Source organism: Phaenicophaeus curvirostris, chromosome Z (assembly GCF_032191515.1).
Source record: "Phaenicophaeus curvirostris isolate KB17595 chromosome Z, BPBGC_Pcur_1.0, whole genome shotgun sequence".
Lineage (NCBI taxonomy): Eukaryota > Metazoa > Chordata > Aves > Cuculiformes > Cuculidae > Phaenicophaeus > Phaenicophaeus curvirostris.
In genome coordinates, this window is record NC_091431.1 from 65,161,810 (window position 1) to 65,223,291 (window position 61,482).

The 61,482-nt window shown below is 47.6% G+C and overlaps 4 protein-coding genes across 5 annotated transcripts; 3 read left to right on the forward strand and 1 right to left on the reverse strand.

Annotated features, from left to right (window-relative positions):
* The first annotated feature begins 314 nt into the window (after window positions 1-314).
* On the forward strand, window positions 315-3,713 carry MRPL17 (mitochondrial ribosomal protein L17). Its single transcript, XM_069879912.1, has 3 exons — window positions 315-519; window positions 3,028-3,096; window positions 3,176-3,713. The coding sequence occupies exons 1-3, from the start codon at window positions 346-348 to the stop codon at window positions 3,446-3,448; spliced, it is 516 nt and encodes a 171-aa protein (XP_069736013.1). The 5' UTR covers window positions 315-345; the 3' UTR covers window positions 3,449-3,713.
* Window positions 3,714-5,407: 1,694 nt separating this feature from the next.
* Window positions 5,408-17,898, reverse strand: ARHGEF39 (Rho guanine nucleotide exchange factor 39). 2 transcript variants are annotated; one of them, XM_069880635.1, is made up of 9 exons: window positions 16,826-17,898; window positions 16,113-16,207; window positions 15,598-15,718; window positions 14,427-14,545; window positions 12,543-12,613; window positions 11,643-11,771; window positions 7,810-8,039; window positions 6,148-6,236; window positions 5,410-5,952 (listed from the first exon to the last, which is right to left on the reverse strand). In XM_069880635.1, exons 1-9 carry the CDS (start codon window positions 16,970-16,972, stop codon window positions 5,937-5,939), a joined length of 1,017 nt encoding a protein of 338 aa, XP_069736736.1. In that variant the 5' UTR covers window positions 16,973-17,898; the 3' UTR covers window positions 5,410-5,936. The 2 variants fall into 2 exon arrangements, with proteins under 2 accessions (XP_069736737.1, XP_069736736.1); XM_069880636.1 differs by lacking the exon at window positions 11,643-11,771 and having other exon boundaries at window positions 5,408-5,952.
* A 2,136-nt stretch (window positions 17,899-20,034) lies between these two features.
* LOC138733356 (myosin-IIIb-like) lies at window positions 20,035-33,452 on the forward strand. Its single transcript, XM_069880475.1, has 15 exons — window positions 20,035-20,149; window positions 20,221-20,286; window positions 20,815-20,933; window positions 24,192-24,294; window positions 26,650-26,752; window positions 27,203-27,359; window positions 27,687-27,789; window positions 28,059-28,187; window positions 29,412-29,520; window positions 30,581-30,697; window positions 31,116-31,216; window positions 31,448-31,534; window positions 31,680-31,745; window positions 32,068-32,181; window positions 33,238-33,452. Exons 1-15 carry the CDS (start codon window positions 20,051-20,053, stop codon window positions 33,439-33,441), a joined length of 1,677 nt encoding a protein of 558 aa, XP_069736576.1. The 5' UTR covers window positions 20,035-20,050; the 3' UTR covers window positions 33,442-33,452.
* A 787-nt stretch (window positions 33,453-34,239) lies between these two features.
* Window positions 34,240-46,786, forward strand: LOC138733357 (uncharacterized). Its single transcript, XM_069880477.1, has 16 exons — window positions 34,240-34,350; window positions 34,737-34,783; window positions 35,086-35,151; window positions 35,423-35,542; window positions 36,418-36,503; window positions 36,741-36,788; window positions 38,320-38,367; window positions 38,553-38,644; window positions 39,878-39,997; window positions 40,356-40,462; window positions 40,792-40,991; window positions 43,000-43,089; window positions 43,755-43,920; window positions 44,254-44,562; window positions 44,869-44,950; window positions 46,073-46,786. Exons 1-15 carry the CDS (start codon window positions 34,293-34,295, stop codon window positions 44,944-44,946), a joined length of 1,635 nt encoding a protein of 544 aa, XP_069736578.1. The 5' UTR covers window positions 34,240-34,292; the 3' UTR covers window positions 44,947-44,950; window positions 46,073-46,786.
* The last annotated feature ends 14,696 nt before the right edge of the window (window positions 46,787-61,482 follow it).

Here is a 61,482-nt window from a genome sequence, read left to right on the forward strand (position 1 = left end):
TGCCCCGGCTGCGGGTGTTGCCCGCGAGGGACGTTGAACTACAATTCCCATCGTGCCTTGCGGCACCCCATGACCTGCTTCGTGCAGCGGCCGTGGGTCCTGGCTGTGGGTGGGGCTGGACTACAGCTCCCGTCGTGCCTTGCCGCGCCCCGTCACGCTGCGTGCCGCGGCTGGAACTGAACTACAGTTCCCGTCGTGCCTAGTGCCAGCGCCTGACCGGCTCCGTTCCGCGGGCGGGGCTGGACTTCAGCTCCCGTCGTGTCCCGCGGCTGCGCTGGGTGCCCGCGGGCGGGGCTGCGCGCCGTGTCCCGTCGTGCCCCGCGGCGGGAGGTGGCGGCGGGCGTGATGCGGCTGTCGGTGGCGGCCGCCATCTCGCACGGGCGGGTGTTCCGGCGGCTCGGGCTCGGCCCGCGCTCTCGCCTCGACCTGCTGCGCAACCTGGTGACGGCGCTGGTGCGGCACGAGCGCATCGAGGCGCCCTGGGCCCGCGCCGACGAGATGCGGGGCTACGCGGAGCGGGTGAGCGGCCCGGCCTCCTCCCCACTTCAGCGGGGCTGCCGGGGCGGGGTGCTAGTCGGGGTGAGGGGGCTGGAGAACGAGGCTTAAGAGGAGCCGCTGAGGGAGCTGGCGTTGTTTAGCCTGGAGAAGAGGAGGCTGAGGGGAGACCTTATTGCTCTCTACAACTACCTGAAAGGAGGTTGCGAAGGGGACGGAGCTGACCTCTTCTCCCAGGTGACAGGGGACAGGACAAGGGGAAATGGCCTCAAGCTGCCCCAGAGGAGGTATCAGAAAGAAGTTTTCCCCGAAGGGGTTATTGGGCCAGTGCCCAATAGTGGTTGAGTCACTATCACTGGAGGTGTTTCATAGAGTCATAGAATCACCAGGTTGGAAAAGACCTCTTTGATCTTCAAGTCCAACCATTCCCATCAATCACTAAACCATGCCCCTCAGCACCTCGTTCACCTGTCCTTTAAACACCTCCAGGCTGTGACTCAACCACCTCCCTGGGCAGCCTGTTCCAGTGCCCAATGACCCTTTCCGTGAAAAATTTTTTCCTCCTGTCCAGCCTGAACCTCCCCTGGCAAAGCTTAAGGCAATTCCTTCTCGTCCTGTCTCCTGTCAACTGGGAGGCCAGCTCCCTGCTCTCCACAACCTCCTTTCAGGTAGTTGCAGAGAGCAATGAGGTCTCCCCTCAGCCTCCTCTTCTCCAGGCTAAACACCCCCAGCTCTCTCAGCCGTTCCTCATAAGGCCTGTTCTCCAGCCCCCTCATCAGCTTCGTTGCTCTTCTCTGGACTCGCTCTAGAGCCTCAACATCCTTCTTGTGGTGAGGGGCCCAGAACTAAATACAGGATTCGAGGAACGGTCTCACCAGTGCCGAGTACAGAGGGAGAATAACCTCCCTGGATCTGCTGGTCACGCTGTTTCTGATACAAGCCAAGATGCCATTGGCCGCCTGGGCCACCTGGGCCACTGCTGGCTCATGTTCAGTCGCTGTCAACCAACACCCCCAGGTCCTTCTCCTCCAGGCAGCTTTCTAGACAGACTTCTCCTAGTCTGTAGCTGCACAGGGTTGTTGGCCTTGTTAAACCTCATGCCGTTGAGACAGACGGGTATAACAGCTGGGTAGACCAGGTGCTCAGGGACATGGTTTAGTGGCAGATTGGAATGGTTGGACTCAATGATCCACGAGGTCTTTTCCAACCTGGCGATTCTATGATTCTGTGAATCCCCAAGGCTCAGCTGGTTCTGTTCAGCATCTGGGTGAGAGGCCTGAGAGTTCTTTCAGTGACACCGAACTGGACAGGAGCGTCGATCTGCTCAAGGGCAGAAAGGCTGTTCAGAGGGACCTGGACAGGGTGGATAGTTGGGTTGAGACCAGCAGGAGGAAGTTTAGCAAGGGGCTGGAGAAAAAGTCTTAGAAGGAGCAGATGAGGGACCTAGGGCTGTTTAGACTGGAGAAAAAGAGGCTGTGGGGAGACCTTATCATTCTCTAAAAGGAGGGTGCAGAGAGGTGGATGTTGGTTTCTTCTCCCAGGTAATAGGTGATAGGACAAGAGGGAATGGCCTTAAACTGTCAGGGGAAGTTTACATTGAACGTCAGGAAAGAATTCTTCATAGAAAGGGTTATCAAGCACTGGAACAGCTGCCCAGGGAGGTAGTTGAGCCACAATCCCTGGAGGTGTTTAAAAGATGGGGTCCTTAGGGATATAATTTTGTAGTGGACCGGTGTGGTTGGAGTTGACCTTAAATGCCTTTTCCGGCCTAGCGATTCTATAATTCTAAGGCCAAGTGCTGTGTCCTGCACTTGGGATGAAACAACTCCATGCAGCGCTATAGGCTTGGGGAAGAGTGGCTGGAAACCTGCCTAGTGGAGAAGGGCCTCAAGATGCTGGTTGACAGTGACTGAACATGAGCCAGCAGTGGCCCAGGTGGCCAAGAAGGCCAATGGCATCTTGGCTTGTATCAGAAACGGCGTGGCCAGCAGATCCAGGGAGGTTGTTCTCCCCCTGTACTCAGCACTGGTGAGGCCTCACGTTGAATCCTGTGTTTAGTTCTGGGCCTCTCACTATGAGAAATACAGTGAGGAGCTGGAGTGCATCCAGAGGAGGACATGCTGGTGAAGGGACTGGAGCATAGGAGTCATGGGTGGCTGACAAAACTGGGGTTGTTTAGCCTGGAGGAGGCTGAGAGGATACCTTCTCTCTACAATTCCTTGAAAGGAGAGGTTGCAGCAAGGTGGGTGCTGGTCTCTTCTCCCAAGTAATAAGTTGTAGGACAAGAGGAAATGGCCTCAGTTTATGCCAGGGGTGGGTCAGATTGGATATTAGGAAAAATTTCTTCACTGAAAAGGTCCTCAGGCACTAGAACAGGCTGCCCAGGGAGGTGGTTTAGTCACCGTCCCTGGAGGTATTTACAGGACAGGTAGAAGAGGTGCTCAGAGATATGGTTTAGTAGTGGACAGATACAACTGGAGTCAGTGATCCTAAAGGTCTTTTCCAACCAAACAATTCTATGATTCCCCACAGCTCATCGATTACGCCAAGCTGGGTGACACCAATGAGCGCGCCATGCAGATGGCGAATTTCTGGCTGACCGTGAGTACACCCTTCACCCCCAAATCCCTTGCTGCCCCCCTGCAGCCCCAGTGCTGGAACTGAATGTGCTGCCCCACAGGAGAAGGATCTCATCCACAAGCTGTTCAAGGTGCTGGCACCCCGGTTCCAGCCCCACCCTGGCAGCTACACCCGCCTGCTGCAGATCCCCAACCGGGACAACCTTGACCGGGCCAAGATGGCAGTCATCGAGCTCAAGGGGAATCCCTTACCACCACTTATCCGCCCACGCCGTGACACTGAGAAAACGCTGCTGAACCAGCTCCTGAAGGGCTACCGGGAGGACATGCAGCGGGCGGCAGCTGCACACAGCCCAGAGGGCACCCCTTTGTAGGCATCCCCTCTGCCCTGCACGAGACGGGGTGTGGTGGAAGCTGCCTGTGCACCAGCCAGCTCATTGCTGTCAAGGAGCACAGGAATAGATGTCCCAGGAGATCTGAAGGCTGATTACAAGCCTTGAGTTACCACGATGCGGGTACAAGCTCAAGGTTTACTTGCTTCTTCCTATGGTTTGAATAGAGGCTCAGCCAGAGAAGGAAATCAAGCTGGGAGCCATAATGGTTGATGCTCTGTGTAAATAAACTCTGTTCAAAAAGTGAGTGTGCTTCTCTTTGGATTATATTCTTGTGCACATGAGTTAGTAATTTACTCCAGTGAAGGCTGGGGTTGTTACAGCTGCTGGTGTTGTTACAGCTGCTGGTGTGACAGCCCTGCGCTCTGGGGCCGTGACAAGGCTACAGTATTTTCTTGAAGCCAGCACGCAGCCTTTCAGGGCCAGAAATTCAGTGAAAAATCGAGTTTTGCTGTTCCAGAAGCACTGATGTGAATCTTAAAATCGAGGCAGTACCAAAGGGACTTGCTCTATCAAGGAGGCAACGTGGGCAGGAATAATAGTCACCTCTGCCAAGAGCACGGTACACATCTCAGTCTCAAGTGCAGGGCTGCAAGAAATCTCTGTGTTACCCTGTTAGAACAAAAAGGAGTCATTGCAGAGTTCTTTTGAGTGATATAACTGCTGGGAGATGAGAAATTGCTAGCCTTGGTTTTAAGTACAACTGGTACTCAAAAGTCTTAGCTGTAGCTTTTAAGTGAGAAAATGACCAACCAAACCCAAACATGTCTGGTTCCTTTCTCTCTCACAAACTTAAAGACAAATGAATGATCCTGTGTAGTGAGTGAGCTGTATGGAAACAAACAAACAAACAAAATAACGAAGTGACATTAAAGAATTTGAAGTTTGGTAACTCTGTCTTCAGGGCACTTTTCTCACACAGAAACCACTTCTGTTTTAGTGAATTCCAGTGATAAATTAAAGATGAGTGGTACTGTTTAAGGAAGAGGAAAAACAGCCAAACTGCTACAAAATCAGCATTGGGACAGATATTCATTGTGTTTCTGTTGACCTTGAAATTGCCCTCTTTGCATTTGACCTCGCACCTCATGTTCTCCCCCTCAACGGAAGAGATGAACCAAACTGCTACTGCAGCAGAGCTTCCAGAGCTTCCAGATTATTAAAAGTCCATGTTAAGGCTCTAATCAAACTCTCAAGGATAATACCTTATGTTATTTTCTTCCTTACATTGGTCTGTCATCCTAGTAAACTGAATCTTAGCACATTGATGACCCAGAGTGCTTACTGTTGCCCTCTAGAGACTTTCCCCTTCCTTCAGGTGCAGAGATGCTGCCCCAAGTTTTTCACTGTGGCATTTCACAGCAGTAGGGGTAAAGCACACCTTGAAGGCAAAAGCGACTGCTGTTGTGTCTGCATCATCTCTTAGGAATCAGATTAGAAATGCGAGCGCTGTTTCACTGTTACCTACCAGTTTATTTCAGGTAGTTCAGCAGATTAGCTTATCTGTGGGATTGATGAGAAACAGAGAGGGAGGATTTTAACCACTGAATCATCTTCCCCTGACCTGCCCACCTGTTAGTTTCTTAGAGGAGGAGGGACATTAACTGTCAAACTACAGTAGTAGAAAACCCAAGGATATGAATGATAAAAATGTCCAACAAGGAAGATGAGTGTGGCCCCATACTTCTACAAGAAAACAAGTGTTATTCCCATGTTCACAATGCATGTAAGCAATAGGACAAGGGAGAATGGCTTTAAATTGGAAGGGAGGGAAGATTTGAATCAGATGTTAGGAAAAAATTATTCACAATGAGGGCAGTGAGGCACTGGCAGGCGTTGCCCAGGGAAGCTGCTGATGCCAGGTTGGATGGGGACTTTGACATCCTGTTCTGGTGGGAGGTGTCATTGCCCAGAGCAGGGGAGTTGGAAATGGATGATCTTTAAGGTCCTTTCCAACCTAAACCATTCTATGATTCTATGTTACTGTTAACCCAAACATCCATTTTGATACAAGGACCCAGAAGCAAGAACAGACAGACATATATATAGACAAGTAAATGTGAAAACACCGATTTAGAAAATACAGTTAGATAAAAACATTTAATGAGACAAGTCAGGTTGTCTTCTGCTCGTCCTTAATAATCTCAAGAAGAAAAAAATGTGTAGAAAAGGTAGAAGCATCCAAGCTAAGGGGAAAAGTCTTGATACAGGTTTTTTATATACAAATCCTTAGTGTGCATACCTATTTTTTGCAATATATAAAGATGAGGACAGCTGACAAAGCATTCATAATCTCACTAGCAATGTGTAGTTCCTCTAAAAGCAATTCCCCCACTTTGTGTCCCTGAACATTTCCTAGGATTGTGTATGCTTGTTCCAAGAGAGATGGCGATACCAAGAATGCTGGCAAATAAACTCTCTAAGACTTGTTTTGGAGTTGTCCTGCCAGTCTACCTTCTACTCAGGAGAGTCAGGCTTTCAGCTGCCTGTAGAGGAAAACAAAGCAGAAGTTCACTGTTAATACAATAAATCTGTTCTTAGTATTATTCCCTTGTACCCAGTTCGTCTCTATCAGCCTTAAAATCGTGTAACACATGCAAATATACAGGTCCATGTGATCATTTTTATGCTCTGCTCCCTTCCCCTCAGCCCCCTCCACCTCTGGGAAACAAGACACCTACCTGACTGCAGCTGTGAGACTCCGATACCAGTCATTAATATCTTCTTGGTCACTGGACATCAACAGCAGAGTCTTGTGTGGAAAGGAGAGCTGAAAGACAGACAGTATCTGGTGCCACTCTTTGGCATTCCTTGCCAAGGCAGCAACTCTGATCCATTTCATAGAATCACCAGGTTGGACAAGACCCCCAGGATCATTGCGTCCAACCATTCCTATCTGCCACTAAACCATGTCCCTGAGCACCTTGTCTACTTGTCTTTTAAATACCTCCAGGGATGGTGACTTAACCAGCTTCCCGGGCAGCCTGTTCCAGTGCCTGATGATCCTTCATGTGAAAAAAATCTTCCTGATACCCAGTCTGAACCTCCCCTGGTGCAGCTTGAGGCCATTCCCTCTTGTCCTGTTCCCTGTCAATTGGGAGAAGAGGCCAGCACCCTCCTCCCTCCTCTCTACAACCTCCTTTCAGGTAGTTGTAGAGAGCAAAAAGGTCTCCCCTCAGCCTCCTCTTCTCCAGGCTAAACACCCCCAGCTCTCTCAGCCGTTCCTCATAAGGCCTGTTCTCCAGCCCCCTCACCAGCTTCGTTGCTCTTCTCTGGACTCGCTCCAGAGCCTCAACATCCTTCTTGTAGTGAGGGGGCCAGAACTGAACACAGGATTCGAGGTGTGGTCTCCCCAGTGCCGAGTACAGAGGAAGAATAACCTCCCTGGACCTGCTGGTCACGCTGTTTCTGATACAAGCCAAGATGCCACTGGCCTTCCTGGCCACCTGGGTCACTGCTGGCTCATGTTCAGTCAGCTACCAATAAACACCCCAGGCCATTCTCCACGAAGCTTTCTAACCACTGTTCCCCTAATCTGTACCCTTTCCTTTCTTAGACTGAAAAATCTAGCATTGATATTGGGTGAAGCTAGAGGCTGGGCAGTACAGAGCAAGTGCCAGTTTCATCCGTTCCTTCCCACCCAAGACGACACCTCACTTTAATTTAATAGTGTGTTCAGAATTGGGCAATTACAGTTCCTGGCAGCTTTCATCCAATTTTCTCCTATATTCCACACTGCCCCTAGGGGTCCTTCCACCATCACCACCTGCAGACGGTAGCTTGCCCAAAGAATATGTTCTGTCCAACAGAGATCTCAAGTAATGAACTAACACAGGGCAGCGCTGCAGCCCAGGAAGACCTGAACTTGAAATCCATACCCAAGGCACCAGCCCCAGTCAAAGGCTCAGCAGATGCACAATCAATCTCTGTTGTGACAATACCCACATCTTCTCATGTTCTCTGACAGGGTTTTCTATAAGCTCTGTCAGTGTTCAGTGCAATGCTACATCCTCTCTGTCACACGACTGTGGGGCTTTTCCCCCAAATGTGGCTGTGATGAGGGTGTGCCAGAGTAATGTAAGGACACATTAGTCCAAGTAAGGAGGCTCAGATAAGTGAAGCAACCAGAAATCTGTACCCTTAAGTTCTCAGGAGGGCCTGCCCTACAAAGGGAAAAGGACTTGAATCACTCAAGAAGAGAAGCCCTAGCTCAGACAAGTTCACAGCATTTACTGTTGCCACCTCTCATCATCTCAGTCCTGCTGCTGCTGAGACAGATACAGACCTGCTTTACAAGGCTGACCCCACCGACGCTTCTGCTGAGCAGACACGGAAAGACTTACACTAAGGACCCCTCCCTGGCTTTGCGTGTGGCCGAACACTTTATCCACTATGCACTGGTGAAGCGGGTAGGCAGCTCGGCATTCCAGTTTGTTCGAGTTCAGCGGGTGAAGTGGGTGGCAGGGCTTCGTTGCAATAAAGATATCAGAAAAAAGGAAGAACATCCTGCGCTTCAGTTCTTCTCCCTTTGGAGGCACCACCAAAAGCCAGCCTTCTCGGATATACCATCGCCCTAGGCATGCAAGGGAAATAAAGACAGTTGTTGGATCCTGACTGGAAAAACATGACATAATGAGACAAACTGGAAAACAGTGGGCTACCCTTGCAGGTTGCCAGGTTCTACATCAATTCCATCCACTAGAAGGCAGTCAGTACCAGCTGGGTCCAGCTCAGCAGCACTAGTAACACGCATGCTGAAGCAGCCATCAGCCAAACTTTCAGTGCATGAGGAGCAGACAGAAGTTGTACTAAATCTGCACTAGGAATTACGAGGACAATAAGACATGCAAGCCTGCTTGAAGAGACCAAAACAAAAACATGGTTTGAAAATGTTATGTGTACCTTTAAATTAACATTCATAAATTCATAAAACATAACATTCATGATTCATAAAACATAACATGAATTATCTTCAATTGTGTTGTCCAATTATTTGTCATTATTGGTGAAAGAGATGTCAGCCTAAGCTTTGAAAGTGTATTATTTTTCCTTTGTTTTGTTTGCTTGTTACATGCCAATTAGAAAAATTTTCACTGGTCATTTAACTGTGTACAGCTCTCCAGCAGTTAACAGATTGCAGGATGCAGATTAGGGTTCCAATGAGAACATAGCAAAGGGGATAAACCCCAGCATATTAAAAGGAAGGTCTGAATAGGCAAACTTATCAACCTCCTCTGACAGAATAGGGTCCAGTGTCACCTACACATGAAACAGATCACAATAAAGCTAAAGGCAGAGCAATCAGCAGGAAAAAAATCAGAACAGTTTGAGAAATCTAGCTGTAAACAGCAACAAAAAAAATGGCATTGACAGAAAATGGAATAATTAAAGCAGTGCCTCTAACTGGGAGGATTATGGTACAGGATAGCCACCAGCTCATGGGAATTATGAAGACACCTGCTAGGAAGGTTATTTATAAAAATTTAAAGCCATTATAGGGCACTGCCATCTGGCCTGGTCTGGGAAACACCTGCCAGAGAGTTTCAGCCACTGCTTTTTGTGCCTTAGCTTCTGATGGAGCTAGCAAGTACCTTTCAGAAAAGGACACAATTTTGTTTTAATTATGGATTGTGTCTTACTTAGTATGCCACAGTCACAAAACATAAAGGCAAATTAGTTCCTGCCTAGCTTACTCCACAGGAGCTACTCCTCTAATCTGAATAAGAAACCAAGAAAGAAAGGTGAGGTGCAGGAATCAGCCATAATTTAGAAAACAAATGTAAAGAAGGTGTCGGCAGCATGGAGCTGGTCTGCTTTCCTCAGGCTAACCTGTGATCGGACTCCTGGCACAGTCTGAGCTGCACGATGCTAGAACACCTGGGACATAGATCCACACTCAGGATTCCCCAGGGCACACGAATTAGAAAATCCTTGTGAAAAGAGGGCAAAGAAAGCAGGGTCTCTTCATTGAGAGCATTACATCTCACAGATACTGCCAAATCAACTCCGAAGCTACCCCTTTTCTCTGAATCTATAGCATTATGCTTTTTCACCTCTTCCTTCCCAGTACAAGGGATGCAATCTTAACAGTTCTTTAAAAGCCAGCTTGTTCCTGGAAAGATGGCCCAAAACTAGCAAGGCCCAGGTGCCTCTTACTTTTCTGCTTTTCACATCCAATAGTATTTATTTTACTCCATCTAATGGAAAACAAAACCATTACACTTCTCTGTCCTGCATAATGGACAAATCTCTATAAAACCTCAACACTTGTCCTACTACACATCTCAAAATATTTGGAGAGGGAGAAAAAGTGGACCAAGCGCTTTCAAATCATGGCCAACCTTGCTCTAGCTGTATTGCCTTGGGGTTGGTTTTTGTCATTGGGTTATATTATTAGTTCTGTCATTGAGGATAATTCATTTACCTTTTTACATGCTCATGCTCAGTATAAGCAGAACACACCTGTGTTAGCTCGCTTTCAGCTAGTACCACCGGAAGGATTCTAAGAACGGGGAAGAGAATTGTAAATTAATCTGCCCATTGATGGACCGCCTTTGAGAACAATAACCTCTGACTAATAACCTCTTTTCTGCCTGTGCTGGTATGGCTGGGATAGAATTAACTTTCCACAGTAACTGCTATGGGTCTGTGTTTTGGGTTTGTGCTGGAAAAAGGATGGATAATACAGGGATGTTTTAGTTATCACTGTGTAAGCACCGCTCAGCATAAAGGTCTTTTCTGCTCCTTGCCCTGCTACACCAGCGAGTGCTGGGGGTGCACAAGGGGCTGGGAGGGGATACAGCTGGGACAGCTGAACCCACCTGAACAGAAAGATATTCTACACCATAAGATGTCATGCTTGGCATATAAAGCTAGGGGAAGAAGGATGTTGTCTTCCCGAGTAACTGTTTCACGTGGAGCCCTGCTTTCCTGGAGGTGGTTGAACATCTCCCTGCTGATAGGAAGTAGTGAATGGGTAAGCTGGAGAGGGGCAGATTTAGACTAGACATAAAGACTAGACTCACAATGAGGGCGGTGAGGCACTGGCACAGGTTGCCCAGGGAAGCTGTGGATGTCCCATCCCCAGAAGTGCTCAAGGCCAGGTTGGGTGGGGCATTGGGCAGCCTGGTCTGGTGGGAGGTATTAGGTGATCTTTAAGGACCCTTCTAACCAAAAACATTCTACAATTCCATGATAATAATTCCTTGGTTTGTTTTTTGCTTGCACACACAGCTTTTCACCTATTAAACTGTTTTTATGTCAACCCACGAGTTTTCTTACTTTTACCCTCCTGATTCTATCCACCATCGTACTGGAGGGTGGTGTTTTTCACCCAAAAATACACATGTACAAATTACAGACACGTTCACAAGTGCCTGGAGGCGTGCCTTAGGGAACTTTACAGAATGACTTTAATACTCCTCCTATGCAGCTGCAGCACTGTTTCTAGACGACCTCTGCAACAGCACCATTTGGTGACAGCACAGGTGAAGCCCCAACTGACCATTTCTTCTTTGCCAGCCTGGACATATTTCTCACAATATTCCATACGTAGGTTGGAGTGTGCTCTGGGCATGGAGAGCACCCAGTCATGTAGGAGGTCACAAAGAAAACTGTTATCCAATTGGATCTCACAGGCCATTGAGTGTGACTTTGTATATCTCAGCTATCCACACAAATATTCTGATTTCTGGCATAGTTCAACCGTGCAAATAAAAGATGATTCTTCATGTGAAGAGTGTGAGCAAGTTCATGAAGCCTGTAGCTTAAAATAAAAAGCAGCACAGTCCTTAGGCCTTTGATTTATCATTCCTGCAGTGGAGTAGGGACCACACCACTGCTTTACACTGTTCCAAAATTATTTAACAACTGTCTGTCATTCTCACCCAGGATTCACACTCCTGACCTCCTTAGGGGCCTACTAATTTTCTAACCACATGTCATCAGTTTCTCCTATCTGAATATCAGCCAATTATGCTGCTCCTTATCCTTACTCAAAAGTTCTTAAATAAAAAAAGAAGAAAAAGTGTTTTATTACTGGTTCCTTTACCACTGATCTATGGAATCTGGGCAGAAGGGGAAAAGTGGTTAACATCAGTCAAGTCAGAGATGAAGACAAGCATATCTCCAGTTATCTCAGTTTGGCAGAAGAAAACGAGCCATCAGTAAGACTCACCTGGAGTCAAAATCAGAGTCTTCCGTCCTTTGAGCAGTTTCTGAATCCGAAGCAGCTGCAAGGAGTTCTCTCTCTTATGAAGGACATCTTGGACCCATCGAGATACCTCAGAAACAGATTTCACAGCCTCTGGAATTAGAGCAGCATATTTTGAGGTTAACACAAATGAATACACACCTATCTTGCTGTGAGAAGATAAGATGAAATTAAGAAGCAAATATTTTAAACCAAGTGTTGACAACAGATTCATTCAATAATTTCGGCAGGAAACTGGATTAGATGCATCTCTCCAACCAACATTTCTGCAGTTCTAGAAAACAGGGTTTTTTTTCCCCCCAATAAAACATTAAACAGAGGAGCAATTTCCTGGATTAGGAAAGATGCCCAATGGTGTTAACTGCTAGTAAATATGGCAAGAAGGACATGAGTTATCTCACAAAATTGAGGCACATGACCAATAGTCATAGAATGGTTTGTGTTGGAAGGAACATTTAAAGATAATCTAGTCCAACTCCTCTGCCACCAGCACATTTTTCCCTAGATCACATTGCTCAATGCTCTGTCCAAACAGACCTGGAACGCTTCCAGTGATGGAGCATCAATGATCTCCATGAGCAACCTGTTCCAGTGTCTCACCACCCTCATCACAAAACATGGAGCTGCTCTTTGTCCAACCTAAACCCTGGGCCACTTCCCCAGTCAGTTACTCTACATTGTTATTCCCAATATGATCCCAGGGACATCTTGATCGAGATGAAGAAGGGAAATAGTAATGCACTAGAACCCAGAAAGAGGAAGATTTCTCTTCCCGTGGAAATCAACAGAAGACAAGGATCCAAATACTATTATCAAAGAAGCTAACACTGATCAAAGTGCCAGCACCTACAGGTGGAAACTTACTTGCAAGTTTCTGGTACTCAGCGCAGTCTGGGCAGGTGTTCTCCAGCAGGTCTCTGAGGAAATGCTTGTACCTAAGATCGAGAGAGCAGAGTTATTTCACAATAAGATATCAGCAACAGCTGCATCTCTTATCAGTGTCAGAGTGACGAACAACACTCCATCAGGAGATGGAGTCCACACCTCTAAGCCTAATCAAGCAGCTTTGGTCACAAGACTTCGATCACGTTTATTTTATCTAAAAATTTATCAACTAAATTAACCCAAATATTTTATACATTTGCAAGCCTTTGGCATTTCACAGGGATCTGATAAAAGCAACTTCTCATATTACTCAAGGTCAGGAAACTCTCTTAGCATTCACACAAAAATGCCTTCAAAACCAGACAAATTTCTCTTTGAACTATTTCATCTTTTTTAAGTCTGAATGGTTGCATTCATACCACGTTTCCTGCCCACACAAGAAAATAAAGGCATTTCTATAAGAACTAAGAGCTGCCTTTTTCTTTTTTCCTCTCCATTCTTTACCAGAAAGGATCACATCTCCCCAAATGCTTTCTCCCAGTAAAGTCAAACTGTTTTCAGTCTGAAATGATAGAAGAAATACCACGTTGAATAGTTTCACTAGGTGGCAGAAGTCATATGACCTGCAGTATACGCAAAAGTGCTTCAAAGAAACTTGGACATGGAAGGGCTGATTAATGAAAAAAAAAGATGTGCTGCTAAAAATTCTCTATCTTCCCAAGCAGTCAGACAGGAACAAACACGCTGCTATTTTACAAATCAAGAGGAACAATCCGAAGAATTATAGTAAAAAGACAGCTTATGCTTTTATCTGCCAAGCTGATTAAAAAGGTTACGTAAAGCTGCCTGAAAGCCTGTGGTTTGCTCACTCTCAAGTTATTTTTAAAGCAATGAGACTCTCGGTCTCTCAGGTTAGCTTTAGCACGGATAAGACCATGACTGAAGAGCAGCTACTTGAACTGTAGAAGCAGCAGCTGGGTCCCCAAACTACCCTGTATTACCCATATACTCATCCACAAGAAAGGGCAGCCCTTGAGTCCATGCAGTGCTCGACTCATGCAGTCAGCCTGCCTCATCAAAGAGAAGATGATGCCTCAAGAAGGGAATGTAGCTTTCCAGACTGGCTTTGTTGAGGCCCTGATCACCAGAGAGGAGAGAAAAGCTCCCCCTGCATTCATTAATCTCACCTCTCTCCAAAAGCAACTGCCTACAAGAGAGGAGAGCCACAATGCTCCAGGTCAGCAACTGACGCAAAAGCAGAGCGAGACCATGTCTGGCAGGGCACCACTTCTGCAGCACTTCAGACAGCTTGATTTAGTTCAGGGCCTGATTCCAGTAGCCTACTGAGATGACAAAAAGCCACCACTTCAATGCTACTCAAGAGCCAGGAGCCAGGGCTAAACACAGCTACATCTCTGCTTCATCTCCCATCCACATACACCAATTCCACTCACTGAATCATAAAATCACTAGGTTGGAAAGGACCCACTGGATCATTAAGTCCAACCATTTGTATCAATCACTAAACCATGTCCCTGAGCATCTCATCCACCCGTCCCTTAAACACCTCCAGGGAAGGTGACTCAACCACCTCTCTGGGCAGCCTGTTCCAGTGCCCAATGAACCTTTCCATGAATAATTTTTTCCTGATGTCAAGCCTGAGCCTCCCCTGGCAGAGCTTGAGGCCATTCCCTCTTGCCTGTCACTCCACTGGCACATCCTCAGGTCTGTTTCATTGTTGTGTATATGCCCTGATTTTGAGACACATTAAGTGAATATACCTCCCACAGAAATCAAAACATAGTCATGCCCCTTTTTCCCCTCTCCTATTAGCACCCTGAAGACTCAGAATTGCTTACTTACTGGTGCAGCCTATGCAGGGGCAAAGGAAGCAGATCCTCTAGCTTTCTCCCTTGAAACTGAGGTCGAGTCTCCTGGAGTTTCTTAAATCGTCGGAATGACTTACTTTTCCTCAATTGCTCCTGTGTGCAGCAGAAAAGGTATATAGCTTTTAGACTATAGACAGAAATCTCTGCTCTAGAGCTTGGAGAACTTAAAACTTTAACCAGAAAGGATCAGATTTTAGGATTTCAGTTCTAAATGCAAGCACCAGCAGCTTCTTTTGTGGCCCTGAGCAAGGAATTCTCTTTCTCCTGAGCACCATTTTCCAGTAGGTAATAGAAGTGATACCCTTTCTTCACACATGCACAGCAGTATAAAGTTAGTACACTCAGCAGATGGAAACAAAGAAAAAAAGAAAGGTTTACTCAGACAAGTTAACAAGGAAACCACCTGTGACTTTTTGCCAATCATTTCAAGACAAAGCAATGCAGCCCCGCATTCTCATCAACTCAAGGAAAATATCCAAAATATATTTCATTTTTGGGAAATCAAAGGTTTATACATATGCATGCAAACAGAACAGAAGAGAAACATCTCAGTGCAACCTGCAGCTGGGAGCAAGCACAGCTTAAACTAAGTCAGTAGTTTAAATTCAAGCTACAGCTGTCAGGACTTTGAAATAAAAATATAGCCTGCTGAAATTTCTTGGAAGACAGGTTGTATTTGGAGGATTAAGTGGGAAGGAAAAGTTTTTCTTCTACCATCAAAAAAAATGGAGGAGGAAAAGGAAAACCTACTGTTAGGATACTGTTAGCAGTAGAGGGAAAGTCCTGATAATTCTCCAGAAAGAGATCACTGTCCCCTAGTGTTCCCACTGCAAGCTCTCAAGGCATGCCAGCTGAGGAGTAAATACAGTAAATACAGAACTTTGACAAAGCTGTGCTCCACATATGCATAAAAACACATACATACATAAAAACCTGAAACAAGATTCAAAAATGCGAACATCTATGTAAACAGAGAAGTTTCCACCATTCTGTTACGGAAGAAAGACTAAGAAAATAGTAGAAGCCTAGAAAAAGGAAGAAAACTAATCACTCCAGAAACAGAAGAAAAAGGGAAGGATGTAGCTTTTTCACGGAATGGAGAAAGAGCAGGAAGAAGTAATAAGAGAAATAGAGGAGATATTTACCTCCAAGGTCTTATTTGCCTGCTCCAAATTCTCAGCATAGTGGCCATAAAGCTCCAGATTCTCACAGAAATTCTCAAGTCCTAGTCCCAAATTCTGTCTCTCCAGGTGATGCGACAGAACACTGTGCACAAGGAACAAAGACGGTTTATGAGGAGAAAGTTACTGATGGCACATTCACAGCTCCCTCTAGTTCATTCCTTTGCTGACCTTCCTTTTTCAGTTTCCACCTCACCTTCAGCTTCTCTGCCAAGTACATGCTTGACACACAGACTAAACTAAAAACATCCCTTGGAAACATCACAGAGCAGACTTACTGGGTTTAAACCACTACCCTGAGGGCAACTGGGCATCCAGGAATGTGGATACAGATCAGCATTTTCCTGAGTACACCTGCAGGTGCCACCAAGGCTTGCAGTGCTAGAAGTGAATGCCTTATTTACAAGCTTTCTTACCTGAAATCTTACATTCTCATCAATATCGGGCCCTGTCTATTTAATTACAGTGTGTTCACTTACTGGCTGGCTGAATATATGGATTCCAGGGGTCCAAATATGGTTTCCAACACAGCAGGTTTCAGTGTCCCTTTGGCCTTTAAAATTTTCACAAAGAACTAAGTGAAAAAAAAAGAGAATTTCAGAGAAAAAGATCATTTCAAAACCAGGTAAAATTGAGAGGTCACTCAAACATTACTTGTGGCACACAGCAGAAGCAAGAAGTTGCACACTGCATACGCTTCAGCTAGAAAGGATTTTAAATATTGTGAATGCCTATCTAAGATATATATAATGAGTTGTAAGGCTTCTTGATAACTTTGACCATAACTGTAAACATGTGGAACAGCACTACAGCAATGATAGAATCTATTTCAGTGTTCCTAGACACATCTGATCCTAGACATCATCTGATTTTCACCACCTTCTTCACCACCTGTCTTTGTCTTGTCTTGTCTGTGCCCCCACACTTCATACATCTCAGGTATTCTAAGGTGAGTCCCCTATATGACCAAAACGTAAAGATTTATGTCTGTGTACAGACCAAAGCTGAAGGGCCAAAACCACGAGCTGCCAGATGGTACAGAGGAATTAAAAGACAAAAAAACTTTTCAGCCTGGTAGTTGTCCCATGTAGCAGGAACATAAAGTCTTGCTCCTAACCGTTCCCCCTGACAACATAAATACACACAGGCTGCTTGAAGGTACCCACACATCAGAAGGGGCCAAAGTACTCACTGTGACCACCAAATCCAGTTGTTCAAGGTATTTGTGTTCAGTTTCCAGCAGCTCCTTTGCTGTCCGGCTGCGCTTTCTCTCCCAGCGAGCCCTCTGCTCTACCACAGTGTTTGTTCCAGCCATAAACACCAGGGACGAGTCACTCATGAGGCCTCAGGACTGATATACAGAAAGGTAACTGACCCTGAAGAGCCAAGAGAGACACACACAACTAAAAAATAACATACGCTGCAGGGCAGGATTCTGAGCTACTAACTCTATGCTATACTGATAAAGAAGGGAAGTAAATTGCCAGCAACCGTTATTAAGTTTCCTTCTGCATTCTCCTTGATACAGGAGCCCTACATCAACCAGAGGAAATGTTAGAAAGACCAGACTGTGAAATCAAAAGCAGTACCTTATGATACTTCTGTAAGAGAATCTGAAGTGTACAATCCCACTCACAAACTACTGTTTCCTGTGCTTTGCTCTATTCTTCAAACGAAATTCTCAATAAACCCAAGGAGGTACTGCTGGTAGCAGTAGAAAACAGCCATAAGATCTGTCTTGAGGGTAAAGAGAACACCTTTGCTCGTTTTCCCATGGAGGTTCCCAAGAAGCAAGTGTTTGCATTATCACTTTCTAACAGTAGTTTGTGGCTTCAGAGATGTAAGAGACACAGACCAATTACCCACTTATCAACCAGCTTCACTGTTGTTCGTCTTCTGCAAGAATGTCGTGGTTTTGTTCCAGAGAAAAACACAGACTCTTTTATCACCCTCTCTCAGAGGAAGAGGCATATGTTAGTAGAACAGTAGTTAAGTATTCCTCTGCCTTTTGATAAAAATGCAGCACAGGCTGTTGCACACTTTGCCATAGTATGAAGTCTGCATTTTCTCTGGAAGCTGAGCTACTTCCACAAAAGTTCCGGCTCCCACATGGATGAGCTACACTAATAGAGAAAGATGTGCTGTTGTAAAGAAGGGAATTTGCCAAATACAGTCTTCCAGAGACATTTCACACATTTAAGTCAATGTCTGAAACAAAAGGTTGACATCAAACAAGTACCAAGACTCATTTAATGACTTAGGAAAAGTCCAGATAGCTGAGGGATGCATGCAGTGTTTAACAGTAGCCGGAGCTGCTACAGATGTTTATCTTTGTATTTGCTATGACACAAACACAAGCCAAGGTGAATCCACATCCTGGTTAAACAAAGCAGATCTGGCAACCCTGTGGATGGAGAGGCAGTACTGCAGGGAATGCCACCCAAGAGCTCAGCGTTAGCGTGCAGTTGCAAAATACTCACCAATAACAGACTAAAATGCTAGCAGCTGCAGAGCACATTTATCCAGGGTAGGTTGCAGTTGTGATTTTCAGTTTGCAGACAAGTTTCTTTTGACAAACAATAAAAAAAAAGAATGGACAGAAAAAAAAAAATGTTACACCTGGTTGGACCATTTCCTGCTTGCATGAAGTGATACAAACACCTCCATTATTCCAAAACACATTACATTCTGTCTCAGGTCTGTAGGGTGAGAGCTGTCTGGAGCCCAGAGGTAGACTAGAAGGTACTTCACCTACAGGTGACAGCCACAATCCAGCTTGCTTCTCTCTTCTCAGACTCACAACAAAAACCACTGAACACTTCTGTACAGTTAACTAACTACCTTGTGATGACCCATTAGCAATATTCCCTGCAACATTCTTAAACGCATTCTGTTTTAAATATCCTCTGCAAATCTTTCGTTATAGAATCATAACTTCATTGGGTTGGAAGGGACCTTAAAGATCATCTCATTCCAAAACCCTGCCCCTCACTAGACCAGGCTGCTCATGCCTGATCCGATCTGGCCTTGGACACCTCCAGGGATGGGGCAGCCACTGCTTCTCTGGGCAACGTGCGCCAGTGTCTCACCACCCTCAAAGAATTTCCTCCTAATGTCTAATCTAAATCTTCCCCCTTCTAATTTAAAGCCACCCTTTAAGTACCCCTTTTCCCACGCCCCCTACCCCACGGTCCCCCTTTCCATGCCCCCTCTTCTCCAGTCCCTCCCCATACACCTCCCTCAAGCGCATGCCTCCCCTTTCCCACGCACCCCTTTTCCCACAACCCCCTTCTCCAGCCCCCCACCCTTCTCCAGCCCCCCACGCACGTACCCCCTTCCCCACACCCCCCCTACACGCGTGTGCACCCTTTCCCACGGCCCCCAACCTCTCCCTTGCCCATGCATGTCCCCCTATCCCGTGCACCCTTTCCCACATGCCCCTGCAAGCCCCTTCCCCACAGCACCCCCCAACCCGCGACCCCCCAACACCCTTGCCCCCTTTCCCACGCCTCTCCCATTCCCTACCTGTCCCTTCCCCACGGCCCCCTACACCCGCCCCCACTTTCCCACGCACCCCCTTTTCCTGTGTGACCCCTTTCCCAAGCACCCCCTCACGCGCGTGCCCCCTTCCCCGTGCCCCTTCCCCAAATGCCCCTTCTCCACACCCCCCCAAATGTGCACTTCCCCTTTCCCACGCTCCTTCCCCAAGTGCCCCTCTCCCCACGCCCCCCAACGCCCGCAGGTTCCCTTTCCCACGCCCCCCCTCCCCACGTCCCCCCTTCTCCAGCTCCCCACACGCCTGCTCCCTTTCCCACGCCCCCACCCCACAGTCCCCCTTCCACGCGCCCCCCACCCCCCTTTCCCACGCCCCCTTCCCCGCGTCCCTCCTCATTCAGCCCCCTCCAACGCGCGTACCCCCTTTCCCACGCCCCCTTCCAGGCCCCGTCCCTAAGTGCCCCTATCCCCACGCCCTCCCTTCTCCATCCCCCCCTCCGCGCCCCCTTTCCCACGCCCCCCCCTCGGCGTGTACCCCGTTCCCTACGCCGCTTCCCCACGGCCCCTCCTAGCGCACACCCCCCCTTCTCCAGCCCCCCTACACGCACACCCCCTTTCCCACGCCCCCACCCCACGGTCCCCCTTCCACGCGCCCCCCACCCCCCTTTCTCACTCCCCATTCCCCGCGCCACCCCCTCCTTCAGCCCCCCCCCGCGCGTACCCCCTTTCCCACGCCCCCCCTTTCCCACGCCCCCTTCCCCAAGCGTCCCCCTCCCCAAGCCCCCCTTCTCCACCCTCCCCAGCCCCCTTCCCACGCCCCCCGCCCGTTACCTGCCGCCGCCGCCGCCCCGCGTTCAAACGCCGCCCCTCCCCTGCGGGCGGTCCCGGGGCGGAGCGCGGCGCGGCCGGGCAGGCGGCGGGGATGGGGTCGGTGCGGGGGGACCTGGCGGCGCTGCCGGAGCTGGACGAGGCGTCGCTGCTGCGCGGGCTGCGGGAGCGGTTCCTGCGGCAGCTGCCCTACGTGAGTGCCCGGGGCCGGGGGGCGAGGGCGCCCCTCGCTCTCCTTACATCCCTCCCCTCTTTCTCTCCCAGACCGACATCGGGGACATCCTCATCGCCATGAACCCGTTCCAGCCGCTGCCGCTCTACGGGACAGACGTGAGTCACGAGCCCCGCTCGGCCCTTTCGCGCTCCTGTCTCCCTCTCTTCCCCCCTTCCCTCCCCCTCCCCTCTTCCCCCCTCCCCCTCCCCTCTTCCCCCCTTCCCTCCCCCTCTTCCCCCCTTCCCTCCCCCTCTTCCCCCCTTCCCTCCCCCTCTTCGCCTCTTCCCTTCCCTTAGAAACATAGACTGCTTTGGTTTGGAAGGGACCCTGAAGATCATCCAGTTTCCCCTCCCTCTTTCCCCTTCTCTCTCTATTCCTCCTACATCCCTTTTTCTCTCACCATGCCTTCCACTTGCCATCTCCCCCCTCGCCGTGCTCTCACTCTCCCCTCTTCCCTCTTCTCCCCCCTCTCCCTTCACTCTTTCTCCCCTTTCCTCCTCCCTCTCCCCATCCCATTCCCCTCTTCCCCATGCCCCTCTCTCACTCCTCTCCCCCTTTTCCCCTCTCCCACCCCCCGTGCCCCTCATCTCTGACTTTTCCCCATTACCCCTCCACTTCTCCCCATGTCCTCCCTCTCGACACAGGTCTCGGAGCGGTACCGGGAGCCTACGGTGGGCACACTGCCCCCTCATATCTTCGCCGTGGCCAGCCGAGCCTACCATGCCATGCTGGGCTGTGGGGGCAGCCAATGCATCGTGATCAGGTGAGAATCATGGAATCGTTGGGTCAGTGGTCAAGTGAGGGGGGCTGGGGGCTTGGGCAGAGGCCAGCAAGCTCTTCCTGGGCTCCCCACGCTGAAGTCGGGACATGATCCCACCTGGAGTACCTGTTCCGGAATCCCCAACATAAAAAGGCTATGAAACTGTTGGAATGGCTCCACAGGAGGCCACAAAGATGATCTGAGGGCTGGAGAACCTCTGCTATGAGGACAGGCTGAGAGAGCTGGGGATGCTCAGCCTGGAGAAGAGAAAGCTCCACGGAGACCTTAGAGCACCTTCCAGTGCCTGAAGGGGCTATAGGAAAGCTGGGGAGGGACTTATTACAAGGATGTGTAGTGCTAGGACAAAGGGGATGTCTTTACATTGAGGGGGGGAAGATTGAGATTAGACGTTAGGAAGAAAGTCTTCGCAACGAGGGTGGTGAGGCACTGGCACAGGCTGCCCAGGGAAGCTGTGGCTGCCCCATCCCTGGAAGTGTTCAAGGCCGGGCTGGATGGGGCTTTGAGCGTGTTGAGATGAGATTTGCCCTGGAGTTAGAATCATAGAACACTTTGGGTTGGAAGGGACCTTAGAGATCATCCAGTTCCAATCCCCCTGTCATTGGTACGGACACCTCACCTTTATCATGAAGACTTTCTTCCTAATGTCTAATCTATATCTTCCCCCCTCCAATTTAAAGCTATTTCCCCTCTTACTCTTCCCGATCTCTCCGCTTTCCAGATGGGAGAGCAGGCAGATTGGGAACAGCTCAGCTGCCAGTGCAGGTAACTATGCCAAAATGCATAAAATACAAATATGAAGAATGCAGCTAATATATCGGATATGCTTCTGGAGGGATGTGGTGTTGGAAAGATTTGTTCATCTCCAGGGAAAGCCATACAGTATTCTCTGGCAAAAAACCTCCTGCTGTACTGCTGTAATAAATAACCAGATACTGTTTTCCCAACGTGGAGCTTCCCATCTGTAACCAAAGAGCAACATAAGCTTTTTTATATCCCAAAGACCTTTGGGAATCTGGTCAGGGAAAATCTTGTTTATGTGCAGTTCTATGCACTAGAAGGGGAAAGAAACAGGCTCTTGTAACCAAAAAGTGTACCAGTGTCATGAGCATTTCAGTCCACGATGTCACTTTTGTTCTGCTGAAGCTGTGCAAATAGCAACAACTAGTAGAGAAAGCCTCAATCAACATTGAGGAGAGAGCCTCAAGATACCAACATCCTGCTCTGAGTGTTGCAGGAAACAGTTCAATGTCATCTCAGTTTAAATGTTATTTGCCAGCTTTTTTTTGATTTAATATTCCCTTCTTTATGTTGGCCTTCTGATCATTGTACCAGTATTTTCAGTCTGCCTGGTGTGGGAACGACTTCGTGGATCCCTGCTGAGTCTTGTGGTGGAACTGGGAGCTTGAGGGTCACTTAAGCCCCACTCATTTCTCTGGCCTGCAAGCAGTCAGTGCCTGTGGCTTATGTGCAGTGTTCTCATCAAGTGGTGGCTGTAGAGCTGGTAGGTTGAAGAGGTGCTGCTGGTAGGGCTTTTACGGATGGAGAACACTCATGGTATTTGTCTTGGGAGATGGAAGGCCAGGCATAACCTGTGGGCGTCTGCCAAGAAGTCAGCAGACTGTTTTCTGTTAGCAGTTTGTGGTCTCAGAAATGAGAGTCTGAGCTACTCCTGTGCATCTTTCAACCCTATTAACTGCTCTGTGTGTTGCCGTCACAGTAAGGTTGTGGTTTTGCTACCGGTGAGTGGTGAAATGCTCATTAATGAGCTTACCTGTCGTGAGCAAAGTTGGGGTGGAGGAGGAGGAGGAAGTCACTCGTGTTAGACTGCAGTTCATCAGGACAGCGTGGGAACACACCAAGTTCTGCTGTTCTTTGTGGTCTCTTTGGTCTCTCCAGCTTAGCCTAGGAGGTCTGGCTGGTGTGTTGCAGAGGTTGATGTTGAACTCAGCAGCTGTCCCCAGATGACAAATATTCATTGCAATTAATTTGTTCTGTGCTGCAAATTCCACTGGCTCCTCTTGCCTTCCCAATCCCAACAGATGTTAGTCACTGCCTGGCTATGCTGTGGTGCAGCACTTGGGTCTCCTGGAGAGGACTTTGCTTTTCTTCTCAGCCCACTGGATATAGTGGATAGTGAGTATCCCGTAGCTGGATAGTGTTTGCAGGACCTGATGAAGCTCTTAGGCATGTTGGAGGGTAGAAGGACATGCTTCAGCCATGGTAGTGCTGACTGATAGTGCTTCTGTGGAACAAGGAAGTTGCTGAAAACAAAAACGTTCTTCTGTGCAGAGCAGGGGCGCTACCTGGATGGCATGGTCTCCACTGGCAAAATGGTCTCATTTTGTTTGTGCATATTCAGATGGTGATAGACTGACCTGTACCTGAGATCAGGTATCTGTTGTGGTATTTGAGGTATTTAGCTACCTGTGACACATGCTTGATCCCAAGCAAAGCCAGTGGGAGCTGCAAAGCAGTAAAGCCACACCAGGCGCTCAAAGGTCAGGCGTGGATACTGAGACCTGCCTGCAGGTATGCCGGCAGCATTTCCTGCACTGGTGTTCCTGGGCACACGCTGGAGTTCTCTGCCGGTATGCTGTTGTCACAGGCAAGTACACGTTGTCTCACTGGCTGTTCATTCCACCTACTAGGGCAGAAGAAACTGTGCTTTCCAAGTGCTGCTTGTTTGACTTAGAGGCGGAGGTGCTGGGCACGTGTGATGGTAGAGTGACGTGCACTGCTGCTGCTGTGGGTGTGTGGGCAGCTCTGCAGCCATCTGCCCACGTTCTCAACCAACTGATGTGTGAAGTGCCCGAGATTTGAGGTTGACGCAGTATCTCCAGATCAGAACTCAGTCGTGGATGAGAGATGGATGGGGCAAATCTCTTTGAAGACAGGAAGCTGTTGACTCTGCAGTGTCTGGAGAAGTTGATGTATGAGATCACGTTTGAAAAGAAGGTTGTTCTCCAGAAGTTAGATATATTTTTCTAAAGAAGCAGAGCAAATGGTCTGTCCGGTGTACCCCATCCAGAAGTCCCAGCACAGTGCTCCCTTGCAAATGAGGAAAACTTCCCCTGGGAAGGAATCGTGGAATCTGCTGTGTAAAGCTCTGATGTGATTTTGTACTAGCACATGCAGTTTAGGTGAAAAAGTTGAGAGTGCTCTCCTGTCTAGGAGTATCACAATGATGGGGCACAACTATAATTTGCAGCTCCTGCAATTTCCTTTGCTTTCTCTTTGCAGTGGAGAGAGCGGTGCTGGGAAAACAGAGAGTACAAAGCTGCTTTTGCAGCACATAATGAACCTGTGCAAAGGCAACTCACAGTTGGAGCAGCAGATCCTCCAGGTAGGTCATTACAGGATGGTGTTTGAAGGTGCAGAAGCAATACCGCTGTGAGACAACTTATATTAGGCTCAGGAAGCCTGCTGATGAATTAATCCCCACTGGAAGTCAGGGAGCAAAACATAAGACACATAGGAAAGTAGCTAGTAAGGATGGTGAAACAGCTGACCGCAAATTAGAGGGGTTGCTGGGTCATTCTGTTTGCTGGGAATGTAGTGGTAACTTAAATGATAGAAAACTATTGCAATCATCTATAATGTTCTCTGTGACAAGGGATTAGGGGCATTTTTCCAAATATTTTGTGTCTGACCTAGAACAAGGACTTTTATTAGAAGACTAAAGGTCTTGATTTAATAGTACGCAGGGATGGAGAAGCCAACCAGCCTTCAGTTGCCTTTCCTAGGCTACTTATACTTGCTGTCAGGCACATACCTATTAACTGGGTAACTTCATCTTTGCTATTTTCATATCCCTTTGCTAGCTGATTTTGAAACATATTTGCCTCTCTGGTCTGAAGTGTTTCCACTTGAATCCCATCCCTTCTTCCCAGCCTCAAGGTCACTCCTGATTTCTCTACCTGCTCCCCTCGAACCACACGGGAAATGGGGAATAGGGGTTGCGGTTAGTTCATCATACCTTGTCTCTGCTGCTCCAGTGTGGGCTCTCTCCCACAGGAGATAGTCCTCCACAGACATCTGCAAAGTGATTCCTTGTCATGGGCTGCAGTTCTTCGTGAACCATGCTGCAGCCTGGGTCCTTTCCACGGGTGCAGTCCTCCAGGAACGGACTGCTTCAGCATGGGTTCCCCACAGGCTCACAGGTCCTGTCAGCAAACCTGCTTCAACATGGGCTCCTCTCTCCATGCCAGGAGCCTGCTCCAGCATGGACTTCACATGGGATCACAAACTCCTTTGGGCCCATCCACCTGCACTAGTGTGGGGTCCTCCATGGGCTGCAGGTGGATATCTGCTCCACCACTAACCTCCATGCTGAAGGGCAACAGTCTGCCTCACTGTCATCTTCGCCAAGGTCTGCAGGGCAATCTCTGCTCTGGCACCTGGGGAGTCTGCTGCTCCTTCTTCACTGACCTTGGTGTCAGCAAAGCTGTTCCTCACACATATTCTCACTCTTCTCTTCTGGCTCCAGTGATGCAGCAATTTTTTCTCCTTAAATATGTTATCACAGAGATCCTACCACTGTCAAGTGATGGGATCAATTTTGTCCAGCAGCTGGCCCATCTTGGAGCCATCTGGAACTGGTTGCGTTGGACATAGGGGCAGCTTCTGGCTTCTCCTCACAGAAACAACCCCTGTAGAATCCTGTTACCAAAACCTTGTCACATAAACCCAACACACTGTGCCATGCTTTGGGTTCTGAAATGGCACAATATTTCAGTGTGATGTTATCTGCCTTGTATCCCAGGTGAATGCCTGTGCTCCGTTGTGGGAATGTGGCATCGATACAGCTGCTGGCTCCACTTGGAGCTGGCTTGGGCCACGCTGCCATGCTGCTTCTGAGCTGAGCAGGTTCAGGAAGCAGTGTAGCTGTGTTTGCTTAGTGTAGTGCCTGGCATAATAGTTCCTGAAAGACTTGACTGGCAGTGATCGTAGCCAGCCCACAATTGCTCCATTGGAAACAAAGTTCACTTAAACCCGGGGGAGCTGCCCTAGAGGTGATGGTGATGAAATGGTAGGCATCTTATTAGGTTCCTGTAGATATATTCAAGGACTAAGTTACCCCTTTGGGGATTACAGTGTCACTGCAAAGCCGCGTTCAGCAGCCTGCCCAGCATGTACCCTAAGGCATCGTTCTTCCAGTCAGCAGGCATTCTTTGCTCAAATATAGAAAAAAATGACATTTCACCTTGCTTACATCCAGTTTACAGAGCTAGTCTGATTGTTCTGTTACTGTCTTTATAATTCACTGTCCTGAGCTTACGCTGTCTACAAATTTCAGTAGCAAAGTTATCATGCTTACATGTACCAAATGTGATGTTTATCTTGTTTATTGGTGTAGTACAGCAGTCAAATTATTAGTGATACCATGTCAGATGGTTTGTGAAAATCTTATACCAACGTTATCTTTTAACAAATGAGTCAATGATTTTACTGAGATCAAATAAGTTTGGTTGTGTCTATTTTCAGTAATCTCATACTGCATAGTCTTTATTAAACTTCCCCCTTTCTGTTGCTTGATCCAGGGTACGGTTAAATAAGTGCTCTTGGGTACTCATGGAGTGGTTCCTATTCCAGATGAATGCTGAATAGTACAGGCTAAAGTTAAACTTTTCCAAGTTAGTTACATGGGGTTACTTAATTTGTAGAATGCTTGTTCTGCTTGCTCACTCACTTGTTTTAGGTAAATCCACTGCTTGAGGCTTTTGGCAATGCCCAGACTGTGATGAATGACAACAGCAGCCGCTTTGGAAAATACATACAGCTGCGTTTCCAAAAGAATACAGGTGAAGTCAAGGGCAAATACTAGCTTGGGGGATGGTTAGGCACTGGAGGGAGTGGACTAAGCAGCCAGAGCTTGTGGAGGGTGAAATTTTGACACCTGACTCCCTATAGGAATGGTGTGCAAGTAAGTGAAGTCTTACAACAACCACAGCTCTAGGATAAGGCCTGGGTTATCCCGGTGTGTGAGTACAGGAAAGATATGGGGGTGACAGTGCAGGGGAAGTTTCAATAATACTCTGTGGTGCCAGAAGCCTTGGTCGCTGCTAAAGGGGATGAGCAGACATCTCTGAGATGATGGGAAGCCCATTTCCAGGGTCCTGGGTAGCTGAGAGGGTGTTACACACAGGAAAGTTATTTTAGGCAATTCTGTGCTCCAATCGCCAACTAAGAGCTGCAGGACAGCTCGGGCAGCTTCGCGTGGAACACTTACCCCGTCGCTTTCTTGTGTGCAGTGCAAGGTGCAAAGCTGAGTGAGTACCTGTTGGAGAAGTCACGGGTAGTGCAGCAAGATACTGGGGAGAGGAATTTCCACATCTTCTACTATATGTTTGCTGGACTGTCTTCAGAGGAAAAGGAGATGTATGGGTTATTGGATCCTTCACTCTACAGGTATTTCAAAGGCAGACCCTAGCTTAGTCTTCATGATGGGTTATGGGTGGGAAAGCAGCATAATGGAGTCTATTCGTTTGCCCTGTGGCTCTGTGGAGCCTGGTACAGGTGAACAAATGGAAGATGGAATGGGATCTGAGTGGAGCTACATGAAGAGATCTTATCGTCATGGAAGCTGGGAGGTCTGGAGTCTCTTCTGTGATTAACTTGGAAAAGTTTCTTTGCATTGTGTCTCCACTGCTGCTGATCTGCTTTGTTCCTTTGGGATAGGAATGACTTGCTGTGCTAATTGTGTGACGGTTTTGTATGGGGTGTACAATTTCGCAGGTACATAAGCGGACGATTTGGTACACAGAATGTAGCTCAGCGCTGGAAGCACAAATACCAAGAGGTGTGCAATGCCCTTGACATGGTGGGCTTCCAAGAACAGGTCAGTTCTGGGGTCGTTTAATTTCCATCTCTGCTTCCTGCAGGTGTAGGATTTCTTTCTGGCTGCTGTCTTGAGGCTCAGTTTTATTTCTCTTTTCTCTGGATTTTACATGTTGCTTCCAAACCACCTGAGTCTGTCAGGCTTACTGTAGAGCCTTTTCCCACAGTCTCTGCCCATGCCTTTCCCTCAACTCTCCAACTTCTGAGGCCTCTGTGTTGGATTGTGTTACATACTGACAGGCTTTCAGTCACCTTTCTTTTGTGATCTAGGAGCAAGTGGACATGCAGGCTATCTTGGCCGGTGTGTTGTCTCTGGGCAATGTGACCTTTGAGCCTGAGGAGAGCAATGGGTCTGTAAAAGTGAGTGAAACCTCCCGAGGATGGCTGAAGGCCGCAGCGGTGAGTCATAAGAATTGCTGGCAGAAATATTATGGATATGATGCTGTTTTGAACTGGCAGTGTGACTGCAGGAGGGAGAAAGCAAAGGATGTTCCTGCCCTAGAGTGTGAAGGCTTCTGAATAATAGGGATTTTTTTCCAGAAATGCACAGTGTGACCCTATGACTGCATTCGTGTTCACTGCTGTTCATTCTGAAGGAGACACTTCAAAGCTTCTGTTTCTTGCATGTCTGTAACCAGTGTCTTGCAATGGTGGTACCACACGTGCCTTGTTGGCATCATACAATATAGGCTTTTTAAAATTAAGTGTTATATGTTAATGAGTGTGGTGATGCCTTGGAGAAATTCAGGTGTGCAGTATCTGAAAATTAGTTCTGTGTTTCCAACAGGTCTTGTCCAAGAATACCACGGTAGCTGCTATAAATCTTTCTTGGTTATCCAGAACTAAGCTTTCTCCTGTTTCACATGAAATTATCACAGGTTCAGGACCATCCCACTTTTGTTTTGTGGGATAGCTACATTTTCCTGCTTTGTTGACAACACAAACCAGAGAAATGTAATGTATTTCTGCCCTTCATGTGTCTTTTTATTTTGACCTATTTGAAATCCCAGCACCTTTGGGTTTTGGTTTCACTCCTATCTCTTTGCTCATTTCCCTCCTGTACCATACCGAAACAACCACCTACATCTATTCCACAGCCAACTCATTTTTTTCTTACTTAAAGCCTGCACCTTGTTTTTTTTTCTCACAGAAGAGGAATTCCTGTTAAAGCAGTCACTGAGGGATTCACTTTTCTCCAAGCTCCCTTAATTTTCTGTCTCTTGTGGGTTTGTGTGACTGATGCCTGCTGAAGCTCTGACACCGCAGCACCTGCACAGTCACCTTATGGTGCTGCTCAACAAGTTATTAACCCACCCAGCAGGGACTGGTGAGGCTCCCAAAGGAGTTGAAAGGTGGCAGCGTTGGGAGAGCAAAACAGCGTTTCAGAGGGAGCAGGAGAGTGATCTTGGTCACTGCAGGGATAATGTGGATCTCAGAGACCACATCTGACTCCAGTGCTGCGAGATGTTGACAGTAATACTTATCTTACAGTGGAGCTCAAAGGCCCTAATCTGGATCATGACCCCATTACACTGGGTGTCACACGGATGCGAGGAGATGCAATCCCTACAGGTCAAATAAGGGTTTGCTATTCATTATCCTTATGTATTTCCTCTCTTCCAGGGTCAGTTTGGAGTCCAAGAAGATGAACTGTTAAAATGCCTTATTTGTACAATGTCAGTGACCCGAGGCGAACAGATTCAGCGTTTTCACTCCCAGCAGCAGGCAGAAGGTAGAAAACAAAATGAATTGCAGCTGTTCTGGCCAGAAAGGCTGACCCATGTCTGAGGGAAGGGTAACCCCACACATGTGCAACTTGCTGGAACACAGATGTCTGTCTGTGCCCCTTCATTCCTTTTTCACCGAGGGAAGCACATCAGTGTTTGTCTGTCTAGTCTCTCCCTGACATGTGGGACTATGAGTGCTGCTTTTGTTTGATCTCCAGGGGACTACAGAGATTAAATGATAAACCAATGAAGTAGCTTTACTTTCTTCCTCAGTCCAGTCTAGAAGGAAGCTGTGGGTATTTGTGCAAAAGAGGGGAGGGCTCCTGTTGCAGAAAGCTGGGTGGTTTTAGAGCTCTAGATAGTAAATGGAGAAATAACTGAGACAATCAATGAGATAGCACAGTAGCAGGGAAGGAGTGAGATGAAAGGGGAATGTGTTAAAGTGATAAACACAAATTGTTGTTTTCCCTTTCAAAAAGAAAAGTAGTCCAAGATAAACTGCACAAAAAAAGATTCAGTTAAAATAGAAGATTTTAAAAATCCATGTTAAAAGCATGAAATTCCAGATTTTCTAGATTATTGGTTAAAATGGATAATTAGCTCATTCTGTTTCCCAAATGTTGTTCTTACTTTGCAGCTGTGGGCTAAAAGAAACGGAACAGAAACATTCAGTTTTCCAATAAAACTTGAAACCTTTTGCTTGGTTTAATAGTAGGGGGATCCATACTCAGTAGATCTGCAGAGGGGAAGCTAAGTCTCTGAATTTTCTAAAAAGTGGCTGGACTTGTTTTTGGAAATGAAATTTTCAATTTTAGATGGTCTCCAAGTGCCCTTGTATGTCATATCTGATCTTGCAGAAACACTGAAGGTTTTGGAGTGAAAGAACTCTCTGTGAGCTTACAGAGCACAGGGATGATCAGACAGATACTTAATGTTTGTTTGATCTTTAAAATAGCTTCATAAACTGCGAGACATTGTTGCTAGAGGTGAATAACTTGAGCCAGCTTGTGTACTGTCTTCCCTGTTCTCCTTGGAGCCCTGCAGTGAGCTGTTCTCTCCATGCAGATGCTCGGGACTCCATTGCAAAGGTGGCGTATGGCCGAGTATTTGGTTGGATTGTTTGCAAGATCAATGAGCTGCTGGCTGAGAATGTGGATCCTGAGGTGGAACTGAGGGAGATAGGTGAGTTCTGCCTGCCTTGCTCCTGTTCTGTCATCAAATGTGTGTACTTCAGTCATAATGAAGGAAAGGCACAATATGAGGTTTCACAGAGATTGCGTACAGGAATCCATTATCAAAGACCTGGTCATGTTGGAGATGTTAGTCAACAACATTAAGTCTATATGGCCTTGGCCAAATCTGAGCAGTTGGTTAGCCTGAGGCAATGGTGAAGCTGTAGTTCTGGGGTGCTCTCGCTTTGCAGAGGAGCCAGGAGTGGGGCTTCTAACTAGTTGTCCAAGAGGAGTTGCAGGAGAGGTGCTGCAGTGACTCGACTGGGGTGTCCCTGTGCTGCAACAGCTGGGTTAATGGAGATCTAGTTGTGTGTTGGGGTAGGCAGCTATCTGCAGGCTCCATGATGTGCTTGTCTTCCCTCTTTTAGGTATCTTGGATATTTTTGGCTTTGAAAATTTTGCAGTGAATCGTTTCGAACAGCTTTGCATAAACTTGGCCAATGAGCAGCTGCAACATTTCTTCAACCATGTAAGTTTGCTGTGCATGATGTCACCTTGTGTGGTGGAGAAAGCAGAGCACTAATCTACCTGGCATGTGAAGGAAAGCTTGGGAAAAAATAGGTCCTGGAAGGACAGAAATGATGATTAGTGAAGCAGGGCAGAGAGGAGCCACATCTCTGTTCATGTTGGCAAGGAAGATGTTCATGGTTGTCTAACCAAGTCTGCCAAGTGCTCCAACTTCTTTTCTTCTCTGTTTCAGCACATTTTCCAGCTGGAGCAGGCTGCCTATAAGGAAGAAGAGCTGCCATGGGAGACTATCACATTCAACAATAATGAACCTATTCTGGTGAGTGAGAGGACTGGCAGAAAAGAATGCTACTTCTGTCATGGGGTGGAGATGCACATGGGAAGAACCTTTTCAAAGGGTAGTGTATTTGAGAGTGAATCTCCTGTACTGATTTAGTGTGTGTAATGGGTCTCCTTTCCCACAGGATCTGCTCTTGGCCAAGCCACTTGGGCTCCTCTCTCTTCTGGATGAGCAGAGTGCATTCCCTCAGGTACACATGAGACAGGGGGCAGAGAAAATAGTGTGAGGAATGTGGCAATAAAGATCTGGTCTGTAGGGAGAACTTTTATGTTGGAGTGTGACTTCAGAGGGATGGATTAGCAGAAGTGTTCCTGTGTGTGACTGATGAGACAGAACAGCTGCATCAGGATGGGCCTAACAATAGGCATCCATGTGGAGAGTCAGGGAGAATGTATAGTACTAAACAGTTGCACAGCCAAGGCCACTTCCAACACTTTGTTGTGCTTTCATGTATCCTGCTCACGTCTCTGTTGCAGCCTTATCATTTCATTATGAAATCTGCTTTCTTGCAGGCAACTGATAAGACATTTGTGGATAAACTAAACAGCAGCTTCAAGGGGAATTTACACTTCCAGCCAGGTCGAGGCCGTGTTTTGAGCTTCAGTATCATTCACTATGCTGGAAAAGTATGTACCGTTTGTGACAAAGATGCTTTTGTAATGTCTGTAGGGAAAAGGAGATGAATTGCTTGGCAAATAAGGCTTTGATGTTAAGGAGTATATGGTCTGGCCATGATGAAACAGAAGTAATGTGTTTCCAGAATTCCCTGGGGTTTTGGTAGAAGGCATAGGAAGAGAGGACCAGGACCCCTGAGGAAAGTGAGGCTGCCTCTGGGAAATACAGGGTACTAGAAGAATGTGGTCCCTTTGAAAATAAAAGCTCTGCATTCACTGAGCAGCGCCAAAGGACAGTCTGACTTTACCTTTACCTGTTGAGTTCCAAAGCATAGCAGTCACTATTTTATTGCATACACTGAGCTGCACAGAGAGAGCAGCCAGGTGATGATTGTTTTGAAAGTGAAGGTACTTACTTACACATTCAAATGGTATCTGAGCAACTTGTGGTTTAGAACTATTGTGTGTAACCATAACACCACTAGTTTTGAAAGCATTGGCCCAAATATGTTGAATTAATTGAAGATAATTTTTGGAGCAGGAGCAGACATGGTGATCCGATCATTGTAGTGTGCAATTTAGTTATCTAATCTCACAGTAGTTGACTAAATTATTACTTATGACATTCTTTATTACAAAAACTAACACCTAATATTGCAAGGAAAGTGGCAGGCTGAAGATGAGAAAGGAAGGGAGCAAGAGAAGCAAGGGGATGCATAACAATAGGATTGAAGCCTATTCGGAAGGAAAAGGGGAGAGCAAGGAAAAGAGTGAAGCATAAACCAAAAGTAAATGAAACTTAATAATTAAGGAAAGCAGAGCAAGAAAAGGTCTATGTCTCCGCATTGTACGGCATTCCTGTGGCTCCAGTGCCTTGGTGCCAGCACTGGGTGTTGTTCCTGGTTTTGCATCTGAATGACATGTGTATACATTTACAGAATTCACTTGAGAGCCACTGCACAGAATTCGCATGCAATCCAGTGTAAATTCAGTTTAACAGCTGCTTCTGGAAATCTGTGGCAGTGGCTTTGGCTTTCACAGCAAGTGACTTGTTGCCCTTTCCCTTAGGTGCAATATACTGCTGGGGGCTTTCTGGAGAAGAACAGAGACACCCTGCCAGCAAACGTCCGGGGGCTGTTCATCAACAGTGTCACCCCCTTGCTGAGCGTGCTGTTCACAGGCAAGTCCCTCTGCTATGACAGAGCCTCCCACGTGAATCAAGGCCCACCTTGGCGAGAGTTAAGTGTTGGAGGTGAAGCTCCTGTGCTATGAATGTGTTTCACAGCTGGCAGCCCCAGGGAGATTTTGGGAAGGCTGCAGCCTGAGTTGGGGCTGCTGGGACATACCGAGCTGTCAAGAGCTATTTGTTTTGCCCTGGAAAGCAAGGCAGGTTGTGTCCTGTTCCAGAGAATTATCCACTGTTCAGATGTCTTCCCTCAGATCAGATAGTGAATCTTCTCCAGGGCCAGTGCAGGACTGTCTCTATGGCCCCTTTCCATCTGCTCCCTTTTTGTCTAGAAATTAAGCTGGACAAGGTCGTAGCTTCTAGCTGTTCACGCTGAAAACAGAGTACAGTAAAGCCTCAAGCAATGAGTGTAGAGATTGTCCTTTTCAAACATATTTTGATTTTCAAGTACAACTTGTTAAAAAACCCTGAGGTCATGCAATATTTCTCTTCCACCACTACACTCCCTTTTTCCAGTTATTGATAAGCCTTCAGGCTTTTATGAAAGTAAACATTTATAGGAAAGTCAAGTGGAATCTTCCTTGGAATTTTTCTGGATGAACATGGTGCTTTTGGTGCAGAATATTTTTTTTTGGTCCTTTTCAGCCCACACCACTTTCTGGGTTTAACAGGTAATTGAGTAGTTTCATTTTTCTTTTACACTGTGGTTTTAAGCTCTTCTGCTCAGCGGTACCTTTCTTCATTATCCCATCCGCTCTGTTGCTTAAGATACTTAGTCTGGTCCCAGCTCTTTGAAAGTTCATAAACAACAGAGATAATATCCTCAGACTCCTTGTCCAGTCCTGGGCAATGGCTCTAGGTGGCCCTGCTGAGCAAAGGCCTAGTGACCTCCGGAGGTCTCTTCCAACTTCAACCATTCTGTAATTCTGTGATTCACATGAGACCTTTGCATCAGGAGTGTACAGGAATGTCATTAGATTCTTCACTAACTTCAGGTTTCCTCAATTTTTCATTTTGTCACTGAATTAGTGTTAAGCTGTCTGACTCTGTGTGTTGACTGCTGTAGGTGAGCTTCTCATTTGCCACGTGTATGTTTTTTCTGCTTTGTTATATGCCCGGTGATGATATTTCATTGGAAAGTCATTTAGGGTTGCTCAGTAACATGGTTTCTTTGTCTTCGCAGTGACAGAGAATAATATTGCCTGCATTGTATGCTTCATATACTTGCATTTTCTTTTCCCTTTCTTTAGCTCTCCTTGTATTTCCACATGGTGAAACCTAACACCTTGTCTGTGATACCATATTGGTAGGAAGATTAGTTTGTGAAGTGGGGTTGACTGCGAGCAAATGTACGAATTAACTATTGTCTCTGTTCTTCCAGCTACAATCTCCAGGACAGGGACACTGATGCCTCATGTGAAAGCCAAGGTATTGCACTTTAGGTCCACATGACAACTGATACATGGTGGCATAGCCACCTTGTGTTTAATATTTGAGAAACTGTCTGAAAATGAGAGCAGTCAGGAATTACTTGAAAATAAGGCCAGATAGCAATCTGCTTGCAACGACTTCTCCTTTGTTTTTTACCACATTTTCTTCTTGCTTCTACACATATGTTTAACTGTCTCCCCCAATTTCTGTTCCCTCTCCTTTCAGCCATCTGCTTTCCAGGAGAGCTTTTTGGATGTGATCCTTCCAGGGGTGATCCTTTTGTCTGTGTCTGGTTTCAGGTCATACCAGGAGCAGATGACAAGTTCAACAGCACACGAAAGCAGTCTGCTGGAGCTCAGTTTCGGGTAAAGTGTCGCTGCCCTGCTGTGTCCTTTGAGATAAATGCAGTGATATTAGTGTCAGAGCTGCTAAGCATGTTTGAAGTATCTAGCATGTAGATGGGTCTTTTTTCTGGGGGCCAAGCACAGCTGGTCATGATGGGAGTGACCCAGTTGTTACCAGAGCCTCGGAAGCTGCTGTGGGGTGGGAAACCAGTTCTCGATGCAGGATATTGCACGCTGGGCTCTGGCAGCGCTTTGGCTTGTTGGACTGTTGGTATTTCTCTACCCCCACCAGCATTCCCTGATGGTGCTGATGGAAAGGATGTATTCTGCCAACCCCCACTTTGTGCGCTGTATAAAACCCAACAGCCAGAAGGAGCCAGGTGTGGTGGACAACCAGGTGGTGCTACTGCAGGTGAGGAGAAGGAGTGTCTTTTACAGATACTTCTGCCACTATTTAGTGGGGAGGGCAAACCCCAGCGAGAGGCTGTGTAGGTAGCTGGAAGATGACTGGTCTGAGTCTTCCCTTGAAAGGGGAAACAGTAGGCACACCTTTTATCCATGTAAAGGTTCTGCGTGCTTAGTTGTTGCCTGTCCAGATTTTGCAGTCCTAGTTCTCTACCACTTTGTTTTCATGAACACAATAAGATCTGCTTGTCGTGCACTAGGATTCATCTCTGCATACTTGGATGGGGATGAGTACAGGCAGTACTCCAGAAAAAATGGTGCTTCCTGGAGGAGACTGTCCTCACCCATCAGCCAGGGCAGCTCTGAATAGGAGCCGAGATGGAATCACTTTGATAGGAGCTGAAGTGTGCTTATATGACTGTCTTTGGATATTGTGTCAGGTCTGAGATCCAGACACTTTAAAGAATACTGAACATGATGAGAAGAGTTCAAGAAGCTCTGTGGCCTGTTTAATGTATATAAGAAAGGATAAGATTAAGAGGGAAGTTCATTTGTGCCTCAAAGTACTTGTTTGTCCAGATTTGGAAGTAAAAGGCTGTGCCTTAAGGGACAGAGGCAAACCAGTACCCGTTGCTGGAAGGTTAAGCTATTTCAGTCATTGAGTTTTATGGTTTCCAACTCTTAACTGAGAGTCATTAATCATCACAGTTACAGGATGTGGTAAATTCAGTCTTTAACCAAGGAAGCATTTTCAGAAAGAAACTTTTCCAGTTTGATCTGGAAAAGTTTAGGGCTGAAAGGAGGAATTTCTGGCTGCAGAGGAATAAACTGGATATCCTAATGACCTGTTTCTGTTTGTTTCTCTCTGTGGTGCTGCTTCAGCTCCGGTACAATGGGCTGCTGGAGACAATCCGTATCCGAAGAGACGGTTTTTCTTGGAGGCCTTCATTTGAGGAATTTGCTGAAAGGTTTGTTAAAACCTTGGGATGTTCCTTGTGAGATGATGTTAGGGAAGCAATCCTAACCAGATATAAACAAGGAGTGAAACTGCCTCTTTAAAGTTCAAATGCCTGAGATCATGGGGTTGTTTGCTGAGGGGAAAAGATAGTGGTTTATTGTTGTTTGCTGTGAAGGTGACATGGGTCACCTCAGCACATCAAGGCTTGACTTCTTGCCTTGCTGAATTGATCTTTTTTTTTTTACAGATATGGAATTCTTCTAGTTAAACCAGATGTTTCCCTTACGAAAGAAAGGTAGGAACCCTTTCTTTGTTATGTGCAAACCAGTTTGTTCTTTAGAGAATTTTGCTCTTGGAGTAGCATAGCAAACTGAGTGAAAGGAACAAAGTGAGGATGGGTTTTGTGGTGATTGAGACTATAAATACAGAGACTAAGACAGTTAGTGTTTAAAAAAGTATTTGGTACAATAAAATCTTTCTTGAAGTGCTATGTAGCTTTTCAATTCAATTACAAGAAAGTCTTGCTGTCCTGTGGAATGAGAACTGGCTAATGTACTTAATTTAAGGAGTCAATAAAGGTCAAGAGTATCCACTGAACTCAGTATGGCAGGGGCTTAGCACAGTTGCCAGGTGCCTCTCCAGGGTTTTTCCTGGAGAAAGAAGAGGAAGATAAAGATTATGCTGAGCAAGCAGCCTGCACTGAATGTCTCCCAGGCTAGAAAGGTGTTTCTAGTCCAAGAACTCTTTATGTGTACAGGCATAATATATCCCCAGCACCTTCAGAACCTTGCACATGTAAAGTCTTCTCCAGCTCAGCAGTCCTACCCTGAAAGCTTTTTACTTCCTACGTCTGGGGCAACAACTCTCCACTTCTTCTTTTCTGCTTTCCCATTCCTTCTTCCTGCCGTTGTCAGTTGTGACTGATAGTGAGAATAAAGCATGTGGGACAGCCAGCTGGTTATTTTTTTTTGCGAGGGGGTTGTAAGCCTTCCAAGAAAGGGAGTGTTCTGGAAAGGTTCTCTCCTGGTACTAGCTCCGTCAGCCTTCACAGAGCTTTCTCGAAGTTACTGATGATGCTGAATTAATAAGAGTTACAAAACCAGTTGAGGCCCAAGCCAAGAGACAGTCTCATGGATGAGAGAAAGATGATGGTAGGCAGGCACCATGATGTGTTTTCAGACATAAAAATCATAGGATGCTTTTGAGAAAAGAATTACCTTGGATATAGGTTCTGGCGCATGGAAATTGGCTGAGATAGAAGGAAAACCATTTCTGCTTTGCTATGTGAGATAGTAGCAAAAAGTGTCACTATCGTTTCACAGCCTGGATTTGCAGACAGAGGAAGGAAACTGTGATGCAGCTGGAGTATTGCTTTCGGATCCAAGTGTTGGGAAATCTTTCTGATTGACCCAGATTTTATCTCTAGAGTCTGCAAAATGAAAGTGGAATAGAAAAACAGACTTTTTCCCAGAAGTCTTGCTGTGCCGACCTTGCAACTTGTGTGCTCCAAAGAGCTTTGAAATGCAATGAGGAAAAACATTTCTGAGACTAAAACAGGCACTGCAGAATTGCCTCCAGGGGAGCTGAAGGAGATGTGGCTTTAGGAAACCCTTTTGCTGTTGTTCCTGAATGTGATCCCAGCTGTACCTCTAGGAGCACTACAGATTGACAGCTCATTACTGAATGTGATCAGATTACAGGGACAGTGAATGTAATGCAGAATCATTGAGGCACTTTCTCCCCTCTTTATGCACGTAAACCCACTGGCTGTGTGATGTTCACTTTGAGTGGAAAATTACTTATTTCACTTTTTTACTGTCTTCCAGCTGCTTGGAGATACTGCAAAGCACAGAGCTGACAGGCTGGATGTGTGGGTAGGTGTGGGTCACTGTTGCTGGGAATCAGGAGCCTGAGTGCAGAGACCTTTTACATGTAGACTGTTACCTGGTTCTCCTCAGGAAGAACTTTGCAGCTGTAGGAAAGGGTCATCCAAAGGATGATTGGATGCAAGTGTAGACAAACTCTTTCTCACTGCTTCTTTCTCTCCTCAACTTCTCAGGAAGTCACGACTTTTCTTTAAATATTGGCACCAGGAACAGCTGGCAAAGTATGTGGAACGACTGGAAAGAGCAGCAGTTATCATACAGAAAGGTGAGCACAGGAGCAGGAAAGTACTTCAACTCTGATCTCAGACCAGGACAAGGAAAAGCTCTTCAGTCCCTGCTCCACGATGCATCTTTGCTGATGACAGACAGGCAGGCCAGGCACCACCTCCATGTCAAGGCCCTGTGGAGTCAAGTGTGCTTATTGCAGATGCCCACCTTCTCGGTGCTCATCTGCAAGCAGGAAGAGCCATCGGACAGTGGGAGCCTTGGAGAGGGAAAGCACATGTGTAGGGAAACTGAGCAGAGCAGGGCAAAGGTGTGGTTTGGCTGTGTCTCGATACCTGGGTGACTATCCTCTGGAGTGAAGTCTTCGTTGCTGAGTGGGTTTGAACTGAGGGGCTGTTGGGGAAAGATGAGTGAAGCAGATCTCATTCCTGCTTTCAGATAGGCAGTTGGGTTTAAGTTTTGGTTTGTTGTAGTTTTTTTCTTTCCTATCTATGCAGCGTCTGGAGAAATGGGATCATTTCTCCAAAGCAGACAGCGTGGGCAGTTTGGTACTTCCCTGTGCAACAGTTTCTGTGAGGACTGTGCAGCCAGGAGGAGGAGGCTGGCATCTCGCCTGGTCCCTCTGTGTTGTGCTGCTCTTCTGTACAGGTTGTTGCACAGCTGAAGCATCTAAGCTGCTTCCAGCTGTGCACCGTACAGCATGAATGACATCAGACTGTCACATGCTGTGCCCTGCTCTCTTCTGTGAGGAAGATGTGTGAGTAGTGGGAAATGAGAGAGTGGGGCTTTGAGTTTATGTGCTTTAGTACCTGGTAGAGTAGGTGGGATAATGCACGGTCTCTAAATCTCCTGATGAACACCGTGATGGGTACTTGTGGGAAAGATTGTCCTGTGGGCTGACACCAAAGAAGTCCTGTCCCCTGTACAGAAGAGCTTTGCTAGTAATGAGTAGTGTCTGAAGGGTACTGGCGAGATAGGTGGTTGGCAGAGGCCCTTGTGTTAGGCTTTGGTTTTTAGGTGTCCTCTGCTTTGGCGTTAGAGATGAGAGTTTAGATCTGCAATTTGATTTTTTTTTTTAAACCTATGATCTGGCAGCTTAGAGAGTAGAAGACAGTTCTCATGTGGTTTTGACTGTCTGCTCAAGTAAGGTCTGCATTGCTCTTTATTATTTATGATTGAAATGCTGAGGGATTTGCACTCAGTGTGCTTCACCCAAGGAGTGACAAAGGTATGATAAGCACTTTTTTTCTGACTGCAGCTTTTCTCTGAACAGTTTTCAGGGGATTCAGATGCAGGAAACTGATGGCTGAGCTGAGAGCTCAGGTACAACGGCTACGAGAGGAGGCAGAGAGAGAAAGAAGCCGGCAGATGGCAATAGAAGCAGAAGCCCAGAGTGAGTTATTCCCACTCCTGCTGCCCCCATGCGTGGCTAGTCATGCGATGATTCCCTTGAAGTGCTGTAAGCTCCATGTGATGATGGCCTGCCCTCAGCTGTTCTGGGGTTGTGGGGCTCCACCAGTGCGGTGGGCAGGGAGGTGCTGATGTTTTTGCCATTTGAAAGTGTGGCTTTCTCTGTGCGGAGCAGGAGCAGCGCGGTGAAGGTCATTTGCCTGGCTGTACTGGGAGGAGTGCCAAGCTGTGTCTTTCCCACACACGGTGCAGCAGAGCCTGTCCCTATCCTGGGCATGTGGAGGGTGGATCTTGTGAACATTGGATGCTAGATTTCATCTACTGCTTTCCTCTTCTTGCAGAAAGAATCTCCTTTCCAGTCCCCATGCCACGAAAGAAGCGCCCTCAGCCTTGTCCCCATTCTCCTGATAAGCCACCAGTGCCACGGCCACGCAGCAAACTGACAGAAGTAAGTGACATTGGCTCTGCTTGGGGTTCTTTAACTAGGTATCCTGGTATCCTGCTCCTCCTACCTTCTGCATTGCACGTGTTCTCCTGTGTGTGGTCCCATGAGAATGTTGTCATTCTTGTTATGAGAAGAAAGAAAGTCCTTTCCTGCTGTGGTTAGATAAGAAGTGCGGTCAGGACCTTTGAGGAACTGAAAGCAGTGTTTGATAGTTTGCAACCAATCTTGTCTTAAGGGATTTGTGAGCAGAATCACTGCCTATGTGACCCCTTCAGAGGTCACTGACTCTGACCTTTCTTTTATGCCCATTTCCCCCCTCTCCCCACTTTCAGTCTACTCCTTTTGATAACTTCTTGGACCCTTCTGCGCCTCGTTCGGTTCTGGGGACAGGGAAGCTGACTGGAGAAGAGGCAAAAATGAGGCAACTTAAGAGAGGAGCAACTCTCCGCTGGTTCAAAGAGACGCAGGCCCAGAAGGTCATGCAGGATGATGGGGCTTTTCCAAGCTGGCTGCATGGGATGATCAGCCGGAGGTGAGTATGCTGGACACAGTGGCTTGGGCTGTGGCAGGCAGGCAGAAGCTGTCGTGTCCTTAGGAGGTTTGCCTGGGTTGGATTTGCCTCCTTAAGGAATGGGAATGACCTTTCACTTCTGGGCTGTGAGCTTCACACCCTTAGGGGAAGTTGGAGATCCTCATCACAGGTTTCAAATGCTGAAACTTTACATGGATCTAAGGAAAGACTGGAAATTCGTAGAAAATAAGTACACTATGGGTTCCTAAATACTCTGTGCAGGGAAGGGAGGCATGGAAAGTACTTGGAGAGGAAATACATGCATGCGTTTATTCTATTGTGCACTGTTTGCAGAGATGTGATATGGAATGAAGATTAGCTTTTGGTCTGATTTGTTATGACTGTTCTCATATCTCCGTTTAGGTCAGGAGGAGACCTTAGTTTACAGCAAGATAATACAGAATTCAGTGTACATTCATTTTAAAGAAGCTTAAGAGGAGCCTTAGTGAGTACCTGATAGCAAGGGTCCCCCAGAGCCCACGAGACATAAAGAGGAAGGCTTTTTGTTGATTCCTCCATCCATTTTAGGAGAGTGCAGCATAGGTGGAATTTGCATCTCTTTAGTGAGAGACATCCACAAAGCCCTGCCTTCTTATGGAATTGTTACGAGACTGTGAGTTCACAAGCCTTTTTGGAAACATTTATTTAAATGCTTGAAATTTTGCTGCTGGGTATGCCTTGCACTTCATTCTCTTTGCTGAGCCAAGCACTACTTTTCAAGCAGTGGGATAATTGCAGAAATGCCAATTATGCCGGTGATCGGATAAGAGCAACACAGTAGGGTTAGCAGGTATAGACGTCAGAATTTCTGGCTATAGCCTTCCTTGTGTGCAGATTAACCTATGGTGCTGCATGCTTGCTAACTGCCAGTGTCCCTTATTTGGTGGGACTTGTGTATGGGCATTGCTGCAAAGCATGTGTGTAATTTCAACACCCTTATGACCTATTTTCAGTCTGTAAATGTTTTCTTTTCAAGCTGCAAGTCTCCTTCAGTCGTATTAGATCACAAGTTCCTGGATTTTGTCAGCTTATCAGTGTGAGCACTACTCAGAGACACTATACAGCATGTTAGTTTACTGAAGGATGCTGTACTTGCTGACACGTTGCTTCCGGCTGCGCTTTTTTTATTTTGGTTTATTTAAGAGAATTAACAAATTTCCTACCCACGTTAATGCTTTTGTCCACGGATCCAAGCATGTAGGAGAGGAACTGTTGCCTGGAAGATAAAACCGTCTGAATTCAATTATAGGGTAGCCGTGAGCACTTTACAATGAAGAAGTAGCATGTCCTTCCCAAAGACACTGAAGATTAGATACTTTTGAAGTGGTAAACTTCCTGCTGCTGGATTTAAGTCTCCATACAGCTCAGCGTCATGTAACAGCAGCGAGAGCTATCCCAAACTGCACTGGTGATTTGCTTTCACCTTTAGCCTGGAAGCAGGGCACATGGCAAGCACAAAGCAGTGCTTTGTCTATGGGCAGAGAGGGGGAAGACCTCCTTCCAGCAGGAAGTGTAGAGAGCCAGAGTGGTGTAATCAAAATTGGTGTTTCTCCAAGGCACTGGGCTTGCTTTGTGCTGAGCACCACTACCTCACAGCATCCTGACTTCTGTCAACCCTGGAGCGTAGGAAACGCATCACATGCACAGCGTTTTCACCTCAGCTATGCTTTGTAATGTGCTGTGTGCTGGAAGGCAGCTGATGCTCTTGCACCAGTCAGGCCGCTGGAGCAAGTTTGATCAGCCCTGCTTGGAGAGTCTTTGGCTGAGAGCATTGCACTGCCTCAACCTGCTAATAACTCCCGTACACCAGCAAGCCTGAGCCTGGAGATCTCTGGCTCAGAACACATAGTGCAGATGCTGGCCGCCCTGTGGACTGGGAGCACTGCGTGGTAGCACACGAGATAGGATGGGAATCCCTACACAGAGGCAGCTGCTCCCTGTCCACTGAAAAACTCTTTACTGCTTCCAGGGAAGCCGAAAACTTGCTGATCGACAAGCCTTTGGGATGCTTCCTTGTTCGGATCAGCCAGAGCAGACCAGGCTACACCTTGACATACAGGTAGGTAATAAGCCTTGCAGAGAAGGAAAAAGAAGGTCCTAAACTGAGCTGTGCGTGGCTGGAGGAATTAACCTCCTCCACAGACGAGTCCAGTGAGGATAATGTTCAGCCTTTCCTCTCCTCTTGTGGGTGTCTCAGACAGTTTAGAGTAGCAAAGAGGACACTGTGGAACCCCGTCTTTTTTCAAAAACTAGATGTGTTGTGGGTGCGGTGCTGTGGCTCCAAGGGTGCAGGTCCTGCTTGGGCTGTGCTGTATGGCTGAGTGGGCAAACCAGGTTTGAAGAAGTATTGACTGGAGCAGAGGGCTTGAGGAGAGGCAGTCAGAGTGTTAGGAGGTCATGACCTTTGTACAGACTCAGACAAGGGGCAGGGCAGAGTTTTAATATGGACAACAGGCATGAGAGGTGGTACAGTCTGTTGTGGTTTGGATTGGAGTGCTGCAGTTCTCCTGTCACTGACTTTGGAGAAACTGCTGCTCTTCCAGCTCCTGCTAGCACAGTGTGTGACACTCCAGCGTAGTGCATCTCCTGCATCTGTGTGCTATTTGTCACTGTGGCTCCTGATCACATATGGCTTCTTGGGGCAAGTACAGAAACCAGTGTCTGGGTTCTGGAGAGATGTTGTGCCCCCATGCTATAACCATTTCTGTCTGTCCGTCTCCTCAGGGGCGAAGGCCGCTGCAGACACTACATGATCGAGATGCAGCCCAATGCACGCTATGTCATCCTGGGGGAAGACCGGGCTCACGCCTCACTCACTGAACTGGTTCGGTATCACCAGACTGTGGGCATCCAGCCCTTCATGGAGATACTGACTGTGCCCTGTGAGCAGGTGAATATCAAGGATCTCCATCCAGAAAAGGGAATGGGGCATGGATTGTGTGCTGAGCGGACAGAGTCGCTGCAGCAGCATCTTTCTTTTGTGTTCTTGTTGGAGATTCCATTCTGGCCAAGCAGCTTGGTCTCTTCTGCATGCACCAGAAAACACAACTGGCTGGGAAGTGGGGAGTCCTAGGGTGGGGGAGAGGCCCTGGTGGGTAGATGACACCCTTCTGCCTCTTGAATGTCATCAGTGGACACAGCTGGGTATTCCTTATTGTTGTCTTGTTTGGGGTGTGTGGAGGTCCTGCAAGTCACTGCTGAATCCACTCTTTCCTCCCCTCAGAAAAGTAGTGAGAGTTTGGATTATGACAATCTGGAGTGCCTCAGGATGGGTCCACAAGCAGTAGAGAGGGATACCCCTCCAGAGGAGCAGACCCGCCCTTCCAGGCCTCCCACCAGCAGACCTGCTCTGCCATCAGGAGCAGCAGCCGTTCTCAAACATGTGTGGTTCAGGAGGACCCAGAATTGTCAAAACCAACAGAACCTGGACAACAGTAGGACAAAGCCAAGCTCAAGCAAGGAGAGAGGCAACCAGCGAGCCTTCCCTCGCCTCTGCTCTTCCATACGCCTGGCGATGCAGGAAATCCAGCAGGTGAGCTGTGGCCTATCCTCTGCCAAGCTTTGCACCCACAGCCACTTTGGGATGTGGGGAGCTGCCCTACCTATGGGCAGGAGGGAGGAGGCTTCCACAAGTGATGCTCAGCTTCCTAGCTCTTGGGTCACAGGTTTTATTTTGCGGTCTTGGGTCAGGACTGTTCATTGGAAGAGCTGGGCTGGGAAGATCCTGGGAGAGGCTTGCAGAGCTGCCCAAAGGAAAGCCCACAACAGAAGGGGCTGTGATGTAGCCAGTGTCCCAGTTGCTGCTCCTCTAACGCTCCCTCTCTGTTTCTCACTGCAGATCTCTTCCATTTGCGTGAACACCTCTGAACAGAGCTGCTGTCAAGCTCTCGGCATTGAGGATGTAGATCCCAAGTGACATGGTAAGAGAAGGCAGCCTGCAGAAATACGGATAGCAATTGCAGCTTCCCTGGAAAGTGCAGGAGTAAAGGAGCTGTTCCTTTCCTGCTCCACCTGGAGCATCTCTTGGCCACCAACTATGTAGAAACAGAGCAGGAAAAACAGGACAGTGGTCAGCTTCTATTCCAGGACTGCAAAGAGACCAGAAAAAAATGGGGAAAAATCAGCATAAGGTTGTGTTACCAGCACCTGTGGTGCGGTGTGCTTGCAGTACAACAACAGGGCTGCTGGAGGGAGCTCTCTGTTAGAGTCCTGGGGCTGGAAGGACAAGTGCTATCAGAAAACATCTACATGCTGACATTAAGCTGCAGTGGCTTGATGTTGTGGAGAGAGGCATGTATCAGAAGTGGGTGCTGGGCAGAGAGCCCTGGGGGGTAGCAGAGGCAATGAGCCAAAGGCAAGGCTGAGAACATAGGAAAAGGCAGCAGTCTGTGAGGACTTTAAACAAGGTTGCAGCAGCTGGAAACTGGTCTGATTACTGAGGCTGTAATATGCTTGGCGGGTTATGAGACTACGCGGAGTGGACCAGGAAGGGCCTTCTGACACAGCTATCTATACCCCATGAATTAATGGCCTGAAGCATCTAGGGATGTACAGCTCTGCTCTGCAGCCAGTGGGTAAATCCCTGTCCCATTCAGTTGCTCAGGAGGAAGCAGTAGTGATGCTGTTGCCACCTCTGGAAAAAGCTTTTGTGTCAGCTGGGAGTGAAGAGGGATCAGAAGACCACACTGGCAGCTGCAGAACCACTGTGGAGCTTACAGTGTTGCACCAGGATTGCAGTTCCCTGTGTGCAGAGTTCCTACTCCCAGGAATTCGTTTTGGAGCGAAACTCATTATTTGAGGCCAGTCTTGTCTGTCTTTTTGATGGCTGAGAAATTCCTCTCCCTGTAGTGTTTGACTGAACTGCTTCATTTCTGTGTCTGTATTGATGTACCATGGGGATGCTTCTTGTGTCTGAGGTTAGGCACAAGAAAGAAAACACGTGGGATCTTCATAAATAATTGCAAGCATGTCTTACTGGGATTGCTGAATGGAGTGCTTCTTTTATGTCATCCACTGAGTTGCATTTTTTTACTTTCTTGCAGGTCAGGGTGTCCTAGCCCTATCCTCTTCCAGTGCTGCTGGGCTTGGCCTCACCAGGAGAACATATGCAGACATAGAGTAGCTTTTTTTGTGTTTTGGGGATTTTTGATGCACGCAGCTGGTCCTGTGCCTTCAGACAGGACTGCTGCACAAATGAACTTTCATCAGCAGTCAGCCACTCTCAGTGGGTGAGACTGCAGTATCTAGACTGGCTTCATCCTGGCAGAGGGGAGGGAATGGAAACAGTCACACTCCGCACAGATCCACAGTGCCTGACAGCCTGCTTGTCAATACTTCAGCATGCTTGGAGCCCCCTCGCCTTGCGCTGTTAATAGTCACAAACTGGATCAATCTCCCAACAACCTGTTCTCTCACAGATGCCTATACCTATTTCCTACCTCTTTCTCTTCAAGCACTCCGGCTCTGTTTTGGCCCTGTCTATCTGCTGTTCTGGGGAAACTGCTTGGGAAGTAAGGGATGAAAATTGTATGTCTTTTTGGTTGGGTGCAGGAGCACTTGACCAGGAGCTAAGACAAAGAGCAAGAGGATCTTTCTACAGAGTGTATTTCCTGCCCTTGCATCCGTGTGCTGGCACACTGCTCCCCATTCCTTAGACAGGGTCCAAGTCAGGCAAAACCCTCTTGTTCAATCTGACTGGAATCAATACAAGTCTAGGCTGGACAACATGGTACTTTACACTGAGGGCAGAGGGCTTGAAACACACAGGACTGTGCTACTTATTATGTATTTTCTACCTTTTAAAATAAATTTCTCTTTCTTATAAAGGAGAAGCTCAGCATTTTCTTTGTTTCTGTTACCTGTAATCAGTTCAGCCACAGATTGCAAAGGGAGGAGAATAGCTAACACCTCTGAGGGCAAACACAGGATCACACAAAGTGTCTCAGTGAAGAAACTGAAGGCTCATAGGCCAGTAACTCCAGTGTACAACTGCCATCTGTAATAGTGCTCAACCTCATCTCCCCATGTATGCCACAGGTGAGATCTTCCTTTTGCAACCTGCCCTGAGCTCCCTCTAGCTCAGTGCTTCCCTGGCAGATCCATCTGCTCCAGAGGACAGCCATGCTGCCCTCTCTGCTTCACCCCTCCCTGAGAGGCACAAGTGAGTCCCAGTTGCATGGGCTGGTGCTGTAGCCAGGGAAGCTTATTAACGTGATACAGGATGCCTGTGGCAGCATCTTAGCGCTGCCTTTAATGATGAAGCTGTTGACCTTCCCTTCTCCGTGCTCCTGGAGCAGCGATGCTGAGCCGTGCTGGGTCACAAGACAGTTCTGATGGGCACCAGGCAGGGAAGCAGTGGTGGTTTCAGCCTGACACCCTAGCTCTACTCACACAGCCTTGCAGCGTTAACACACCTTTTCTCTCCCTTGTGCTGGGTTTTGGCAGCTGCTTTGAGGCTGTTCAGGACAGAACCAGTCCAGGCAGTCAAAGGCTGCTGTTTGCAGAGTCTTCCTGGCTAAGCCCAGCAGCGTTTTGCTGGGCAGTCTTGGACCCTGCGCCAATGTTCTCCTTGGCTTCCTCTAGCATTGGGCAGCTGGAAAGCCTGCCTTCTGGGAAGCACATAGAACTATTTTCATGGCCACAGTATTTCTAAGAACTCACTAATGCATGGAATTGAGACGTGAATGAGAAATGCATTTCAGTAGCAGAGCAGCTCTGTAACTCTTTCCTAGTTCCTGTGCCACAGAGCGTCATGTAAGCCCAGGACAAAGATCCAGCTGCAAACTACTCGTCGCTCTTGCAGCCCAGCAGGGATAATGCTGAGCAAAGAAGGGTTGCCAAGAGCTTTCCCCCAGCAGCTGCCTCCAGCACCTTCCGGGTGAGGCTGCAGGCACAGCTCACAACTGACACCCGGTGGAGGGGACATCTCAGGGTCAGAACACCTCTGGTGGCTGTGCATGGCATGTTTCTGCAAGCTTTTCCAAACCAGAGTAGATTCATCATGGATTTCTTTTGTCTCTGCTTTGGTGAGTCCAGAGGGCAGACTTTGATCTCTTCAGCAGGCTGGTTGGTGAAGTCTCATGGGAGACAGTACTCAAGGGCAAGGGAGCCCAGGAGGGCTGGGAGCTCTTCAAAAGGGTGGTCCTAGCAGCTCAGGAGAAAGCCATCCCCGTGGTCCGGAAAAAAAGCCGGCAGGGGAGAAAGCCAGCTTGGTTGAATAGAGAGATTTTGAGGGATATCAAGAAGAAGAGAAATGTTTATGGCCTCTGGAAGGAGGGACAGGCCTCTTGGGTGGACTACAGGAGGGAAGTGAGATTGTGTAGGGAAAAAATCAGAAGGGCTAAGGCTCAGCTAGAAATTGGATTGGCCAAGTCAGTGAAAGATAACAAAAAATCTTTCTACAAATATATAAATAATAAAAGGCGGACTAGGGAGACCATACAGTCCCTATTGGACACAGAAGGAACAACAGTAACAGGGGATGAGGAAAAGGCCGAGGTACTTAATGCCTTCTTTGCCTCAGTCTTTAGTCGTAAGGAGGGTCGTTCCGTCTGTGTACAAACCCAGGAACTAGAGGAGCATAATGAGGCTCCCATGATCCAAGAGGAGGTGGTCAGAGCCTTGCTAGCCCAACTAGACAGCCACAAGTCTATGGGGCCGGACGGGATTCACCCTAGGGTACTGAAGGAGCTGGTGGATGTGCTGGCCAAACCCCTTTCCATCATCTTCCAACAGTCCTGGAAGACTGGGGAAGTCCCACTGGACTGGAGGCTGCCTGATGTTGTGCCCATCTACAAAAAGGGCCGCAGGGAGGACCCAGGAAACTACAGGCCTGTCAGTCTGACCTCAGTGCCAGGGAAAGTCATGGAGCAGGTGATCTTGAGTGCTATCATGAAGCACATGCAAGAGAACCGGGTGATCAGGCCCAGTCAACATGGGTTCACAAAAGGCAGGTCTTGCCAGACTAACCTGATCGCCTTCTATGACAAAGTGACTCAGCTGCTGGATGAGGGAAAGGCTGTGGATGTATCTTCCTGGACTTCAGCAAAGCCTTTGACAGAGTTTCTCACAGCATTCTGCTTGAGAAACTGTCACCTCTGGCCTGGACAGGCGCACACTCTCCTGGGTGGAAAACTGGTTGGCTGGCCGGGCCCAGAGAGTGGTGGGAAATGGTGTGAAATCCAGCTGGAGGCCAGTGACAAGTGGGGTTCCCCAGGGCTCAGTGCTGGGTCCAGCCCTGTTCAATGTCTTCATCAATGACCTGGATGAAGGCATCGAGTGCACCCTGAGCAAGTTTGCGGACGACACTAAGCTGGGTGGAAGTGTCGATCTGCTGGAGGGTCGGGAGGCTCTGCAAAGGGATCTGAACAGGCTGGACCGCTGGGCAGAGTCCAATGGGATGAGGTTTAACAAGGCCAAGTGCCGGGTCCTGCACTTGGGGCACAACAACTCTGTGCAGCTACAGACTAGGAGAAGTCTGTCTAGAAAGCTGCCTGGAGGAGAGGGACCTGGGGGTGTTGGTTGGCAGCGACTGAACATGAGCCAGCAGTGGCCCAGGTGGCCAAGAAGGCCAATGGCATCTTGGCTTGGATCAGAAACGGCGTGACCAGCAGGTCCAGGGAGGTTATTCTCCCTCTGTACTCGGCACTGGTGAGACCGCTCCTCGAATCCTGTGTTCAGTTCTGGGCCCCTCACCATAAGAAGGATGTTGAGGCTCTGGAGCGAGTCCAGAGAAGAGCAACAAAGCTGGTGAAAGGGCTGGAGAACAGGCCTTATGAGGAACGGCTGAGAGAGCTGGGGTTGTTTAGCCTGGAGAAGAGGAGGCTGAGGGGAGACCTCATTGCTCTCTACAACTACCTGAAAGGACGTTGTAGAGAGGAGGGTGCTGGCCTCTTCTCCCAAGTGACAGGGCACAGGACAAGAGGGAATGGCCTCAAGCTCCGCCAGGGGAGGTTTAGGCTAGACGTTAGGAAAAAATTCTTTACAGAAAGGGTCATTGGGCACTGGACCAGGCTGCCCAGGGAGGTGGTTGAGTCACCTTCCCTGGAGGTGTTTAAGGCACGGGTGGATGAGGTGCTGAGGGATATGGTTTAGTGTTTGATGGGAACGGTTGGACTCGATGATCCGGTGGGTCTCTTCCAACCTGGTTATTCTGTGATTCTGTGATTCTGTGAAAGTCAAATCGCTGCGTGCACAGCCAGGAGCCTGGCACGGACCTGGTCAGCACACCTGGGCTGGCAGGTCAGGTTTCTTCCACTTCTGCCACTTCTGAGGTTTTCTGTGGCACAACAAGAAGAAACCAAGGGAAAATAAGGGCAAGAAGCTGCTAGGATGTTGCACAGCACTGAAGGCATTGTCATAATTTCTGTAAGGCGCTCGTTTGCAGGAGCATTGGCAAACATTCAATCCTCTAGGCTGTTGTGGGGAGAAATAAGTGCCAGCAATGGGGAAAAGCCGGGAGAAGAGCTTGGAATACAATAGGTTGCTAAAGTGCAGATTTGACTTTTCTGGCATAGTCTTTGCCTGTGTGCTTTCAGCTCACTGCCAGAGTCAGGCTGTGAGAGCATGAGTTATGTTAAAGATTTCTTTCATCTTCTCCCTGAAGATCATCTTGTCTGTTAAAGAGAAGCAGCTGCATGAGCAGCCCTATCTAATTTCCTATGGCAGCAGCTTCCCTTATGGCACTAAGAAAGTTATCTCTAAGAGATAGCAAAGAGCAAACAGTGTAAGCCGAAGTGCGAAGGCTCTTCGTGTTGTATCATGTTATAGTTCAGGTGGTGTGTGATGAACTGACTGGGATGTACTGGCATAAAAGGCAAACATTGGGCTGTATCGGCTGTGTGAGCAGGGGCAGCACCCAGAAGAGGGCCTGGCAGCTCAGAGATCCCCCAGGCACTGCATTTCATGCCCCGTGGTACTTCAGGGTTGCTCAGAGAGGAAGACTAGAAAGAGAAGCTCAGACACAGAGATCTCAGCAGAGCTGGCACACAGGAAGGTAAGTACAGCAATGAGAAGGACCTGCAATCCCCAGGAGCCAAAACTGCAAGTGCTAAAGGGACACCTGAACAATCTTGACTGCAAACAACCTTTTAGCTAATTGCCTATAGGCTAAGACGCACTCCAGATCAGTCTCTTCTGTCCAAACTAATGCAGCTGTGACCTGCCTTTGGTATCTGGCCAGCAACTACCAGTCAGAGAAATTTTCATTCTTTTCCTCCTTCCATTTACTACACTTCTTGTTCCACCCTTTTTCAGCTCTGCTTTTGCCTCTCCTCAGTCTGGCCACCATATTTGATGTAGACTTGAGCTTTAGGAATGTGATCCCATTACCCAAGGGCCGGCATGGCCCTCTTAACCTCTTCTCATAACACTGGCAGCTCTCGTGTTGTTTGTTTTCTTCCTGGGTAATGCTATGGTGTATCTTGACATTTTTCCTTTCCCAAATGTATTTTAAAGTCCTATTTGGCCCTCAGCCCAGGCAAGGCTTTTTATACTGCCCTTAGCTTCTCTCCAGCTTATGTCAAGTGACTGTGGAGCATTGTAACAGCATCTCTGAGATAACCACATTTCCTGTTTTCTAGTAAACTTTTTTGTCCAGAACAAATATTCACTTGGTGTGACACTGCTTTGCAGCAACATTTAGGACAGGTTATTTAACTTCTCAGCTAGCTCCTCCTGGAGTATCACAAGAGCATAGAAACTACTGTGTGAGATGCAGGGGTCAGACCAGCTGGGATCCTGGCCATGAAGGCAGCCAGTGGAGCTTATTGCAGATTGAAGAGCAATGCAGGCACAAAGCCATGCTTCCTTTGCTATGTGTTCTGAGCAATGCTCGGTTCAATCTTATTTTTACCAAAGTATCTTTCTGCCTGCCAGTCCTTGTTGGGTTGCTCTTCCATAAAAACATCTGACTGGTTTTGACCAGCTCTAGATTATTTTGTCTCCACAGCAACCCTAGGCAATTAATTCCACAGACGTATGATGCACAGCGAAAAAGTATTTAAATTTGTTTGGTTTTTTAACCTGCTATGCCATTATTTAATCAATATGCCTTCATTTCTAGACTATAAAACACCACAAGCAATCATTTCATTAAACACCTTGCTCACTGCATGTGATTTTATATCTATCAGTTTCTCTCCCTTGGCCGTCTTCTCTGTCCTATGCATTTGATTTTCCTTTTCCCCTTTTCTGCCTCTTCTTAATTCCATGGGGAGGAAAAGGACAAAACACAGAGCCGATCCTCCATGAGTGGGGATAACTGGTATGAACTCCCTCCCTGTGCAGGTACAGCTTCTCCTTGTAAACTAGCTCTACCAACGCTGACTTCAATTTTTATCACCCCGCCCTTCACGGTAAGATTTTTCTTGAGCTCCACAGTGAATCCCATTTTCACTACACTGAATACCTTGGCCTCATCAGCGAACTCAGCCCCATCACTGCTTAAACCCTTTCCCAGACCATTTACGAGTACAGCTATAATCACCAGCCCTTGCACGCACAGATTCGGATGGGACAGCACTGATACACTCTTCCATATTACACACTGATCATTTTCCATTCACTGTCTTCTGCCTTGTTATTAACCATGGGAATAAACAAGTTTTGGAGTAGAACAGTTTAGGAGATTTGGTGTGGGACCTTCCTGAAAGTGTTTTGGGCATCTGACTACATCCACCTACCCTGCCACACCCATGAAACACGATTCCTCACTCCTTTAAGAAATAAGACATGACTTCTGACACAATAGGGTTGTTTTTCTTCCTTTTAATCTCACTTCTTTATATGCCTAAGGATATTATTCCTAATTCTCAGTGTGGAAGTCAGATCCCCAGATTTACCCAAAGCTCTTAGAAAAACAAAAACCTAACCCTAGCATGTCATTTGCCTCTTGTCATTCCTGTGGTTTCGGGCTGAATTAAGCAACAGGTTGCACGTTCCTTAAGCGCTGAGAGATCTGTGTTGGGGTTCCTCCAGAGCTCTTGGACAAATGCCATCCATGTCATTGACTGTTTGTGTTATAAATTTGCTCTGAAACATATCCTGCTGATGCTTTCACTTCAAGCAGGTCACTTTATTCATACCTGCAAAAGGATGTTGCAGCATGGGAATTTCATGGAATCATTAAGGTTGGAAAAGACTTAGAAAATCATCAAGCCTAAGTGACAGCCCAACGTCACTGTGCCTACTAATGCCTATCCAAAAGTGCCATGTCTACACACTTTTTGAACACCTCCAGGGATGGAGATTCTACCGCTTCCTTGGGCAGCCTGCTCCAATTCTTCACCACTCTTTCAGTAAAAAAATTCTTCCTTTTATACAATCTAAACCTCCCCTGGTGCAACTTGAATCCATTTCCTCTCATCCTATCACTTGTTACCTGGGAAAAGAGACCAGCACCCACCACCCTACAGACTCCTTTCAGGGAGCTGTAGAGAGTGAGAAGGTCTCCCCTCAGCCTCCTCTTCTGCAGGCTAAACAGACTCAGATCCCTCAGCCGCTCCTCATAACCCCTGTCCTCCAGTCCCTTCTCCAGCTTCATTGCCTCCTCTGCACATGCTCCAGCCCCTCAATGTTTTTCTTGTAGTGAGGGGCACAAACATGAACACAGGATTTAAGGCATGGCCTCACCAGTGCCAAGTACACGGGGATGATCCCTTCCCTACTCCTGCTGGACACATCTTTTGTGATACAGGCCAAGATGCCATTTGCCTTCTTGGCTACCTGACTGTGCTGCTGGCTCATGCTCAGCTGGCTGTTAACCAGCACCCCCAGGTCTTTTTCCACTGGGCAGCTTTCCTGCCACACTTCCCCATGCTGGAGATGAAGTTCCCTTTGTTCCTTGGTAGTGTGGATAACTCATTGTGTGTTTCTGCTGGGCCTTTTGTTTTTTCACTCTGTTATATGTTCAGTCTATGGCAAGTGCCCAGTTGAAAATGACTTTCTGTTTTGGGATGGTTTAGTGTTTTGTTTTATTATTTTATTTTTTTCTCACTCTAATGGACTGTGTTATGGTTTTTCATTTGATTTGTTGTGGTTACTCTCCTTCAGAGAATTGCAGAAGGTTTTGAAATATGTTAAAGAGTGCGTAATCTCTTCCACTATGTCTCAATTACCCTTTTACACATTAATTTGGTTGTCCAGTATTCGAAGTCTCCTAGAAAACTCCTAGAAACCTCCTCTTAGCCATCTTTCCACCTACTGCAGCCAGCTTTACTTGGGAGGTTACACACCACTTGAGATTTCAACACTCTCACCTTGAGCTCCTTCGGAGCCACTTTGGAGGAAGTTTGGACATGAAGTATCCAAAGAAGGTGCAAGATTCAAGTCCAAAGCAGCATCATGGATCTGAGTCCTGTAGCCAAGTTATGGCCATTCTTTCGCCCCTCCTGTGGTTCATTCACGCTTGAATGAGGCTCTGGGCAGCTCCTGACCCTGATCTAACTGCATTCTGGGGAGATGCTGACTACAAGGACGTGTTCACAGCAGAGTCCCTGGAGGAAGCACAGAATTTCTAGAATTTCTGCCCTAGATGGGACAGGCCAGGCTGGAGGGTTTACAGCTTGCATTTTGGTCTGTGCATTGAGCTTGCTGTGTCTGGGGTCAGCTCTTAGCATCACAGATCTTGGCAGTTAACAGCTGGGGGAACCCCAGGTACAACGCAGATTTTGTTCCAGTTATGCTTGGCTTCCAGTCAAGCAAAAAGATTTGGCAAATTAGGATGTTGGAAAATTAGAAAGACAAACCACTTCACAGTCCGGAGAGACCTAGGAGAGCCTTTCAAAGGGATCCTCCCACTGATTTTGTGCCTTGGAGGTTTCTGCCAGTAACTGAGCCCTGCTGCAGCGCAGCTCCTGGGTCTCTACCAAAGGTATCACCTCATCCAAATACTGTCCAGGCTGTAATAACAGCAACCATACAGCAAGAGCCTGCCAAGCTGAGGTTGCATGGGCTTCACCCTGCTGCATGCACTGTGCTGGGAGAAAAGTGGAGGAAAAGTGGAGGGAAAGTACCAGGTACTGCTCTGCATAGCTGATGGACAGCATGATGGCTCCCCTGGAAAAACTGAGCCCAGGATGCCAGATCCCAGTTAGGAAAAAGTGCAGTTATCACTCTGTTTTAAGGCTGTAAGAGAGAACTTGTGTATTTGTATGGCTACAAGTCCGCTCTTGTCCCAGGTGGGGAGTGAGGGAGAATGGATTGCAATCCCAATGGGACAGGAAAGGGCAAGTATTTGCCAGTGCAAGAAGACAGAAACGCTCCTGCAGAATCCAGCCTGGATCTGGCATGGCTGTCCCTGATCCAAAGCTACTACACCTACCCCTAGCTCTTTCCTGCAGAGCTGTTTTGTATGTGCCTAATGTGGGCGCTAATGCCAAAGTTGCATCAGGCATGGGGCTATTAGCACGGATACCACTCTGGCCCCAAGCCAGCTCTGCTCCACACTGCTCACATCAGCCAGGAATGTGTGGCACCATGTGTCCTCTGCACAGAGCTTCACAGGTGTCTTGGTGCACGATCCCTAGTGCTCTGAGATGGAATTGCACAGATATTTGCTTCAATTCTTGTGAAAAAGCAGCTGAGCTTTTTCTAGCCTGGAAAGCCAGTTGTAAAGATACTGGTTTGTCTTTGTTGTGGATGGAGCCACCTCTGTCTCTTCACATCCACAGCATGGTTAATCTACAAACTGTCCTCAAACAAGGGAGAGTTGGAGTTTCGGAGGGGACTTTGTATTTGAGATAGTACTGCAAAACATGACCCTGTTCCACAGTCAACAATATTCAGTAATGTATGCCTTTAGCTTTCAATTGCTTTTCTGTTTTGGTTTCATCCAAATTGAGGTATTTCTGTTCTGGTTCTTGATAATTAAATGCAGCAGTTCAGCTCCAGTTCCACTTCTCCATAACTGATTTTTTTCATTCTTCTGTAAACTACCTCAGAGAAAGAAGGAAGGAAGCTTCTCAGGAAGCATTTCTCTGAAGAAGCCCTGCAGGACATGGGGAGTAGCATGGTTGTGCCAAGGGCTCTAAGAAAAGGTGCCACTTTTTCTCAAGACGGGTGCCTGTCTGGTGTATGGAATACATGTAAGTTTTGTATTTGGATGGCTACAAATTTGCTTTTATCCCAGATAAAAAGTAAGGGAGAATGGACTGCAGTCCTAACGGAACAGAAAACAGCAAGTACTTGCCAGTGGAAGCTCACAGAAATCGTTCTGCAAAAGCCAGCCTGGATTCAGATTGGTCACCCCTGACCAAGGGCTGCCACACCTACCAGAAGCAGCCCCTGGAAGCATCTGCTTTCCTGAAGAAGCTTTGCAGGACATGGAGAGTAGCATGTTTGTGCCAAAAGCTCCAAGAAGAGGTGCTACTTTTTCTCAAGATGGGTGCAATCAGCCTGTCTATTGTGTGCATCCTCTAGCTCTGTGGCTCCTGTGACCCCACGGCAAACACAGGCCATTGCTCTGGTCCTGGGGTGAAGGAAACTTGGCTGCTTTTCAGCCAGATGGCTAACGTCTGGGACAGGAGACGGCGGTGCTAACACTGCATCAAAGGCTTAATGAATTCCAAAATCATGCGTTCCACGTGACAGCACTAATGCTCCCCTTCAGCGGCTCATTTGGGATTCAGTTAAAAACACATTTGTCTAACAAGTTCCCAGAGCTTGTTACTGCTCTCTTGATCCTGTTATCCCCTCGTGGCTCTGCTACAGCAAGAGCGAGAGGCCGGGGCTGGGTCTCAGCTGAGCTGAATGCTCCACGGTCCCCAAAGCTGTCCCAGGGCATTAGCCTGGCAGTGGGCAGCAGAGCAAGGAGGACAACGCCGCTGAGACTACATGGCCAACAGATGGAGACTGCATGGCCAATTCACGGCTCACAGGGACTTGGGAGTCCTGACTCCAGGGTGGGGCTTCCTCATTTTTTTGCTGGGGTTTGGTAACTTCAGTTCTGTTCTGACAGATTTTTATCCTCTGTGGAAGGTGCAGTTTGAGAAAGAGGCCAGACTGCAGTTTAATAATAAATGGCCTAAGTTTATCCGCAGCATGTGCAGATGACTTGCTTTTGTGCAGGTTTTGTACTTAACAAAATGTTACCCCATGTGTTCTGCCTGCACTGAACAAACTCAGCACGATGTGTTTTACAGATCTTTCCTACTTAGAATTATAGAATCATAGAATCGTTAAGGTTGGAAAATACCTCTAAGATCAAGTCCAGCTATCAACACAATACCAACATGCTCACTAAACCATGTCCTGAAGAACCACATCTACACAGTTTTTGAACACCTCTAGGGATGGTGACTTCACCACTTCCCTGGGCAGCCTGTTCCAAGGATTCACCACTCTTTTGGTAAATAATTCTTTTCTAATATCCAACCTGAACCTCCCCTGGCACAACTTGAGGACATACGTCCACTTCTCGTGTGTATATACATATACGTATGTATGTGAAACAGTAATGTAGCTCTATGTTCTTTCTAAATCTCCCAATTAACATCTTCCTTCAGTTTTATCTTCTCACTGTGTTCACACTGGTTTGTTACACCGTGTACAAGAGCAATTAGCACTTGAATGAGTCCCTTCCTGCCCAGTTTAAACAGCCCAGTTGCTCTTCCTTTGTCCCCTTTTGTATAAACCCTATCCTTTTCTGTAGGGACTGCTGCCAAAGGACATGGTTGATCTAGTCTGACTTGAATAGGAGAGGAGAATCTTCTGTTTGCAGAGGTTCTTTTCTTTGGCTGTTGGGAATGTCTTTAGGTTTGAGTTTGTAACATGAGCTTTGGTTTGTCAGAGTCAATCTCTGCTGTCCTGGTAGATACTGAAAAGTCTGGAGCTTCTCAGAAGTGACAGTTTCAGTCCAGATCAAAGGCAAAGAATCTCCATTGCTGTCAAGAGTTGCATCCCTACAGTGTCCATCAGCTGGCTATGGCACCCAGGAGGTAATTCAGGGCATCGAGTCTCGACTCTGTGATTGCCTGACTTAATGATGCTTAATTTGTTATTGCTGAGTGTTTTGCTAACTCTTTCCCCTCTAAGAAAATGGGATCCTATGTGTCAGACAAATAAAATGCTGGAAGCCTGATTGTAGGAGGGGGGAATTACCAGCATCTTATGGAACCGAAACTGTACTCTCTGCATTCCTGCTGTAATTATACCTGATAGAGAAGAGCCTCAGAGCCTCTGCGTAACAAGACAGTTTATTTAAATTGCTACCAGGTAGGGACTTGTCAATTCACAGTGTATTAGGCCCATAAAAGACCACAAGATCACCTGACCAGACCTCTCAGATGGCCCAGGGGAAGGCTTTCATGCAGTCCTCACCACATTGTGCAAAGCCTTCTCCCAGGGCTCAGAAGGACCCAGGGTGTGTGCTCGCTGGTGTCTCATGCCAGCTCATTCTTCTGTCTTCTCAGACTGTCCACTTGGGGTTTCAGTGGTGCAGCAGCCTATGCCAAGTGCCCTTGGCCACTTCCCCATGCAGGCTGTCTCCTGCCTCGGTTGCTCTGGGCTCTCCTGGCATCACTTGAGCAGCAGTGGGAACTGGTTCCTCCTATCTGCACTGCGTAGAGCATCTACCCTGCTTCTGCTCCTCTGGGCAGCTGTGTTCCTACCAGCTGTGGCTACCTGCTGTGGCTACCTGCTTATACTACCCCTGTACCTCCCTCTCCTGGGAGCACATAGCAACAGTGCCTGTACAGACTTGCAATTTTGCTGGTTTGGGCTTTTGCACTCGCCTGTAAGATCAGGGTGGATGGACATTGGTGTCTTGTGGGTCTATAGATTTTCTCATGTTCCCCCTGATTCCATCAGTCTTGTGCTCCTGCCTGGGGCAGCAGGTTTGGTTAAGCTGACCACAGTAGATTGCAGCATAATCTGAGCCTCAACCCACACCATAAGCAGGAGCTCCTGTTGCCCTTGCTCGCATGGAGATGCCGTCCCTCTAGCAGTGGCAAAGCATCCCAGGGGAGCCTGGTGCCCTCTGTTAGCATTTGTAGCAAAGGATGCCTGGTCTCAAGCACGTTGGCAGGAAAACTGATGCAAAAAATAAACATGAGGGATTATGAAGATTTTCAGGTAAGAAAGTACTGCAAGAATACTGTGCAGAAAGCTGCACGGGGTTAGGTCCCCAGTTGCTACATAAGCACTGTGGAAAGCACTCTTACTGCATTTTGCGGGCAGCATGAGCTTTTTCAGGCATTACGTTTGCAAGGAGTCAACGTGACTGAAGAGGAGATCCAGGCACAACTGGGTCAGAGACCTGCAAGGGCCACCCTGTTTGATAACAATGGTTTGGTGAGATAATGATGCTGTGGGAGTGTTTATTAGGGAGTCCTCTCATTCTACAGGAAACAGAAATACTCGCTGGCCTTGAGACATCCTAAAGCTCTGTGTTCTGGGAGTGCTTCCTGCAGCTCAGGGTTAGAGCTGCTGAATAACATCCTTTCTGCCTTGCGCTGCTGCTGGCCAAAAGGCATGGATTAGGGTGGTGAAGAAACCTGGTGCATGTGATTCCACGGTCATGCCAAGAAACCTGGGAAACAAAATTTTCTTGCCTGAGCACCTTGGTCAGGCAGTGTTTCCCTTGTTTGCCAGCACTATACACAGATTAAGCCCAAGAAATTTAGAAGGAGGGCAGGCAGGGAGGAGTAGAACCTGCCTGGGAAAACCAGCAATTTGCTAATAGATGCTGTGGTGAATTGAGACATCCTCACCTCCTCTTCCTAGTGTCCTCCCAGGCGTCATGTGTGCTGTCACCGTTGCATGGCTTTGAGCAGGAGAGACACAGGGCACAGCTGGCTTGCCTGTGTCCTTGCTGCCTTGCACTCTACATCCTGGTCCAGCTGTCATCCAAATTCTGGGTGGTGGGATCTTCCACCCTCTTTCTGGAAGGAGCTATTCAGAGGTTGTTCAAGGACCTTTCCAGCAGCTGCTAGCTTGCACATTTCTATAGGCAGCAGGAACGCATTTCTATAGGCAGTGCCAGCACATTTCTATAGGCTTTCTCCCCCACTCTTTGGCATTGCAGCTCATACTGTGCTGCTGATCACGTCCACCCAACACCCCACTGGTGCAGTTATCTGTGGGTTTTATCGCCCAACAATGCGTGCAATGTTATTGTGCTAAAAAGAAAACAAAGCCTAATCCATTTTAAATTAAAACAGTGCCCCAGTGTCATGCAACTGATGCAGACGTGGTCTGGCTGTGCAGTCCTGCCAGCTCTTCCAGAGCTTTACCTCAGAGGTGCTGGGCTGCGCACTCTGCTCCCAGTAGACATCAGCCACAGCCTTCAGGTTGGGGAGGGGCTGGTTTGCACAGGCCCCCTCTGCTCCAAAGCCCCCGGGGCTCTCCTGTCTCCTAAAGAACTGTGTTAGTTTGGGTGGGAGGCAGGCTATTGCGATGTGCTAGACGTCAACAGCAGGCAGAAACCAGAGAAGATAGAAGCATGTAGGTTCTTTCCTCGGTGGTATAAAGCTGCCATAGAGCCTTGGCCAAGTCTGGCCTGGGATTTAGGAAGTCTTGAAGGGTATGAAGGGAGGTGAGCAATGATATGGTATTCACAAAGCACGGCACTGTTATTTTCAGCCCAAGAGAAGATTTTTTTTGGCTGTATTGCTTCTGTTTTAAGAAATTAGTTTCTATGATGGCCCCTTGCAGCTGCATTTGTGGGCCAGGAATATTACAGAGACCACTCAGGAGGCAAGGCTGGCCCCCTGCTATCCTAGCCCTTTTTCAAGTGATTTTATTTCCAACTGATGCATGCATGGACACTGGCCACAGACATTATACAGGGCAGACCCGTGGTGCCCATACTGGGCTATATGGTAGAAAACAATCCTTTGCGGCTGCGATGAGCAGGCTCACCTTCCCCTCTTCCTCACTCCTGGCTCTGGCAAGAGAAATGAAGCTTCATCCCATTGTGGAGGGAGATACGCCGTGCCCTGACAGCTCCACTGTGCAAAGCCATTTGGCTCATTTTATCTATAGCTCTTTTATGTTTGGACTACTGTGCAGCAGTTGTGGGTGTGCTGCAGCCCGTTGCAGCAAGTCTTGCCAGTGGGAGCTCCGGCTACAAATCCCCTCTGCAATTCCCGCCTGTCTGCTCACCTCTTGCTTGCCACTGCATGCAGGAGGGACTGGCTGCAGAAGATCAAGGCTAGCATGTGCTGATGTGACTTACGTCCATTTAGCCCGTTATAAGCCTGATTTGGGCAATTAAGCCAGGTGGCCGTAAGTAAAATCTCTTCTGTCTGCATGCTGCATCTCTCTGCATCTGACAAGTGCCCTGCTGTGAAAGGTGCAGATCCTGTGAGTTTACAGCTGGCACTAGGGCACATGGAGGGTGGCTGCTGGCAGGCAGACAGGAGCGGAGCACCCCTGGGGCAAGTGCTGGGCAGTGCTGGGATGTGCTAGCGTGCCGCCTCAGGGAAAGCCTGTTCAGCATATGGCAGAACCTCAT

Coding starts and splice junctions, on each gene's coding strand:
- LOC138733357 (XM_069880477.1), top strand. CDS start 34,293: ATGAGACCTTTGCATCAGGAGTGTACAGGAATGTCATTAGATTCTTCA. Junction 34,351..34,736: donor AGATTCTTCACTAACTTCAG/GTTTCCTCAATT, acceptor CTGTTCTTCCAG/CTACAATCTCCAGGACAGGG. Junction 40,992..42,999: donor CATGGGATGATCAGCCGGAG/GTGAGTATGCTG, acceptor TACTGCTTCCAG/GGAAGCCGAAAACTTGCTGA.
- MRPL17 (XM_069879912.1), top strand. CDS start 346: ATGCGGCTGTCGGTGGCGGCCGCCATCTCGCACGGGCGGGTGTTCCGG. Junction 520..3,027: donor TGCGGGGCTACGCGGAGCGG/GTGAGCGGCCCG, acceptor GATTCCCCACAG/CTCATCGATTACGCCAAGCT. Junction 3,097..3,175: donor TGGCGAATTTCTGGCTGACC/GTGAGTACACCC, acceptor GCTGCCCCACAG/GAGAAGGATCTCATCCACAA.
- ARHGEF39 (XM_069880635.1), bottom strand. CDS start 16,972: ATGAGTGACTCGTCCCTGGTGTTTATGGCTGGAACAAACACTGTGGTA. Junction 15,719..16,112: donor TCCATATATTCAGCCAGCCA/GTAAGTGAACAC, acceptor CCTTGTGCACAG/TGTTCTGTCGCATCACCTGG. Junction 6,237..7,809: donor GCCAGGGAGGGGTCCTTAGT/GTAAGTCTTTCC, acceptor TCTGTCTTTCAG/CTCTCCTTTCCACACAAGAC.
- LOC138733356 (XM_069880475.1), top strand. CDS start 20,051: ATGGGGTCGGTGCGGGGGGACCTGGCGGCGCTGCCGGAGCTGGACGAG. Junction 20,287..20,814: donor TGCCGCTCTACGGGACAGAC/GTGAGTCACGAG, acceptor CTCTCGACACAG/GTCTCGGAGCGGTACCGGGA. Junction 26,753..27,202: donor GCGTTTCCAAAAGAATACAG/GTGAAGTCAAGG, acceptor TCTTGTGTGCAG/TGCAAGGTGCAAAGCTGAGT.